The 60948-nt window shown below is 32.4% G+C and overlaps 2 long non-coding RNA genes across 2 annotated transcripts; both read right to left on the bottom strand.

The window, feature by feature from the left end:
- Positions 1-2952: 2952 nt before the first annotated feature.
- Positions 2953-8849, bottom strand: LOC127707445 (uncharacterized). Its single transcript, XR_007984857.1, has 3 exons — positions 8803-8849; positions 4142-4247; positions 2953-3598 (listed from the first exon to the last, which is right to left on the bottom strand). It is a non-coding gene; the product is annotated as an uncharacterized LOC127707445 (long non-coding RNA).
- Positions 8850-13980: 5131 nt separating this feature from the next.
- Positions 13981-16183, bottom strand: LOC127707450 (uncharacterized). Its single transcript, XR_007984862.1, has 2 exons — positions 15536-16183; positions 13981-14965 (listed from the first exon to the last, which is right to left on the bottom strand). It is a non-coding gene; the product is annotated as an uncharacterized LOC127707450 (long non-coding RNA).
- Between the last annotated feature and the right edge of the window lie 44765 nt (positions 16184-60948).

The raw sequence follows: 60948 nt of genomic DNA, 5'->3' as shown, positions 1-60948 counted from the left end.
ATTAATGAGGAAATAAGTTTTGAATTAATGAGATACACCTTTTCGTGATGTGTTCTTTAAATTGTGTTGCATCGCATATCAATTAATAACTCACTATAGTCACGTGAGAAAATCTAGACATCACACTCTAGTGGAAGTAGAAAGAAACCATTCAGGTAACAAATTCGATCAGAAATGATACCGCTTAAAATCAATTAATTTGCTCTATCAATTAAATCAACGGTCGGAAAGAATGCACAACGCTGCAAGTGTTAATATGGCGCTACAAAGTCATATAGCGGTACGCTAGCATGTGTTGTTTATGAATCAGGACGTTGTTCAAAAAAGAATTCCAAAATTTTGAAAACATAAAGTTTGTTCAAATATCTAAATTTCACATATTTTAAATTAATGTTGAAAATATTAGCCGTGTATTGAGAAAAGCACAGTTCTTTATTATTTGTGTACTTAGTTTTCATTGACACACTAAAACCCATTATACATTGAAAATAAATAAACAGCGGTTGGTTTCCCTGTCAAACAATTCAGTGAGAGTGAATATTGTTGGAAATCAATTATTGTAAATTTAGAAAATATTACGATGTTTTTATTTATGCTATATAATGCAACAGTTATAAAAATTGAAATTCTTTATTTCACCAATCATAGAACCTTGCGGGTTTAAATTTTATACAATGATTACAATGATTATTTTCTTATGACAATACAATGATATATAATAACATACAACATAATAGAACAACGAATAGTGAGTGCATGCACATGAGAGAGAAAAGTTAATAGGGGAAACAATCAATTTATAGTTAGGATTATTTCCTTGCGTGATCCGTAGGGGTGATTTCTGAATCCATCAAAATGAACACTTAGTAACCAGCAGAATTCCACATTTTCTGCCCTTCATTCAAGTCGCCCTACCTTGCAGAATATATCTACTGTATTAAGTATTAAATTGTCATCGTCCTGATTATGCATTACATATTAATTAGTGGACGTTTAGCAAGCAACTTTCAATACCAAAGTTCTTTCCATAACCGACATTAACATATAATCCAGGAAAATCACTCAGAACGAGGTTCCTTTTTTGACAAATACATGAACATGTGAGGGGTTAAACAAGTTTTTGCGATAATGACCCCATTAATCTCGAGTAAAGGAATAACAAAACTGACGATATCAATTTAGCTAGCAGAAAAGGAGTAAACTCTACAATAGCGTTACAATAAACTTATCAGATATACCAGGATTAGAATTGTGTACGTCAAACCCTAATATTCCAAAAGGTTTTACCAAATGCGAGAACAACATAATGTTGTATAAACAGATAATTTATATTTATGATTATATCAATGTTATTCATGTCAACACAGAAGTTGACGACTGGGCTGATGATACCATTGATATGTCGATGATTAAACTACTTTTATGACGTCTAAAAATACCTCTTTTTTTAATCCGTTCATGTAGAACACCAGAGAAATAGTTCAAGTTCGTAAAAGTTCAAATTCGTAATGCTTACAAGTGTTTTAAGCATACAACAAGGGGTGTGGGGAGGGGTAGGGAATTCATATCGAAATACCTACTCAGATTACACAGAAAACCATTACATGGAATACCATTTGTCGAACCAGTGCAACACTGAGCACATCCCGAGTCGTTTACCCTATTTAATTCGTGTTGTCTTCTTCTCCCAAAACCTATTAGGTTACAAATCTGTAAACCAAAACAAAAAATATTATCGATTTTTTTTTATTTTTTTTTTTTTTTGTTAAATAACAAATGCATTTGATAGCACATAATAATATTGATAAGTGAGTGAAATAGTTTAATTACAGTCTTTATACAGCGATCTAGAACTGACAGTAGTTAAAAGCTAATTGACAATAGAATTAAAAGTTTGGAAACCACCACATTTTAGTGTAAAAAAACTTCATTATGGTCAAGTAATTTCAATTATGTAATGAAATATGAGGCATATCCGTTCATTACGATCAAATATGAGTAAAACGTAAGTGGTATTTAATTGTAATTGTCAAAAAGAGTTTTCATTACCAACATGATCGATGATTCGACCAAAAACCACAAGTCGAAAATAAACAGACAACAATATAAGGCAAAAAACAGTTCACATAATAATACACAGAAAGAAATGTTAATATTGAGAAACACAAAACCAACAGAAACGAAGTACACTCATATCCTCTTGAAGGGTACCTGTTCCCGCTCCAACAATGGTACATATCCCGCTACTCATTGGAACTAAATATTCGGTAGTTAGTCGCATGTTGTATTCGGTCATTAAACAGTCTCCGGGACAAGTTTGCACTTCCGCTGAGTGCAAAAGTTGTCACCTTAATTTTTGGAGTTAAGTCAAAATGAAGTTGATAACTCGGTTGGTATTGGTTCCCTGATATTTGTCCTAAAAAATTTTGGCTCTAGCACCACTGTTGAAAAAGTTATGCCCCTTTTTTCAACAATTTCCTCAGAGGAAAAGTAGTTTTCCTCAAGGGAAATCAAATTTCCCTGAAGGAAAAAGATTTTTCCTTAAGGGAAATTGTATTTTCCTCAAGGGAAAAAGATTTCCCTTAGGGAATTTGCTGCATTAATATTTCCTTTCAGGAAATTCTATTTCCTGTGAGGAAATTTGCGGCTTCAAATTTTCCTTTGAGGAAATACTTTTTCCTGTGAGGAAATTTGCGGCTTTAAATTTTCCTTTGAGGAAATACTTTTTCCTGTGAGGAAATTTTGTCAACAGCAATTTCCTGTGAGGAAATTTTTGACAAACACTTTTCCTTGAGGGAAAATTCAAGACCACAAATTTCCTCTAAGGAAAACATTGTTCTCCAAATTTCCTCTATGGAAATTTCTCTTATTCAATTTTCCTCTATGAAAATTTCATAACAGTAAAAACAGTATGAATATATTTTTTCCTGAGACTGAATAATTGATACAAAAGATAATTAAAACTTTAATAAAATGTTCACTGATGAGTAACATGACATACAAAAACAATAGGCTAGCTGTTTGAGACAATACAATAATAAGCAAAACGCTATGAATATCATACTATTTGTGATGTTATTAATATTGTGCTCATATTTGCGGATTAAATAAAATAACCACTTTTCATGTTAATTTAACTTTTCTGCTGCGTACAATTATTCAATCCCCTACAAAACAGTTCAGTGCATAAATAATTCCATCCACCAGACATCTTCCTTCAATTGGTAGAGAATACATTTTTGCAATTTGTTCTTCAAACATCTTCCTCTATATAGTTGATATGACAGAGCTATGTACATAAATGGAATGGAAAAAGCAGGTGTTTATTTCGACAAAAAAATACTATTTTTTCTACATTTCTCCCTAATCCTTCAGTGTAGGTTGTTGCAATTACACAATTGTGTTCTTGTGCATCTATGATTGTACTTCATATTGTTTACAGCCATTTTGTAGAAATTTCCTATTTTCTTTTTCCAGGTAAGCACACATTTCATTTCACATTAATCCAATTAGCACACAATGTAGAAAAGTATTAACCTTAAGTTTCCTCTTCTGTATTGATCTGTTGATGATCATGAAAACCAAGAAGTCTCTGCACCTATAAATACACAAAATATAAATTGAGAAAAAAACAGCAGTATGAAATAAGCTTATTTTATCATGTTTAATATAAACATTTTGAGAAACTTAAATTTGATATTCCTACTTATCATGATTATGAGTTCTGTTATTTCAGTGCTTTGTGTCCACGACTTAATATCAGTCGTTTTAGTGCCTTGCAGTGATAATGAGTTGAGCCACTTGCAACAGTTTTTACAGTTTGTTCATATGTTGTGCTATTTGAACCACTGTCCTAGATTATGGTTAGGTGGAGTGCTCACAGACATGATTTTTTTATTACTTGTTATTGGCTTTGAACTAATTTGGATTGTTTAAATCTTTTCATGTTGGGGTCTTTATTGGCTGACTTATAAGGTATGGGTTTTCTCATTATCGAAGGCCGTCATTGGTCTTTAATTGCTTGCATCCACTTCATTGAACTCTGGTGGATAGATAACTCATTTACCATACCACATCTTCTTATTTTTATAATAGTCATCATTCAAGGGCAATCACTTTTATTATATAGAAGTGGTCTTACCATTTAGGCCTTGTTGTCTTCTGTTTATCTTGTTTTGCTGATTATTTCTATTGTACAGTTGTAATTGTTTATATTTTTCTTTATCTTCTATATTTCTTGCCCTAAACTTAAAAAAGGTAAAAACTATAATTTAATGACAGTCACTATGACTATTATTATACATCAGTATGTGTTTTTCTATGTACCATGATATAAAAAAGAATGAAATATTTGTGCTATTTCATTTCACAGAATATTTGCCAGTCAACAGTTTCAAAGACATAACCACGGTCAATAGTTTAACAAACAAACATTCCTGTACTTTTTCATCGTGTTCATACTAATTTTTCAATGGACGTGATTAACTATTCTTCTATGATTTGTGTGCTTGACAACATTAAACTCTGAAATATTGTTAACAGTATAATCTGTATGTGTCTGTCGTCAAAATTTCAAATTAATATATTACTTACAGAAGCAATTAAAACAAGAGGCTCACAAAATGAATGTGGTCTAAGAACTTAAAAATTTTTAATTTACCTATTCAAACCGTATCATTATTATTTGCTTTTATATATAAATCAGAAATAACCAATTTAAAATGGAAAATTTTAAAGAAAACAAAAGGAAAAAAAGTAAAAAAAATCCCCCCAAATTTTTTGAACCCCCTTATGATTCATCACCCCCAAACTCAATCCCAGCCTTCCCTATGTGGTACGGTACTTTGCAGTACAATTTCAGAGAGATCCATACACTTGAACACAAAGTTATTGTCTGGAAACAAGAAAAATGCTTGTTTTTTGGCCCCTTTTTGGTCCCAAATTCCTAAACGTTTAGGGCAATTACCCCCAACCTCAATCCCAGCTTTCCCCCTGTGATATGGAACCTTGTAGTACACTTTCATAAAGATCCATACACTTGAACACGTTATTGTCCTAAAACTAGCAAAATGCTTGTTTTTTGCCCTAAATTCCTAAAATTTTGAGGCAATTACCCCCAAAATCAATCCCAGCCTTCCCTTTGTGGTATGGTACCTTGCAGTACAATTTCAGAGAGATCCATACACTTGAACACAAGTTATTGTCTGGAAACTAGAAAAATGCTTATTTTTGGCCCCTTATTCCTAAAAATTTGGGCAATTACCCCCAAAATCAATTCCAGCTTTCCCTTTGTGATATGGAACCTTGTAGTACAATTCAGAAAGATCCATACACTTACACACAAGTTATTGTCATGAAACTAGAAAAATGCTTGTTTTTTACCCCTTTTTTTTTGCCCCTAATTCCTAAAATTTTGAGGCAATTACCCCCAAAATCAATCCCAGCATTCCCTTTGTGATATGGAATCTTGTGGTACAATGTCAGAGAGATCCATACACTAACACACAAGTTATGTCCGGAAGTTACAAAAATGCTTATTTTTGGCCCGTAATTCCTTAACTGTTGGTACCATAACCCCCAAAATCAATCCCAACCTTCCTTTTGTGGTATTGAACCTTAAGGTAAAATTTCATCGAGATCCATTAACTTCAACTAAAGTTAGAGTGTGAAAACCAATGTGTCTTTGGACGACGATGACGCCGCCAACGTCAACGTCATACCAATATTTTGACCACAAAATAAAAACTGCAGTTTCCTTAAAATTACCAATCTAGTGGCAGCAACCCAACAATGGATTGTTAGATTCATCTGAAAATTTAATGGCTGATAGAACTTGACATAATGAACAATTTTACCTCACATAAGATTTGCTCTAAATGCTTTAGTGTTTGAGATATAATCCCAAAACTGTATTTTACCCCTATGTTCTATTTTTAGACATGGCAGCCATGTTTATTGATGAAACAGAAAATAAAACACAAGCTTTATTCTAAATACCCTAAGGATCATTCAGCCTCAGTTTGGTTCGAATTGGTTCAGTAGTTTCAGATGAGAAGATTTTTTAAAGTTAGAAAACATGATAAACAAATTGTGTAAAATTGTCGTTAAAGTGCAATAACTCCTTAAGAGGTCCATTGACAATTTTGGTTATAAAAACTTATCTGTAGATCTTACTTTGATGAACATTTTTGCTGTTTACAGTTAATCTTTATCATTAATAATATTAAAGATAATAACCAAAAAATGCAAATATTTCTTGAAATTACCAATTAAGTGACAGCAACCCAACAATCATGACAATGGGTTATTACATTCATCAGAAAATTTCAGGGCTGATAGAACTTTGAATACCTAATGAACAATTAACTCTGTGTCAGATTTGATCTAAATGCTTTGGGTTTTGAGATAAAAGCCAAAAACTGCATTTATCCCTATGTTCATATTTAGCCATGACAACCATGTAACAAAACACAAACTTTATTGTAAATACCCTAAAGATCATTCAGCTTAAGTTTGGTAGGAATTGGTTCAGTAGAGGAGAAGATGTATGAAATAGTTTACACCCGACGGACGCCAACTGGTTGACGAAAAACAACGACAGACGACGACGGACGCCAAGTGATGGCAAAATCACACTGTTCCTTCAGAACGATGAGCAAAAAGGCAAATTTAAAAAATTGCGCTGGCTCTATCCAAAAGAGATTTTAACAGTGTAGTGTACTATTTTTGGGACAGGACATATTAACATAATAGAAAAATATATAAGCTATAACTCAAAATATGGACAATTTTATGTTTAAAGGGTCTTTAATTTAGTTTGACAACTTCACAGACATACTAATATTTGACCTTTTCAAACTATACCAAATCACTACTTAGGCCCCAAAAAATATATTGTCTGTTTAAGGTTACATACTTTTAAAAAAAGGCTAGGTAGGTCGGTATTTCCATTTTATTTTATTTTTTCATTTTATTTTTTGCGACATGATTTTGAGTCATGCCGTTTCGTCTTGTCGTGGTCTGAGTTGATCCTTGGCCAATTTTACCCGTTATTTTAATGATTTTTTCCCTTGGTTATTGGTTGGGGGAAAAAATGGCGGCAAAGTGTTTATTTCATCACATGAGTCACGAATTTCCTTATAACAGCTGTCATATTCATGATTGTGAACATTGGGATGTATCAGGCAATTGATTTATATTATTGGCAACACAAACTTCATTTTTGACACGAGTTCAGTTAATTTTTGCTTTTACGACGGAAATAAAATGACTTAGGGTCGGCGCTCAAAAGGACGGTCGGTCGGATAACCGTAAACAGACATATATTTTTGTTTGGCCTTAAGGATGTTCGCTACTCCGTTTCAAAATAACAAGCTTTTTAAAAGAATATGAATAAAGGAACTAAAAAAACAGAAAAAATGAAGGGTCCGTGTGCTTGTTTTTAAGATATAAGCCATTAAAAATTTGGCGGGAAGTGATTCTCTCTAAGATTTTTCATACACTTAACACTGGCACCTTTTTCTTTCAAAAGCTATGGAAAACTAACAAGGATTTTATAAGATTTTCAAATATGGCTTTTTAAACTATGTAATAAAAATATGAAAAGAAAAGTAGGGGTTTGTGGGGAAAATTTTTTAATGGCACTGCATAGATAAAACCAGAGGATTCCGAATATCTGGTAAAAATGTTATTCATCTGCAATAAATTTGGAAGGAGTATGAAAATAATTTGCAAGTTATACACTATATCCACACTAGACACCTAATAGAGTAAAAATAATAATTTTAATCAAACTTGGCATGAACTAAGATTAGAGAATTATAAGACAGTTTACCTAGTTTCATGGCAATAGCATATATACATTAAAGACTATAAGTTTGAACTTTGGGTGTTAATTTTTTGCCGTTTAAAGTTTAACGTTTAACTATCAAAATTTGGGCCTACATAATTTAAATATTGCAAAAAATTGCTTTTTAAATGTCTTTATAACTATTTATATATAATTGTGTGTCACATGTATGTACATAATGTATTTTAATGTAAAGCAGCTCAATACTCATTTGCTGTCTCAGATTTATTTTAACTCTTCAAAAGTCGAATTTATATGAGTCTATGCCTAAAATTAGAGATTTCAAAATTAAGCGGGGGGGAGCTGCTAATATAAAAATTCTTCATGTATATTTAAAAAATTATTTGTATTTCAAAAGGAAAGAAAGCTACTTATCTGCTTATAGCATACCACATGAGTAGAACAAGGTCCCATTAGGCCATGGAAGACTGAATAACATTTAAGGTCAATATATTAGGCAGTAACACATTTTTACATGTATATGAAAAGGCATACACATAAGCTAGAGGAAATAAAAAGTGTTTCTTTTTGGTAATTTGTAGGCTAAGGCGACATCATACAAGAAGTATGAGTGATTCTCAAACTAAAATAAAATAATTTCATCCCCCTACTTCATTGTACTTACTTTTTATGCATAAAAAATATAAATAAATAAATTTTAAAGTAATACATGGTCCACACTATGAAATCTTTTTGTAAAAAATGAAAATCAATGAATGATAACTGTGTACTTGGGCTAACAATTAAGATTTCACATGCTGAAATGTCTCGTCAGTCCAATCTCAATCAGTGAAATAAACTATTGTTTGGTTTTTTTAAAGTCATATGGAAGTAGTCCAAATAATTATGACGCATTGCAAGGCTTTTTTTCTCTCTCTCTGACGCCGTAGGAAGGAGAAGTGAGTTGACATAACATGTATGTTATCATGCAAAATCAACAGTAATGAGTATACCTTTGATTGTCATCGTCACTGCAAATGGATCATTATTACTAGGGGGAATGGAATCAATAAATTGATCGGATCCGATATGAAGTTCCCAGTAACGGAGAACCTCAAACTTTGAGGTATTATTATTAGTGTCGGTGGTCTCACAAATGAATCAGGGTGAATTGCAGGTACATTAATTAGCAGAGAATAGACAATTATCAACTTGTTATTCATTATCTCGCAGTTATTTACGGTTAATTAGCTGTATATATATCCCAAAACAGGTGCTCGGAGCTAGTACTAGTCTATCATGTCTATGACTTTTAAGTAACAATTATATTTATATTCACAATCAGTGGCGGATCGAAGGGGGATGGGATCCGGGGGTTTGATTCCCCTTTTTGTGAACGATCATTGCATTTAATCAGAGACATATATGTCTCTGATTTAATGGAGACATATTTTTCAGTGGCGGATCCAGAACTTTTTGTAAGGGGGGTGGGGGCGCTGACTGATCTAAAGGGGGGGGGGGGCCCGCTCCAGTGATTCACTATATAATCAACCAAATTTTTTCCACCAAAGGGGGGCCCAGGCCCCCCCCCCCCCCCCCCCCCCTGGATCTGCCTATGTATTAAGACCCCCTTTATCCTGGCTAGAATCGGCCCTGATATTACATGTAAATCAAGTCCCGGGTTAATTACTGTTAGCATAATATTTAGCATAACGGTAATCACAAAGAGTGTGGTAATTTTAAAAAGGACGAGGATTTATAAATATACAATTCTTGAAGAGGGGGAGAGTGCACTTCACGATGATCGAAAAAAAAGTGCCTTGCATGTTATTTTCATCATCTTGTCTGAAACAGTCTGAATAATGAGCTTCAAGGCGAAGCGCGAAAATAAGTCATGTGAAATACTAACGTTGTACGGACAAACCCTTAAATCCCTCAATGTTATGTCAAATGAATTATAGCGAGAAAAAGTAAATTTAATTTAATATCAAAACTAAATATTTGTTATATTTCGCTCCTGATTTCTCAAGAAATCATAGAATCAACCAATGTATAAATTTCAATTATGCATGTCTGTGTGAGATCCATTTCATGAGACCAAGGATTTCTATAAGAATGTAGGACAGAAAGTCACAGGACAAAAAGTCACAGACAAAAAGTCACGGACAACAAGTCACAGGACAAAAAAGTCACAATTCAGTTTTGAGATTATTTTTCTTTAAACGAGAAAACACTAATTTTAAAAATATTATTTTTGTTTTTTTCTTCAACTATTATATATGAAGCAACTTTGTAATTAAAATTTATTCAATAAATGTCAATAAGGATCAAATAATTGTTATGAAAACAAAATGTCAAAGTGGCTTCGTACTTAAATGGCTTCATTGTGCCAAGAAATATATCCTTTGCATGATTAAAATTTAATAAATTTTCATTTTTCAAGGCTTATGAACAATGTCCTAAACTTACTCAAAGCACGAAAGCGCTGTAAAGGCAGTTCATTACAGGTTGTGTGTATTTTAAATCCAGTTATATCATTATCTTGCATAGTACAGTGTACTTATCAGAGGTGGCTTTCAGTATTTAAGATTTAGAGTTCTCTAATGATATTGAATAAGTTTTATGAATGTCATATTCTGAGCACTATATGAAGGCGATTGTTCTCACTTGTTTATGAACTAGTGCATTATGTCCAGTTTGTACCTTTTTTATCTATGTTTATAGTCAAATTAGTTATCAAAGGTACCAGGATTATAATTTAATACGCCAGACGTGTGTTTCGTCTACATAAGACTCATCAGTGACGTTCAGATCAAAATAGTAACAAAGCCAAACAAGTACAAAGTTGAAGAGCATTGAGGACCCATAATTCCAAAAAGTTGTGCCAAATACGGCTAAGGAAATCTATTCCTTGGATAAGAAAATCCTTAGTTTTTTCATTGGCAATCATAACACATCTCCTTATTTATATAATGATCTATATTCAACGACCTCAGGTACAAAAAAAATGTATGTAACTAAACTATGATGGGAAACCTTTGACTTCTTTCTTTATATAAACTTTTGATTTGGTACCATAGAACTATGTAGAATAAATGTACATTGCAACATGTCAACTCTTTCAACTCCAAGAAAAATTATATTTCCAAGCATAAAGTAATTTATGAATGAAATAAAATGCTCCGCTGGGGCGCAGCTTGATACGACCGCAGAGGTCGAACCCTGAACAGTTGGGGCAAGTATGAACACAACATTCAAGCTTGATTCAGCACTGAATTTGGATTGTAATTAAATATTTGACACAGCATAGGTTTCTGACACAGAATGAAAGTGGTCTAAGATACTTAAAAAAATTTAATTTACCTATTCAAACCATATCATTCTATTTGCTTTTATATATAAATCAGAAATAACCAATTTAAAATGGAAAATTTTAAAGAAAAAAAAGGAAAAAGAATCCCCCCCTAATTTTTTGAACCCCCTTATGATTCATCACCCCAAAACTCAATCCCAGCCTTCCCTTTGTGGTATGGTACCTTGCAGTACAATTTCAGAGAGATCCATACACTTGAACACATGTTATTGTCTGGAAACTAGAAAAATGCTTGTTTTTTGGCCCCTTTTTGGTCCCAAATTCCTTAACGTTTAGGGCAATTACCCCCAAACTCAAACCCAGCTTTCCCTTTGTGATATGGAACCTTGTAGTACAATTTCATAAAGATCCATACACTAACACACAAGTTATTGCCATGAAACTAGAAAAATGCTTGTTTTTTGCCCCTTTTTGGCCCCTAATATTCCTAAAATTTGGAGGCAATTACCCCCAAATTCAATCCCAGCATTCCCTTTGTGATATGGAACCATGTGATACAATGTTAGAGAGATCCATAGACTTACACACAAGCTATTGTCATGAAACTAGAAAAATGCTTGTTTTTTGTCCCTTTTTGGCCCCTAATTCCTAAAATTTGGAGGCAATTACCCCCAAAATCAATCCCAGCATTCCCTTTGTGGTATGGTACCTTGCAGTACAATTTCAGAGAGATCCATACACTTGAACACAAGTTATTGTCTGGAAACTAGGAAAATGCTTATTTTTGGCCCCTTATTCCTAAACTTTTTGGGCAATTACCCCCAAACTCAATTCCAGCTTTCCCTTTGTGATATGGAACCTTGTAGTACAATTTCATAAAGATCCATACACTTACACACAAGTTATTGCCATGAAACTAGAAAAATGCTTGTTTTTTGCCCCTTTTTGGCCCCTAATTCCTAAAATTTGGAGGCAATTACCCCCAAATTCAATCCCAGCATTCCCTTTGTTATATGGAACCTTGTGATACAATGTCAGAGAGATCCATAGACTTGCACACAAGTTATTGTCATGAAACTAGAAAAATGCTTGTTTTTTGCCCCTTTTTGGCCCCTAATTCCTAAAATTTGGAGGCAATTACCCCCAAAAATCAATCCCAGCATTCCCTTTGTGATATGGAACCTTGTGGTACAATGTCAGAGAGATCCATACACTTACACACAAGTTATGTCTGGAAGTTACAAAAATGCTTATTTTTGGCCCCTAATTCCTTAACTGTTGGTACCATAACCCCCAAAATCAATCCCCACTTTCCTTTTGTGGTATTGAACCTTATTTTAAAATTTCATTGAGATCCATTCACTTAAACTAAAGTTAGAGTGCGAAAACTAATGTGTCTTTGGACGACGACGCCGGACGACGATGATGCCAACGTCATACCAATATACGACCACAAAAATTTTTTTGCGGTCGTATAAAAAGGAGTTCTTAATTAAGAAATAAACTGATTCGCTGAGCGCAGCTGGATACACCCGCAGAGGTACTACCCTGAACAGCTGGGGCAACAATGGACACAATATTCAAGCTCGATACAGGTCTGAATTTGGATTGTAATTAAATGTTTGACATATTATAGTTTCTGAATAAATGTAGTCAATGAACTTGAAATCGGTTATATGAATTGAATTTATATTCAATTAAAGAGTTCTTGCTGTTGTGCAATACACTGTGCTGTTGTGCAATACTTAATAAATCTGTTGCCAGACTATAAACAAATAAAGTTCAATTTCTTCTCAATGTCATATTTGAAATTTATGAAAATCAATAGGGAGATTACATCAATAGCTATAAATAATTCACCAAAGTTTCATGTGAACTGCTTAAAGCATTTTTGAGTTGTTGTCCAAAAACTGGAAAATCCCCCCTTTTTTAATGAATAAAACCCCATAACTCAGAAATGTAAAATCTAAAATTTATAAAATTCTAAAGGGAGCTTACGGATTGATAATTTAGTCTTAGATGCAAGATTTTTTTATCAGTTGTTAGTGGCTTTGAACTAGCTGTTAGTAACTGCGAGTACTCTCAGATTTGTACTTAGTGTCTTTTTGTTGTTTGGATGTACAACTACCCGACCACGTCCACTTGTATTTGTATTTATCCATCTGATGAGTTTAGCCTCTTTCAACTGATTTTTATAGTTCTTTCTTATATTGTACTGTTACACCACTGTCCCAGGTTAGGGGGAGGGTTGGGATCCCGCTAACATGTTTAAGCCCGCCACATTCTGTATGTACATTTTTTGTACATGTATGTGCCTGTCCCAAGTCAGGAGCCTATAAAAGTGTAATTCAGTGGTTGTCGTTTGTTTATGTGTTGCATATTTGTTATATTTGTTCATTTTTTTACATAAAATAGGCCGTTAGTTTTCTTGTTTGAATTGTTTTACATTGTCATTTCTGGGCCTTTTATAGCTGACTGTGCAGTATGGGCTTTGCTCATTGTTGAAGGCCGTACTGTGACCTATAGCTGTTAATTTCTGTGTCATTTGGTCTCTTGTGCATGTGTGGAGAGTTGTCTCATTGGCAATCATACCACATCTTCTTTTTTATATTTACATCAACAGATATAAAAAATTCACCAAAGTCAAGGTGAGACAACAAAACTTAGTTGTAAGATCTCTGAAATTTTTTACAGGGTACGAGTTTTTCTCATTGTTGGAGATTGTACGGTGACAGTAACACCTGTAACTGCTTAAACCCATTTCTTGTGCACTTTAGTTTGATAAACTCACTGAATATCATACCACATCTCCTTATTTTTATATGCATTACAATTTACATGTGCATGTAATTGTAAATATATATATATCAGAACAAAATTCATTGCGTCACTTTTATTTATGCATCCTTTGGCACAATACAAGTTCTAAAATTACACAACATAAAACAACTAAATGTTATTTCAGATGAAAGTTTTGTTTCAGTTCCATTCATAGGATTTATTAGAATTTTGTATGTTTTGCCAAGTCCAATTATTCGCTCTATGTGACATAGAGACATAGTTGACTAAACCACCAGGTGTCCAACATTCAAGAATTTTCAGTGTTTCTGTTTTTATTTGATGAAAAGGTTGCCTGAGCTCTAGGAGCTTTAGGTTTTATCACGGGATATTCTGTGCTGTCAATAATAATCCAAGTCGTAGGAAACTTTAATTTGAAGTTGGATGGTGAAAAATACCTGACTAAACCACTAGATGGCCAAGTGTTAGCCTCACACCACTGTTTAGACATAAAAACAATCCATGTATACACAATATTCTTAACACTAGATTCAATCTAGAATCTAGACAGTTCAAAGTTGGTTGTATGATGCCTCAATTTCATCAAAGTCATAAAAAAACTGATTTTCAACTGACACCCTATCAATTTGAAAATATATGTATCTCAAACAATGTGCTGCTGGACCAAGTGGGGTCAAAACAAATAAAAATTTAGTATACAACTCTAAACCGGTATAAAAATGCATGGCTGTGTCAAGTGTCTTCATTTCAAAATTCTCTGCGGAAAACATAGGCATTGATGGTGTTTGCGTAATTCCATCTGTGAAGCTCAACATTAGCTCGGCAGTTGGTGGTGGACAGTCATAAATCCTTTCTGCAGTATGAATGACTTCTTCAGGAAAACCAACTTTAAAATCAAAACTTTCCTCTAGATTTCTACTACAATATTCATCGTTTAGTTCTTTTGTTTTCACAGGAAACTGCCCTGATTTTTCTTTTTGCGGACGATTCAGTCTCTTGCTTGGTCCAGGAAAATAGGCTGGGAATTGCAGTAGACTTAAGTCTCTGTATGGTGGGTTTGCGCCCTGAAAAAGGTTATAAAACATTAGTTTTTTTATAATTAAATGAACTTCCATTAGCAATGTATACTTTGTACTACCTGGCGAAATATTAACTAGATTTATTCATTACAATCTGGATAAAACTATGTTTGCCTGATTCAATGTATGTTATGTAAATCCAAAGGACAAACAATGAGAGACTTATGCAACAAACGTACATTGTTTGTACCTAAATAACTATAATATAGATGAGAGCATGTCATTGTTTTGTTCCTGTTAACATTGTCATTGATATTTTTCAAGAAAGTCTATGAGGCATAGCTTATGCATTTCTGTCATTACTACATTAGCATAATTACTGCTAAAATAATTCTCAGTATGATATACCTCTTGTAAGAAATCATTATAATTGTAGCAATCACCAAAAAATCTCAAACAGATCACATTGAATCGTAATCCAAAAAATTATGACGTCTTGAATTACCCACCCCCTTTTATTCTAAAACGATAATTGCGGTTGTAAACAGACTTTGGTTTATTCGCATGGAGATTACATATATAACTATATATTTCACAAAGAAAATAGAGTTTTACCATGAATAGTTTCCTGCACGTAGTCTTTTTCAGTAAAACGTGCCTTGCAAACAACAGCTGATTGAGATGGACTCCACGATATCATCGTGTTCTCGTCCAATCTGCGTATGGGCCATGGCGTTGATCCAACTTTTCCTTCTTTTTAAGTCATTTGGAAATGCATGTCCTCCTCTTAAATGACATCCAGGTACACAACAACAAGTACTTGGCATCGTTAATTAAAAATATAACTGAAATAGTTGCACAGTGCAGAAACCGGAAGAAGAGGAACAGGATCCGCTACCACGGCGCCACCTATTCAGGAACGATAATTTGCTACTTTATATAACTGCGAAAATAACGTTAGACGGGTTCACGTGCATAAACAGAAATGCGCTTTAAATTGTATAATATAATTCATGTTCAGTCGACCTTTAATTATTATATCAACGACTGAAATGATTTATAAACATCTAGATTGCAGATAACACTCGAAATTAACCCGAGCTCTTTCCACACGGAATTCAAATAATTCTAGTTTGTCAATCGGTTGACTGCTTATAATGCAAAATACTAATATATCAAAAGTTTTTAAAACTAACAAAACACAATGATCGTTTCTCTATTTCCCAATGTAAATGAAATGAAACAAAACACATTTTATATCGCAATAAGAAGAGGAGAGAATTCAACATTTCCGGATCTACTTGGAGTCTAATGACCCCCCACGTAGATAAGTTGGATATCGCGGAAGGAAGGATTAACCCGGCAACTAGAAAGGCATTAAAGCACTGCCTTTAAAAATGAATATATGAAACAAAAAGAAAATATTTCAATATCTTTCTCTTATATATTCAAATAATTGTCAACAAATTATTTGTGACTTTTTGTCCTATTAAATTTGTGACTTTATGTCCTGTGACTTTTTGTCCGTTTACCTTCTATAAAATCCTTGATGGGACCCTTTATATATATATATGTCTCTGATACAGTTTTCTATTTTCCCCGGAAAAATATTTAAAAATATATAATCTTTTGGGAAATAATCCGATTTTGTTGAATTATTTCCTTTCATAATTATGATAAATCCTTTTAGTTCTTCAATTTTAAATTAAAATAAATATTTCATTTTGATCTAACAACAAACTTTTTAAATTGTAGTGGCATGGTCAGTCAACTGATTAGTTGCATGGCTGATTACCAGCTTACTGGTGACCCAGTAATTTTCCATATGACAGTGGCGTGTACCCTTAGGGTGTGTATAACTTATTTTGAATACCTTAATTTTCTGGGGAACATCCTGTCCACGTGTAATACTTAGTATATATTGCAACAGATGACATTAAACAAATTTTCTTTGTAGCATCGGTGTCCATTTCATGTTCAACCACTCAAAATTTTCACAAAAAAGATAATATAATAAAATCATTAAAAAAAAAGATTAAAAAAACACTAGCAAATAAACTTCGCAATGAGTAAACGGGCATTTGTGTTTTAAAGGGCTTATTTCCAGTGAATATATTTTATACTAGATAACTAGACCTGAGATAACTTTTGTTTTTGTAATATATATTTTATTATTTTCATATCATTCTCAAATCTCGATCATCTTAAATAAAGATGTATAAAAAATAATTTTGTTTTATCTCATAAATATATGGTTAATCATAATTGTTACAAATTATAAAATAGTAAGTCAATGCCCGATGTGCCGCCGTCTGTTGCAAAACAACGATTTAATCTTTTAAATGAAAGACGTGCACTGCCTTCATCGGAACAGAGGAAAGTCCACCTAGTGTACATTAGAGAGTATCCGTTTGTTATGCTGAAAAAAAAGGGATCATCATAAACTTTTTAGTAGACCTCGTGTAAAAAAAAACAACTTTTAACTGAATTAAACAAAAAAATATCAAACAAAACTCATTAGAAAACTCATAGTAACATTTTGTTTAGACCTGAGATAACTTATAGTAAGATTATTTATATAGAACAATAAAAAAAATGTCCAATCTGATACACATACCTATAATCTGGGACTATTATACTAACTATTTTTTTAGTATAATAGTCCCAGCTATAATGTACAAAATTTTGAACAGCTTCAAATATATGGCCATATCATTGGTAATATATCATATTTGTATCAGTTATTGCTGAACGTGTAACCAAATTAAAATGAAGAAATAGGCTCGAAACCGCATTTTTTAAAGATATTTTTTTCAATCCCAAAATAGATAATAGATATGCAGATTAATTAAAGTCCCGATGAGAAGATTCACTTTCTTTTCTACCGAAGTAAATATATTAACAAAGATTTAGGATATCAATAAATTATTAAATTCATCAATTTATTAAATTTGAACATGTGAACCAAACAACGAAAAAAAATAAACGGGAAATTGGCTAGTATTAGCCATGAAGCCATGTATGTACCAGCCATTTTAACTTATTGTTTTCTTAACCTTTAAAGAATACATTTTAAAATGAACTACTTTATTTATAGTAGTTCAAGAAAAATATATATATATATTAAAAAGTTTTAAATTTTGTCTATGCTGTGCATAAAATAGGAAAAAAATAAGGCTGAAAATGCACCAAATATTTATATTCAATATGAATATTCACATTTTGTCTATTATTCAAAAATTGTTGTAATAGGCAAAATGTGAATATTCATATTGAATATAAATATTTGGTGCATTTTCAGTCTTAGTTTTTTTCCTATATACATTATATGGCCTTCCAAATACCGTTTCGATCCCTAACACCACTGAAGAGACATTAAATGTCGAAATCCGGATATGGTGTACAAATGTTTGCACCTCATGTTTGCGGTATACCATCTTTTCCGTAAGTTTATTGTTTTCTGTTTGGTATTTAATTAATATGTAAGATCCATTTTTTACATCTGGTGATCAATTTATTTGGCAATAGCCAATGGCAGTCAGCAGGGTTTAAGAACATCAGTTGTTCGACCTGTTAGTCAAATGCGTATTGTTAAAATATACTTTTTCACTTTTTGGTCTTTTGGAAAATGTTGTTTGTGCTGTATTTAGACCCCTCTACCAAGAAATTTGTTTTACATGCACACGTACACTGTAAAAACAGTGTTTAGATTCTAAACACAAATCTAAACACTTTTTCTGTGTACGTTTTGAAACACGTTTAGCATCTAAACATGTTTAGATTTTAACAAGTGTTTAGATTCCAACAAGTGTTTAGATGTCAGATGTTTAGACCTTGTAGAATATACAATTCAAATGTACAAATCTGCTTAAATGTCCTTGTAGTTATTTTTACCATCATTTGTCCTCGTCAATACAAAATACTAAAGCTAGAAAACTGCAGTAATGCATTTATTAAGTCTTGTAAACATTATGTTCATACTGTTTGTATAGTGAAGAAATTTACAATGAGTAAAATAAGGGAAAGCATTTCCTACAGGGAAAGTTGATGTACAGAAATTTCCTTAGAGGAAATTTGGAGAACTATGTTTTCCTTAGAGGAAATTTGTGGTATTGAATTTTCCCTCAAGGAAAAGTGTTTGTTAAATATTTCCTCAAAGGAAATTGCAGTTGACAAAATTTCCTCACAGGAAAAAGTATTTCCTCCAAGGAAAATTTGAAGCCTCAAGTATTGCATATTTGAAATTAGAATTGAAAAGAATAATATAGTGCCGCATTTTTAAAGGGAGTCAGTATATAATTTTTATTACATCTATACTACTAAAGGCAGCCGCAAATTTCCTCACAGGAAATAGAAATTCCTCAAAGGAAATATTAATGCAGCAAATTCCCTAAGGGAAATCTTTTTCCCTTGAGGAAAATACAATTTCCCTTGAGGAAAAATCTTTTTCCTTTAAGGAAATTTGATTTCCCTTGAGGAAAACTACTTTTCCTCTGAGGAAATTGTTGAAAAAAGGGGCATAACTTTTTCAACAGTGGTGCTAGAGCCAAAATTTTTTAGGACAAATATCAGGGAACCAATACCAACCAAGTTATCAACTTCATTTTGACTTAACTCCAAAAATTAAGGTGACAACTTTTGCACTCAGCGGAAGTGCAAACTTGTCCCGGAGACTGTTATTATCTAGGGGAAGAAAAAGGCCTGGATTGTGACTACGATAATTTGAACTTGTCCGTGATAACCTGTGATACAGATACTACATAAGAATCAGTCAATATAGGATTGAAAGAGGCCAAAGTCTATAAAATAGCCATGCCAAACAGTAGTACTTGTCTTTTAGGTAAATAAATGAAAACCTTTGGTGCATTTTACTACAAAATGTTTAGGAAATCAATTATTTTTTTACTTTGTTCAATGCCATTTCAAAAATAATATACAATAACCAGAAAAATAAAGAAGAAATACAAAATATCATTGTCTTCATAATTATGACCTTTACAAAAAAAAATCAGGTAAGCAGAATTTCATGATTAATTTCTGTTCAAAAGAAAGCTGGAATACGGAATCAAACCCGATGTATGCCATGGTATTATGCATTTTATTCATGATGTCATTATCTGTGTAGATAGAAACACGGTCTACACTGTTAGTTTAAAATTGAGTTTTAATCTTATTATCATAAGTATTACTAGAAGAAGCCCGCGAAATCGCGGTACAATTGGGCAAGTGTTGAAACAAAGAGTGTGGACACAGTAATAAGGTGGACACAGTAAGGATTTGGACACGGTTTATGTATTTAATTCTATTTCTTTAAAGAGATGAAAATGAGGAACATAATGTAAAAGACCCCATTCATCTCGATTGGAAAATAAAAATAATAAATACCCAAAGAAAAGTGTGGCAAAGTGTGATTTTCAGTAGTTTTTTACCCATTTAACTATTTTCCGAACGTCGGGTGCCTGTGTTTACATATAAAAAGGGGGTAGGATCACTTCGACACGTTCAACGCCCATTTCATTTATGGACAGTTCTGCACCTGAGTAAAAAGGGTGGATGTCGTTTAATTTCGCAAAATGATGCACTTACAATACAATACAGGATCCTTATAGGCCTAACTGTCCTATTTTATATCCTTACTTCTTACTTTCACTTGGATTTTGCAGGCAGTACGTCGACTGAGCATGCGCGAAAGCGTATAAGACACGGATCGTTAACGGTCTCCGAATTTGGATATTTTCTCAAAAATTGGCGTTTTCTGTGGAAAAAAGGTTGTTTCAAAGACAAATTGGAAAAGTACAAAACAGTACATTTATACGCCATATTACAAATATTTCCGACTTTGTATGGTTTCAGAGGAGTTGCGGCTCAATGAAATCGATCTCTTCCTTTAGTAGTATAGATGTAATAAAAATTATATACTGACTCCCTTTAAAAATGCGGCACTATATTATTCTTTTCAATTCTAATTTCAAATATGCAATACTTGTAAAATAAATATATAAACGTTCATTATTTCCTTGTTTAAATAAGGTTGAAGTGATTACTGCACGTTTTATGTTGAAATCATGTCGTATGTACTTAAACACTGGTTTTCTCCTTATCAATGGATGTTTCCCGTCATTGTCGAAGACTGTTTTTAACCAACTCCTAAATGATTGACAAGAAAGTCAATCAGTTCTGTTGTGCATGTTTTGAGTTCTGTTTTGTACCATAAGATTTGACCTCTGTCTTACCCATTACAGCCTGTTTTGGCAATTATGCAGTTTAAACTGTAGGCCTAAAAATGTTTTAATGCAGTGGTATTTCAATATATTGGATCCAATAATGGGGTTAATCTGTCTCGCAAATGATGTTGTGTTATGACATTTTATTGACGTGGCGTTAGTTATCACTACTGGTTGGTCTGGTCATGGGGGTCATTAACAAAGCCCGTCTATCTGTACCGTTGCTGTAAGGACGGTAAGAGGAGATTCTCATGTAAAATTGTCTAGCAACAATTCGTTGACCTACTCCTGTCAGCAAAATTGTTATGGGCTGATTCATATTTTAATTGCTCAGTTTCGGCAAAATTGAAATGCAGCATTTGTTTTTACAGATAAAATTGGGAGTATGGATTAAAAGAAATGTGTCACGAAGAAAACAAATTTCGCATTTAGAAGATCGTGCGACGTCAATTATCCGGTATGTTCAATTACCTCCGGTTAGGCAGGTATTGAACTTTTCTTAACAGAAAGAAGTGTGGTAAGAACAAATAGTAATTATATGAAGAGAAATCATGGTTATTTAGTAAAAAGAAATCACAAAAATGTGTGTTGCGTTTTTAATTTCTGTGAGTATAGTTATGTCGATATGAAATCATAGAAGATAGACATGTCGATATGCATTTAATGATGGTTTTTTTTTAATATCCATTTATGATCATGTGAGTATTCCCTTAAACGCATTGCATTTGTTTTTGTAGAACCAGCATCGAACAGCAAATAGAAATTCTTTTCCCTTTAATGATGTTTTACACAAATCCAGAAGGAAATCATTCCGGTAGAAATTATACAGGAAAAAGGGAAAAGTGGAAGTCTGAAAAAAGTTAACGATTTTGGATTTATCAGTATATAGATTTTTCTTTTCATGCATTTGTCTACTGTTATTGAAGATTTGATTGTGTCCGTAAATGTTCAAAGTGATTACTTCAACTTTACCACTTGTACTTATTGATGCGAAGGTGTCCTTAAGTAAACAGTATTCTTCTTTAAAGGACATTGTGATAGGAAACGCAAGCCTTTGGAATATTGTGTCAGCTGGGAGAAACATACTGCACGTGCAGACGCTGCTACACAGAAATAGGATGCTTACCTTTTGAAAATTGAAATATCTTTTTGTGGTAAAAGTCAGTTTAGATACGGATATAATATCTGTAGTATCCTTTATTTCAAGTTTATCGCTAAAAATCCAATCAACATAGTCACCAACTTGAAATTATAAATGCACTACCAGCTTTATATTTTTCATGAGAAGTTCCCGAGTAATGTAAACATCATAAAGAGGAAGTCGGCAACCTGAGGGACACGGTTGTTTCCCATAAGAAAGCAAGTCCTTTAAACGTCACATATATTGTCCATTTAAAACATAAAGCTTTGGTGATGTCAACTTCAGTAAACTTTCGTTAGAATAAGAAGTATAGTTCGTCCTGTCCTAATAAAAAAAATGGGCGTATTTGCGTTAACTTTGTAATTCTGTTTTATGAAAAAAGTAAGCCTTTTTCTCAATTTATTTTAAGTTAATAAATAGGAACAATAGAAGAGAGAAGTCGTGTGTGATAGTACTGCACGAGGAGCGTGACTTTGATAGTTAGTACTCTAACAGATCTTTTCCAATTCTTATCTTCGGATTCACACATTGGGATTACGTTGTTTAACAGTGATTCTCGAGTCAGAAATGTGGCAGTTGTTTTTTTTTTTTTTTTTTTTCTCTTGTTCCGTTGATTGATCATGTTGATAGCGTTTGATTTTGTCAGTTTTTATGGACTTTCCCTTTTTTAAATTGCCTAAATTAAAGTTCAGTATTTTTTATATACTTTTTTTCCCATCCGTTTTCATGTGTTTCAAAACTTTAGGTTATTGTATATTTAAAGTATATGTTTCAAACAAATTCTTAGTTGCCTATACATGTTATATATATGCTTCGAATGACGCAATTTGACTATGTACCGGAAAATCCTTTTCTTAAATCTTAGGTCAGTATAACAGCTTGAATTTGGCTGAGTTATGCAGGAATGTATGCACTTCGACTTTCAACATGGCGAAAAGAGGGAGATAAGCCTTACTCAAACTGTGTCCCTCGTTAACTATATACTATCAATTTTTCACGACGGTCAAACAGCTTTCAATTACCGTCTGTAGGTGTGTATAGTACGCATTTTACGAGGGTGTGTACTATACACATTTATAGACGGTTTTTGATTTTGTTTTGATTTTTTTTTATTATTGAAAGCATTATTTTCTTCATTATTGTATATGTTCGAGACGTTTTTTTTTCTAACTTTTAAGGTGGGGTTCGTGTTGCTTAGTCTTTGGTTTTCTATGTTGTGTCATCTGTACTATTTTTTGTCTGTTTGTCTTTTTATTTTTGGCCATGGCGTTGTCAGTTTGTTTTCGATCTATGAGTTTGACTGTCCCTCTGGTATCTTTCGTCCGTCTTTTTTGTAATTTAAAAAAAAAGTTTATTTTCCTTCTTTATTGAATAAACAAGTACTGGTGTGACATCTTCCATGAGTGAGCTTAAAATGTGATTAAGGATCAAGTATGGGTGTGTAGCAATTGAATAATCATGTCAAATTTTGACAGGTGTTCAATATAATAACATCAGGCAGTGCTCTAAATCAAAATGATCAATGAAAAGGAAATACCGGATTAAAGAGTCATTAAATTTTAATTACTGCTAATCAACTTTGAAAATGTTTGAGGTCTAATTTCTTTTGCTCCATAACATTCTATGTATATGTAAGAGTATGATAATTATTTTCTCTAACAATACTTAGAATATTGAAAAGTGCTCAAGACTCAAATGATCTCTTGATTGGTTTCAATCAAGAATTAGTTTTATTGTCAGCGCAATGTTTATAATTAATGCATGACTTCCTTTTTAGGCATTTATTTATATATTAGTCTTAGTAGTGTAAGGACTTACTTATAATTTGGGAAATTTAATGAATAGTGTTAAGATATTAGATGACACAACGGTACTATGAAATGGTATAAAATCGTACAAGTTTCCTAATTGTGAGTATGAACGTAAATTATGTAATATTTTATTGAGGAATTGCTGTTTTGTTTTGTTACGGTTCAAAATTTGATAAATTCAAAATTAGAGTCACGACTTAATTGTATTCCACGGCCAATTTTATTCAAGCTCTTTACATCAAATACTATTTAATTAACAAAAGTTAATAATATCAAGAAAATCGGTTTTTATAGGAAATTCAAAAGTTAATTCAATTTCTTGTTTGTACCGTTATAATAGAAATGACTATTCTTACTATCTGCGGATATAGTAATCTGAGTTTTGGTAACCGCATTAGCTAATGATTTAAGTTAATGAATATCTAATTTTAAAAGTTTTTTTTCGTTTTCTTCTATTTTGCATTGCTTTGGTATTGCATATTTTTTGGAAATTTTGATCTTATATTCACATAATATAAACGGTACCAATTATACTGCACCAGTTAAGTTCAAACTTATTTTGTTTTTCAGTTAGTTTCAAAATTCAATTTTCAATTTTCAATCAATAATCCTGTTGTGCTCCAGGCAGTTGTAACTCTATTGTATATATTTTTTTAACTGTAAATAGGTCTGAACAAAAGATAATCCCTTACTAAGAACATGCTTTACATTCATTCTTCACAAATAAGGAACACCAAATTCTACACTTTCATTGTTCGAGAGCACTTTGCTATATTCTGATTATTTCTTTTATAATATTTATACAGTGCATCCGCTTGGACAAGCTTAGACAAACATTGCTTTCAAAAGGGATCTTTAATTAATAACTTTACTTTTATAAATTTAATAAATGTTAATTACATGATTAAAGCTCTACCACGGTACCTCGAATCACCGAATAACACCGTTATTAGCCAAATAACACTTGTAATCACCGAATAACACTTGAAATTTTAATATTAGCACATATTGGTGACATTTAAACATTGATTATTAAATAATATTGTATTATAAGTGTATTTTTTAACTTAAAAATGATTTATAGAAAGCAGGTAAGTTCATAAAGATCGCATTAAATATTAGTGTGTACATCCAACATGGCGACCAAGGAAAACACAATGGGAAGAATAAAATAATGATTGCATATGCATACAAAGGGAAAAGCTATGAAAATAAAATATTAAATAATGTACTGTATATACAGAGTATTGTCCAATAATTGTTTTTCAGTAAGGTTTCGAAAGATTTTCATTGGCAAATATTAATGTTTTTACAAGTAACTAAAATTTGGTATAAAAACATGTGAAGACATATGTGCTGTCTTCCATTTTTAAAATGGCTTTATATCCTTGTGTTCAATGTGATGAAGAATGTGTTGATTGCACAATTCAGTGCAGTAGTTGTGATCGTTGGGTTCACAGTGCTTGTGTCCCAATGAATGATTCAATGTTATCGGCCTGGTCAGATGTGTCTCTAAAGTTCCTATGTAAGGACTGCTGCTTTACAGACACCAAGTACGAAATGGCCAAGTCCCTAGAAAGGTAAGTAATTTTATAAAGTATATTTTCAACATAATATTTATTAGAATGTATATGACATATAATGCCAAGTTCCCAATAATCAAAATATTTATTACCTTACAATTCTATCATATTGTTAATTAGATTGTTGTTTACTGACACGTGCCCATTACATAATTAATCATTAAATGATAATAAAATTATATTACGGTATGGACACTCTGCATTAAACAGGCTTGTGACTGTCTTGCTGTTTATTTGTATTGTGTATATTTTTTCAAATTGTTCATGCTTTTTGTTTGTATTGTGTATACTTTTCTATATTGTTCATGCTGTTTTTTTTTTATTGTGTAGTTTTTTTTTTACTGGTAGGTACATGTATAAGTTCCAACCAATGTATGTTAATAATCTATTTTAATTGCTTTCTCCTAATGTTTAAGTAAGTATATTGTATTGTTTATGCAGTTAATTTGTATTGTGTTTAATGCATTTTTCTTTTACTGTTCCCCATTGCTGTTTTATAGACTGGATAAATAAGGCATGTATAGTATTGTTGCGCATGTTTTAAGGTACAACTGGAAGAAAATATTTTTTAACAATAAGTTCTAAATAAATTGTTTTCGCGGACTATGACAGATAAGCCCGTGCCTTGTGCAGGATATCTTAGTAGTTTTAATTTTTCACAATAAAATTCTAAATAAATTGTTTTCGCGGACTATGACAGATAAGCCCGTGCCTTGTGCAGGATATCTTAGTAGTTTTAATTTTTTACAATAAATTCTAAATAAATTGTTATCGCGGACTATAACAGATAAGCCCGTGCCTTGTGCAGGATATCTTAGTAGTTTTAAAAGGGCTTGGTTACTCTCCATTTTTAAATTTAAAAAAATGAATAATACACAGATATTTTATTTATAAGTAGAAATTTTTGATTATAATATTATCTTTTTAATAACTATAATAAAAAAAAATAATTATTGTAAACAGTTAAATATTCCATATTTTCTTTAAAAGGGGAGGCGCCCACCCTCACATTGTTCATTGCCTTGACGTGGCGTGAGGGCTCCACTTTGGTGGTCTAAAATGAACACGTTGAGGGATTGTATGCAATCATTCTTTTATTCTTCCCATTGTGTTTTCCTTGGTCGCCATGTTGGATGTACACACTAATATTTAATGCGATCTTTATGAACTTACCAGCTTTCTATAAATCATTTTTAAGTTATAAAAATACACTTATAATACAATATTATTTAATTATCAATGTTTAAATGTCACCAATATGTGCTAATATTAAAATTTCAAGTGTTATTCGGTGATTTCAAGTGTTATTTGGCTAATAACGGTGTTATTTGGTGATTCGTGTTACCATTGAATTTTTTGTGAGTTTAAAATTATTTGATTGAACAATCAATCTTATTATTTCTATTTTTCAATAGACTTAAATGAAAATTTAATACATGGTTTAATCGTTCCCTAATTAAGGTTTTTTTTACAGTGAACTAGACTTTAAAAAAATTAAAAAAATATTTTATTTCCTTTTTTTTTTTTTTTTTACTTTTAATTTTCTTTGTTACCTTCTTTCTACCATGTCTACTTTTATTTTTGTTTTTACTCTTTCAGTTTATTCTAATTTTTTTTACTTTTTTACCTTTTTTTAACCCTCTTTCATATCTTTGCGTATTAGCACAACTGCGTATCATACACGGCTTTATACGTCAAACATTTATATTTCAGCTTGATTACGTAGGTGGTGTGTTTTGGTAATATACATATAATAAAAGTTTCATTGGTATTTCCTACCACTATTTGTTTTCTTTTTCATTCGATTTAATGGTATGTTATACTCCTTTCGATGTGTTGTCAGACAATTTAAAGTATATATGCTTTTTTAAACCGACCTTGCGTGCATAATGGATAGTCTCGTCATTGCTCAACATACACATGTACCACATGTGATTGTTTTTTTAAATTATGAATGAAGTGAAATAAAATGGCCTACATTTTCATCTTCAAACATACTAAATACAACATGTACACAAAAAAAATATATTTACCACTTTCAATCTGCATCCTGCTATTATTTCCGAAGTCAAATCAGGATTAATGGTTCTTTCAAGAAAACAACTCTAAAATATCAATATTATATAGAGTTGAATCCCTAGTTCAAATTAACAGAATCTTTCTTATATGCGTAAAGTATTAACCCTTGGACATCAACCTAGCAACAACCAATCAATAATCAAGAACGCTGAACCATAATTTATGATTTACTTGTTTACTTGTCTTAAAATATTTAAGGAACATATATCAATATAATTTAAATCAGTCTGGATCTGTCCATACCAACAAAATGATAACAAAAATGAATATATACTTGAACAAATGAGGAGCTAAATAACAAAAAGGGACATGAAAAAATAAATATTTAAATATAAGGTCAACTTTAATTTGCCTGTAGGTATCGGAACGTTTGTTTTTAAATAATTATTTAGAAACAATGTATGAAGCATGAAAAAAGTTTTGCACTTCTTTTTGTTAGTGGACAATAAACTAACGTGTAAGAAGTATTGTTTCTTTTCAAATCTGAATGAAAGTTTTACGACTTCTACCAAAAATTCCAAATGTAGACAGACACCAACTTTGACAAAGCACATTGAATCGAAATCCGTCAGATTTTTTTTTAAAATAAAAACACTTCTTTTGTAAATCTTTCAAAGGGTACATATTAGTTTTATCACCTATTTTTCTTTTTTTTTTATTTTATTCAATGTTACGACATAAACATGATAAACAGCTTTGTATTTCTGCAATATAACCAGGTAATACTTGGTTTTTAGTTGTTGAACTGATATGTCATATAAAACTTAACCTACAAATAACTTTGATCATGACTCAAATTGATACTAAAGAGGAAAACACACTTGTACACCTGTTGATTGCAAAATCATTGGTGTACGCAACATACGCAAGGAAATCATTAACAAAAATTTAATGTCAAAGATAAAAAAATACCGCAAAAGGAAAATCATTAAAAAAATTACCGTGTTATTGTAACAACTTTTTTGTTATGTAAGCTAGTTATTATGAAGCTCTGATGATTTCAAATGTTGACAAAATCAAATTGGCTAGTGACATTTACCAAAAAGACTCATAGTTAAGGACTTTAATGCGCGCACCTAACACACGGCTATAATATATATCATTCGAAAGCTTGTTATCTGTACGTGATGTTTTGCCCGGTCGTAAAAAAATCGTACGGTGCAATTTCCGTTAAATCAAGGTCAAAGTTCAAGAATAAACATTCGAAATTTTGCTATAATTAAACAGAAAGCCATTTTCAGGTTATTGTATGATAAAAAGTATCACCTGAACCTTATAGAACGGGATACAATAGTTATAAATCAAACAAAAATTAAGAGATTAGATGGGCAATAGTTATAGAAAATAGCAATTCTTGCAAAATCTTGCAAAAAAATGCTACAAAAGGAAAATATATCTTGGTGATCGATATTTATGTGACCAAACCTAAAAAACAATGTATGGTTTATAGGTCAAGGAAATTTTTTTACATAATTCAACTTATGTATATTGTTCTTGAAACAGCCTTATATTGAAGGTTTTGCAGTTGTCCAAAATATCGCCATCTGCAAAAATATATCACTTTGCTTTTATGTGTTAAGGTGTAATACCACCAAATCGTAGTACGTCACATCCGGTTGCATACGAAAAAGTGTCGAAAAAAAATATTCCCCTGAATTTGACAGTTGTAGGAAATTAAATCTACATATCATTGCAGTAAAAAAATTCTGAGTCATAAACTTATATCTTAGGTGTTTCAAAAAACCATTATTTTTTTCATTTGGTGTTTCTAAAGAATATTTTGGAAACTTGAGGTTACATGGTTACTTAAGCTTGTACACAAGATAAAAATTGGTGAAAAATTGACTGGATAACTTCCGGTGATGGTTATTTTCAATATGCAATGAAATGTTATGTGAAATTTTGTCTATAGTACTGGACAGAATAAAACTTTACTCATGCCTAGTATTTCTTTACTTGAAACAAAGATAAATTCTGCACAATTTTTTGAAAAGTGCAAATTTAACAAAGACTAAAATGGGAAAATCAATGGTGGTATTACACCTTAAGATAGAACATTGAGTCTTGTCAATATCAGGAAGACAATAATTTTCTTTAATCTTTCTGTAAATAAGTTCAAAAATAAATATACGATATAAACACAGTAAAAATATGTTTTTTAGATGTCGAACTTATTTACCTTTTGAAGTCAAGATGAAATGCCAACATGACCTTGCTCCAAAATCGGCCGGCGGCAACATTGAAATGAGTTATCTACGTTTAGAAGCATTTTGTTATTTTTTGCATGATATCAACGAACTAGAAATTACGCTGCTGCTTTTTAGCTTAAGAAAATGTAAGACATGTTAAACGTGATCAAAAGTTTTGAAAATCTTGTTAATTTTGACTGCATATTACTTGTCATATAGCAAATGAACGAATGGGTTCTTGAACAGAGAAATATTTTTAATGATTAAGATTAACGGAACCAGTGTTATTGCACCATATGCGGATCTCTACAGTGATTCTCGAGACCAAAATATATGAAAGTCTAAACCTAATACAAACATTGAATTAAGATCTGACAAAAAAAAGGGCAAACAGTCAAACTAGGACATTGATTTGGAGCTACGCACGATTTATCTTCTTAGGAACGCTCGATGGGTGGATTGTCTTTTTAACATCAAATGGCAAAATGAATGCATATTCACGACGAGAACATGATATTGTGATATGAATATAGAACCTTCTTTGTACTAAGCAGTATTTTTCAAACGTGCTATTTCACATGATAACAGTCAGGAGGAAGATATGTCACCCTACCCGGAAACTCTATTTTGACTTCGGGCAGATCGGTCTTTGTTCTTACACCTTAATCCCGCGTGCTTTACAGAGAAGCAGCCAATACAAATTTTCAGCTCCGGGATCAAGCACGCAACCTCCCGCATCCGAGGCAAGTGCGCGTCCACAAACGCTCGTGACATCAATGGCTTTATATAAATATAAGAAGATGCGGTATGACTGCCAATGTGTCAACTATCCACCAGAGACCAACTGACGTAGAAGTTTGCAACTATAGGTCAAGTAATGAACAAAGCCCATACCACATAGTAAGCCAAACTAGGCCCTGACATAATGACCAATGTAAAACATTTCAAACAAGAAAACTAACGGCCTGATTTATCTACAAAACAATAAATGAAAAATAAATAAGATATACAGCAACACATGATAGTGACTCACTAACAGGCTTCTGACTTGAGATAGACCATAAAGAAAGTGGCGGTGTTAAACATGTTATCGGGCGCAGGAAACATCCTCCTGACCATGGACTGTGGTGCAACAGCACAACACAAGACCAAATTGTACGATACATAAACACAAAACAAATATGATAAAGTTTAACAGCATTATACGACAACCATTGAATAACAGCACCTGGATTAGGACAGGCACATATAGAATGTAGCAGGATTAAACGTGTTTGCGGGCGACCAACCTTCCAATTATCTGGGACAGATGTTTAAAAGCACAACATAAGAACAAAGTATACAAATCAGTTGAAAAGAGCTTAACTCTTTAGATCGATACAAAGCACAAAACAAATAACAAACCACAACAAAAAAAACACCAAAGTACAGATATGACAGTACTCGCATTTACTGAAGGCTAGTTCAAAGACTACATGAATACGTCAAAATTACAAGGTTTCTTACATCGGACAGGCCGAGTCATCTTTTCAATGTCTAGTATATGATAGTTTTAACATATTTATTTGTCATCGATAAATTGCGAACATGGCATAATGCAGTTGAAGCAGCCAAGAGTTTTCTAGTTGTAAAAGACAAAAGCTATAAAAGATAAGAGAAATCTGCTAACATTTCACTGTTCATAAATTGATTTTTTTATTTAATTGTGTATACATTTTTATTTCTTTGTTTGGTCAACTTTAAATAAAAAAAGTCTTTTGATTATATCATTCAACGTTAATTACGAAATTAAAAAACAAATAATAAGTAAAATCGTAAGAGCTTTTTTCTTACAGAGTAGCAGTTATCATCCATATTGAAATATTAAACTTTAAGTTTCACCCCCTAGTTAACCACAACAAATTATACCCGAATGTGTTATTTTCTTTCAACGTTTTCCCATTTTTTGAGAATTAACAACCTAATATTGACAACATACACTGTTTTAACGTTTTTGTGGTAAACAGCTATGTTTTCGCAGATGGCGGTATTTTCGGTTACTGCATGGGTTGTTGTAATTGGCTGTTCCATTATCATCAAGCGGGATTGTAGTAAATTGATGTTGTCAAACTCTTCTTTGTCACTAAAGAAATTATCTTATTTGGTTTAAGGTGATTACCAGACGAATCACAAAGATTATTTTTTGGTTTTCACTCACTTTTATCATTTTTACTAGAATTTATGAAAAGGGTGCTCTCTATGGAAAACATGCTTAAATAGCTAAATGTCCTCATAATAAATGACCATTAATCTTTTTCTAAAAGTGTTTTATTATTTGGATACAATATCTCAATATAGAAAAGACAGAATCTGCAAGAATGCTGACATCTTGAAAGATATAAAAGTGTTCGTCCTTGACCTTTGACCTTGATTTCACGGAAGTTGCACCGTCAGAATTTTTACGACCGGGCAAAACACATATAAAAAGTACAGATAATAAGCTTTCGAATGATATATAATATAGCCGTGTGTTAGGTGGGTGCATTAAAAATTAATTATTATGGTTAATGTCACTCCACTTAAATACTATGTCAACATTATCATTTAGTTTCAAAATTTGAATACAAAGTTTACAACGTGTACCAAAAATTTCTGTTCTTCAAAATTTAAATTCTGTTATAAGATTCTGTTTCTTCCACATCATCATATTTTAAAAAAATTCCTTTATCCCCTACCCCTGGAATTTTCAGTACCACCGGAAATAACATGAATAGATCGAACCGAGTAAATAATATTCAGGGAGAGACGAGAATATAAAAAAATATTTGCTGCATAGAGTACCTCATCACTATCACTGCACACTACAGTTTGGTTACGGCAACCACTTATGTGTGTAACTTTTTGACAGCTTAAACAAGTTAAACCTACGTAGAAAAGAGAGACAATGTCTTATTCAATTTTATTAAATAATGAGCAAAGACAGTTTGTCGCATGCATTCATTTGGCAAGTGAAAACATTTAAGTAACGGCTAGTCAATGGACAGGTATATTCTATGAATTTCGATGCAGGAGGATTTTTAGTATATACATGTACATTAACTTTTAGATTCAGAGCTTTTACTTAAACACTAAGACTAAAATCCCGTAGAAAAGGAAACAACAAGACTGACTTATTGGGTCATTTAAGGTCCTGTTATAGATTAATATGCGATATGGTTTTTGCTCATTGTTAAAGAACCGCCTCGGTGGTCTCATGGTAGCATGTTCGCCTCGAGTGCGGGAAGTCGTGGGTTTGAACCCCGGCTGGGTCAAACCAAAGACTTTAAGATTGGTAGTTGCTGCTTCTCCGCTAAGCACGTGGCATTAAGGAATAAGAGCAAAGACTGGTCGGCTTGGAATCAGAATAATAAGGTGACATGTCTGCCTGCGGACTGTTACCTTGTGAACTAACACGTTAAAAAAAATCCGGCTCAGTGTGTCGGTCTAGTACAAAGCAGGGTTTATATTCATGTTACATTAAAAATGCTCTCGTCCTGAATATACAGCTTTTAAAAATAAATAATGTTAAATTATATATTTTGCAAGGTTCATTCACATCTAAAGCCTTTCCTGTTTGATGAATATGGAAATGTCTTCCTGTTGAGAATTCAGTTGATTATCAGTGTGATCATGAGCCTTTTATAAATCATCTTAATTGTACTGTAAACAATAACTGACAAAAATTCTTGAACATACTTTAATTGAAGTGTAAGCATATACTAGAAGGTGATGTTTTTTCAATTAAAAAACAGAAAATATTTCGGTTAACTTCAGGCATTTCCAGTGTTCTTTTGTAACCATTTTCCTGTTGCCAACAGACTTTAATTGATTGCCTTTCTGATTGTCTTCACCGAACACATTTAAGTAATTTGCATATTATGAACTATGTGCGAATTTAATTTAAATCTATTCAAAATTTTATATTTGCTTATCTTTTAAAGTCTTCATCGTCCTGAACATGCATGACATATTTTCCCCTGGATTTTATGAAACCAACAGTCAATCAATTTAATGTCTTCGTACAATTATCTGTTTATCGTTGAAACATCAAAAATAATAAAAACTGAAACACAGAAATGAATTCTAATGCATTACATTTCAAAATGTTAACTCAATCATTTGCCAACCGTCCGTATATATTTACACTTAACATTTTTCCATTAGTTTTTTGGTTTTTTTTCTCAATTAAAAGTGTTAAAATATCTGCAATTCTGCCAAAGTTAACTTTTATTGAAACACTGAGAAATTAAACATGAATGAGTTTTTCATTTTAATTCTTTGAAATAAGTGAGTTTCGTAAAAGTCCATTTTTTTAAAATTTGAAATTGAGAATGGAAATGGGAAAGGTGTCAAAGAGACAACAACCCGACCAAAGAGCAGAAAACAGCCCAAGGCCACCAATGGGTCTTCAACACAGCGAGAAAATCCCGCACCCGGAGGCGGGCTTCAGCTGGCCCCAAGATACAAATGTGTACTAGTTCAGTTAAACATGTTTAGTGAGATATCTACCCTTCCCCTATACCTCTAGCAAAAGGAGAATACACAAACATACAGCAATACGCACAGTAAAACTCAGTTTAATAGAAGTCCGAGTCCGATGTCAGAACAGGTAACAGAATTTGCATCAATTAAAAAATAAAACAAAAATATATCAGCATGTCTAAATATTTTTTACAATCTCTTTTTTTTATTGAAAATAAAGGTAGAATGAAAACATTATCCATTTCCTTTTTATTTTTGTTCGTTGAAAATTCAAATTAAAAAAATATTCTGTGTGGGGCATTTTTGAATTTACAATTAACTCTGTTCGCGGTCAATTTTTCTATAAAATCCACCACAAACCTTATTTTGATGCAGTTGTATGCAGACAAAAATTACTAAAATTGAGAATGGAAATGGGGAATGTTTCAAAGAGACAACAACCCGACCATAGATCAGACAACAGCCAAAGGCCACCAATGGGTCTTCAATTCAGCGAGAAACTCCCGCACCCGGAGGCGTCCTTCAGCTGGCCCCTAAACAAATATGTATACTAGTTCAGTGATAATGGACGCAATACTAAACTCCAAATTATACACAAGAAACTAAAATTAAAAATGATACAAGACTAACAAAGGCCAGAGGCTCCTGACTTGGGACAGGTGCAAAAATGCGGCGGGGTTAAACATGTTTTTTGAGATCTCAACCCTCCCCCTATACCTCTAGCCAATGTAGAAAAAAAAAAAAAAAAAAAAAAAAAAAAAAAAAAAAAAACTGTTTACATTTAACTGGATTAAAATAAATGGTAGGATAGTTGTGTCGAAGGAAACTTTTCTTTGCTGTAAATTGCAATTGTTAAAAAATCTTATACTATTAAAAAATAGCTTTCTTTATTTCTACGTTATTCTCTGGTGGACCCACTTGCTGAGCACATTGGTTTTAAGAAAAATCCTCTGCAGTAAAATATAATTTAAAGCGATTATTTTATGTTTTGAATTACAAAATTTCTTAAATGATGAATATGAATTCTTCTTTGCACTACCAATTTATTTCATCGTGTTTCTAAAGTTTGTAATCGTAAATTGGCGTGCCTGTACAATCATTCAATACATTAAATCAGATAAAACTTTTGCAAAACTCGCTATGAGTAAGTTAATTAAGGCCTTTAACATCATCCACTAGCAATACTGTTTACCAATATCTATCGTTGTTCTGGCGTATGTCGCTAAGTTTCCCGTACAGTTTTTTTATTCAATAAAACTTTTTACGCCTGTCTTTTATAAATTCCAAGCTTATATAGATATGGGCGTATTTTCGAATGATTTTGTGTCGTATCAATAAACAATTAAGCATGCCGACAAGAAAAATTATGAAAAGAACGGTAAGATGGGCAGGAAAATATCTTTCATTTGGTGTTTTTTGGGTAATACATCCTTGCGAGAAAAAAATAAACATAAACCGTTTTATGTGAATATCATAGATACTGACTCTATTAGATTATTGTTACAGTACTTACCAAACGAATTCATTCTCACACGTGTGTCTACTCGAAGGAAAAGAACTGCATAATCACAATATGATTCGAAAATGAATTTTTAATAACTCATTTCTTTATATATTGGCAACTACTGTTAAATATTTTGAAAACAAATATTCTGAAAAATTCACATTTACTTAAAAAGGGAATGTCGCTCATCAAATGTGATTCGAAGACAAATTTTCGTTACTTTCTATGAACTTTGATGAAATAATAAAAATTGTTTTCCACGTGTTTTGATTTATTTATTATCTTTTATTTTAGCATATTCTATTAACTGAAAAATTTACAAGCAAAATATATCTTAACTCGAATAATCCAGTCGTTATATTTCACTTACAGACCTTCTAAAATTCAAACTGACCACACGCACGATACACGCACGCACGATACACGCACGGTGAATGCACGATACACGCACGGTGAATGCACGATACACGATACACGCACGATGAGCGATGAGCGTTACACGGAGGAGTAACGAAAAATGAATGATGAATGATGAACGCACGATACACGCACGATGCACGATGAATGATGAACACACGATACACGCACGATACACGCACGGTGAATGATTCATTGACGAATGAACGATAAGCGCTTAATACACGGTTCTCAAAGCCATTTTATTTGGAATTGCATTTAAAATTGATGTATGATAATGAAAATCTATAAGGGTATACAAATTTTAGATATCTTGCTTTCTGTGTTGATTGGTCGGCAGTTTTACTAAACACTCCATGTATCAAATAAATTAATTGTAGTATAGTATTTCCAATATCAATGAGTGTTGTCAAATTATAAAACTCAATGATTTTATAGTTCTACTTTGTATAAATAATTTATAAATTGCTACGTTTTAAAGAGTGGCGATTCCAGCCATTTTTAAAAAGAGGGTTCTCAACCCAGGATAAAAGGGGTGGTTTTAACCATATGTCCCCATTCAAATGCATTGACCCCCCCCCCCCCCCCTTCTTTTTATCTGCCTAAATTTGTAACCTTAACTAATTAATTATCATATGTTTACGTTCCGAAATTTAGGAAATATTTGTATGTTTCGAAGTTTAGTATGATGTCCATTTTCACTGAACTAAAATTCATTTTTTGTTTAGGGACCAACTGAAAAACGCCTTCGGTGCGGGATTTTCTACCCATTGGTGGCCTTCGACTGTTTTCTGCCTGTACGTCTAAACACTGCTAAGGGCTTATAATATGCCACTAAGGACTAGAAAGGACGTGCTACTTGTACTCTGGTTTCATACTATGGTAGAGATAGATAGATTTTTATTACATAAATTCCAATTTTTAAAGAAAAAGAATCACCATTAAATGAGTAGTTGAACAATATTTGGAACGTGCCGGTTTTTCCTTGATATTGCCGAAAATCAGTGATCCGACTGACACGAGCGAACTTACATAACAACTGATTAAACAATCATAATCTCTTTTGTTTTTACTTAAGTTACAATGTTCCTTATATTATCAGAATCGTATGAGTTAATTTAGAGCAAAATATATAATTTGTCAGAAAAATCTGATTCGTACAAATTAATTAGAAATAGCTAAGAAAATGAAATTTACCAAATAATGAGAAAATTTAAACATTTGTAATACCAAATACTTCATAATATACTTCTAAAACGACTTTTCGTCCTGAATATGCATGAAATTTTTGCCACTGGACGTTTAAACAACCACTGAATAATCAATCAATCAAATTTTGCTCTCAGTAAAAATGAATTAAACAATATAAGCCACAATTGTATCCATCACTTGGTGTCTGTTGTTTGTTTGTACAGTAAACATACTGAATCTTTTTATATTCCTTATACAATTTCAAGTATGTAATAAAAGTCATACATTTTTTCAAACATCCTGGCACTTCAAATTTCTAGGAGGTGAGATTCTCGGGGTTTTACCTGAAACTCTTTGGGAAATGCAATTTTTAATTCCAATTCCAATTCCAAACTGTAAAAGATATCCCAAGGTTTTTTAAAATGCATTTCTAATTTGATAAGGAGATTTGAAAAAAAACGATCTCAATGGTAGTTGAAATTATTCAGTGCAATCATTTTGTGTCCACCGTTGTCTTTCATACATATCAATTGGTGTATCCACTGTTTGCTGTTCGTTATCTGTTGTTTATGGCAGTCAGGCCTCGCGATCGGTCTCCAAATTTAACCCCCTACTTAGGTAAATTAATGATCATTTATAGGGGGGGGGGGGGGGGGGGGGGGGGGCTTTTTTCTCGGGACAAACATTATTTTCCTTCCTTAAAAACAACTTAACAATTTTCTATATTTTTCATTTAATCTTTTTAACTAGATAAATATACAACAAAAATACCGTTTTTTCTTCTTGTATCAATTTCTTTTCACAAAAATTAAATATTAACAAAGAATTGTTACACAAATGTAGAGCCCAATTTTATAACGAAGATATTCCTAATCTCTTTACCGAAATCCGCATATCTTTATCTTTTGAAACAAAAAAGTTAAGGATGTCTGTTCAAAGGACAAAAATGTCCAAGAAACCGAAATGTTATAAGTAAAATTTTTTTAATGTCGAATAATTCAAACCCATTTGTCTTTTAAATTTAGCACATGAAGATATAATTTTTATTACATATACAAATTGATTTTGTAAAAATTAGCTTGTATATATGTGAACTTTGGTAAAAAAAATATCACTGTGGTTCTAAAACTGTATCACATGCCCATAATTGTCCTAAAGCTAAATGTCATCGTCAGATTATGAGGGTCTGAATAGGGATTCATTATTTCTGTATTCCATCATTTTAGGCAATTTTTTCTAATCGTTATACCTTTTGTCGATCATTCTTTATTCCATATATTCTAGTACCTCATCATTTTCTTTTCTATATATTTGTCTGGTTATTTTTTGTATTCTTTATTTTTTGGTCAATAATTTTCTATTCTATAAACCCCCATCCACACCCTCATGTATAATAGAAGACGATAAACATTTTAGTATACATACCACCCGTTGTCACTTTCACCTGACATACAAACCACAAATTGTTATTTTTACCTGGACATGGGACTTATATAATTACGTAATAATAACGGATATAGTAAATTCAGTAGAATATAACCTGTATCAACGCACTGGCTTGTTAAATGAATATTGATCTGACAACTGTTTATCATATTTTTAGTTATTTTAAAATTGAGAATGGAAATGATGAATATTTCAAAGAGACAACAACCCGAAAAGAGCAGATGACAGCCGAAGGCCACCATATTTGATAAGGTTTTAGTTTCTAATGAGACAGTAACCATCGTATTTTCAGAAAATCTCTAAACGGACAATGAGAGTTTAGCGACCTTGACTGGTTATACAGCCCAAGCACGGTCGGTCTCTAAAAGTTGCCGAATTTAATAGCCTATATCAAGAGAAAGGCTTTACCTAGCTTTAGGTGTTTAAAAAATATCCATTTAAGAACCAAATGTGGCTTCTTTATATTTATACCAAAATTGAGTTCAAGGCAGTATTTTGTCGAAGAGAACAATTACACAAAGTGCAACATGCGAGAAGAGGTTTCATTTCCCTTATCTATTTTTTATTGAAGTGAGTAATCTTTTGAGATTACTTCACGGAAATATAGTTTAAATGAAAAGGTGCAACTGGATGCATCCCTAAAAAACAAATTTAAATATATATATATTACCTGAAGATCTGTAAAAGCAGTGAAAGCGCTAGTAAAAGTGATGAATTGAAACCGTTATTATCTTTTATTAATTTTCTTATATGTTACCAGCATACGGATTCTACTTAACTTTTCTTTATATATATATATATATAATTTAAATTTGTTTGTTATATATAAATATAAAATGACGGATATTCGTCAATCAGACAGCAATCCAACATAAACACGAGTAAGTTACCTGACATCTAGAATAAGAGGTTTAAGCATAAACTTTCTGAGTTGTGGGTAAAATTCAATAAACATGTAGGACTGTGAAACGGGAAATATACGAAAGATTTGTTTTTACGTACGATGAAGTGTCATTCCCTCAATACATACGGGTCCACCGTGAAACTATTCTTATGATTATATAACGGTAAATGATGATCTCATTAGAGGAACAAATTAAGTAAAGATACATGTTGAAGCAAGAATAATTTCCACATGCAAAACATCAAATAGGACGATCTCTAAATTAGTACGCGGCAACTTTAACTATTACATTCATAGACAATAACACTAGTAAATGCTTTATACACTGACATTGAAAGAAATATACTGCTCATAATAATTGCACATCTGTAGACTTTAATCTAGGTATCCTGCGTTATATAAACCATCGCAAACCATCGAACAGCTCATCGCACTTCGGCGCAGACCAGTGCACTTCACGCGTGGCCATCAAACTTTATGATCTCCATTGCACCTCCGAGTCATACTCACATATATATTCCGATTTTCTAATAATGGTTTTTATCATTTTAATTCCCGTAGGTATTGCCCAAAGAAATAGGGTTTATTTAAGGGTTTACACATCTTCATAGCTAAAATATTTTGATACTTATATCACGAACAGATATCTATGACAAACATTTCTTAAATTGTCGGTATATAAATTTAGATTTTTTTTTTAAGAAACGTAGGTTTCAGCTACAGCAGACTAAATTGGCTTTTGATGGATTGAAGGCTTATGTAAAAATAAGAAAATGTGGTATAATTGCTAGTGAATCAACTATTCAAGAAAGTTCAAATCAAGAGGAATGCTAGCAGTTATATCTATACGACCTTCAATAATGAAAAAAATACGGGAACTGTAAAGTCGGTTATTAAAGGCCCCGCCCCGACATGAAAAAAATATGAAACAATTCAATTGAGCAAACTAACGGCCTTCTTTATTTCAAAGCTACATGTATCTTGCCACAAAAAAAAAGCCCAAATACATGTATATAACAGAATTGATGTTACGAAAACCACTGAACTACGTGCTTTTGACTTTGGACAGACACATAAATACACAGAATGTTGTGAATGTGTATAGGCCCTTTATTGGTCATATAGCTCTACACTTCTATCTATTTTATACATTCTTTGGCTTTAAAATTCTGAAACATACATTTCATTATTTAACCCAATGTAAAGCAAAACAAATGATACCGTTTTGAGCTATAAAACCAAGGCAACCCTTTATACTAGTCAAAAGTTGCTGGATCGTGATAGATGCATACGAAACTTCAATTAATTGTTTGTATTTTTCAATCTTTTATATCCGATAAAGATGAACAAAAAATCTATCGGATAAAAACTATCGATTTTTCTATAAGATAAAATTTATCCTTATTGGAGTCAAATTTGTCATATGGATTCATAAAGGACAAAAAAATGTCCTCAGTAACGGAACAAAAAATACCCCCATAGTAAAATAATCCGTCATTCTTTAATACAAAGTACTATTGTGAATTATTTTTTTCGGATATTAATCTTAGACATACATTAAAAACGGTGTCCTTGATATGCAACCATGAACACAATGAAAAGTGATTCTGTGAAAGTGTTCCATGTTTATTCCATTTAAATAAAGACTTGTTATGATAATACAATATATTTAACTATTTTATCAAAAAATTTAAATAAAAAAGAACATCTTAAACTCATAAACACAATATCAAGTTTAAAAAGTTCCTCAATTTAAAATCCTTCTTAAGGAATACGGGATATATTTGCGTGATCTTATACTTGTTTAATTAAAAAAAATGCCTTCAAATACATATGTTTATTTGTATTCAATTTTCCACAAAACATATTTAGCTTATTTTAAATGAAAATAAAGAACAGAGAATAAAACACTGTTGAAGAGAAAAAACATTCGTGTTAAATTCGCCTCAGTTTAATTTGTTAATTCAAGTTTGACATCTAAAATCTTAATCCGCAATCCACATTTACCCGACAATCTTGTATAGGTTCATTCCCTCTATTCCCACTTTTTATAAATCTGGTAAGAAAAGTTAATATTTCATGTGGGAATAGGGGGAAAACTTGTGCAAACAAAGGATTATACTGTACAAACATTTTTTAATCAACTTTTAATTGACCAGTGTTTTTTTTTATTAGGACAGGTAATAAGTTATTTTTGCATCTGTATGAATTCTGGTTTTTTTTTAAACAAAATAAATATGAAAGAAATTAAAATATATAATTTCTTTTATAACACAAATTCAACTGTAGATTCAAGCAAGCATAATATAACACAAATTATACAACAGCACTAAATCAAATCACACATTCTAGCACATACATTAGACAATCACTGTATACAAGTCTATTAAAGTTTATCAATCTATTCCACGTGAACTAGGTGGGAGGCTGCATCACCAAACTCTAACTCAGTCAATTAAAATTAATCAAATCTGATTGCTCATGCTTTGAAGTAAAGTTAACAGTTTTCACCCATTATTTTACATCTTTGATTATTGGTCCAAGTAATTATATTTTTAGAGTATACTTTTGTTCCACATCTTAAGATTATACTTGGTTATAATATTATTTTATATCATGATTTATTTGTACAGCAGACAATTCTTTAAGGTTATAAATTCAAAAATTTTAAAATAAATCTTACTCCAATCTATTTATCATAATTATTCTTTATTTTTAAATATATAATGTTATAAAAACAAATTATTTATCAAAACATCTATTGTTATTTGCATGTGGGAATAGAAGGAATAGTATTTTTAAAAAGTGGGAATAGGAGGAAGACACCCTTGTATATTGTATTTTCTCAATGGAATAACCTTACCTGCACGTGACCATCAGAAACGAAGACAAAAATTATATTTGTAATGGTATTTGTCAAAACTTAAATGTTTGAATATTTAGTAGAATATGAATTTGCCAAATAAGCGAAGAATTTTAATCTTGCATTGTTCAACATTGGAGAAATGACTCAAGTTGAACATTAATCATGTTAATACTGATTCAATATTTTATTATAGTCTCACCGCATACAAACATAAAATGAGAATCACAGAAATAAACATAAAACATTAAAACATTTGCATTGTATGTACCAATCTTAAAAAGAATAACGAGAGACTTTTAAGACACAATATATTTACTCATTTACATTTAAAATTTACAGTGTCCACCTGTACTATATGAAAATAAAACATTTTTTCTTTGAGAACTAGGAAATAAAATGCCGTTTCTTTTCAATGAAATATTGTTGAGATTTTGGCAACTATAGCAGCAACATTGCCGTTATTAAGTAAAAATATAAATTTTTCGCTATCTGATAATTAAAGGTTAAAATATTCATTAAAATGTTAAGCTTAATGTATCATATTTGTCTTAAATCTACATATAATGGTCATTTTAAAATGACATGAAGTTCATCTTCAATAGTAGAGCTACAACACATGTCATCTCGTGGACTTCTTTTCTTTCATACTTTCCAGTTTCTATTTTTAGTGGAGCTACCCCACATCTAAATTTTGCAAAAGCACTGTTGTTTTCAATTGGCGGAATATTTTTTAACAAATAACAGTTGGCCAACAGTATATTTTTAAGCCCATTTCGCTCAGTTGAATAGAAATTCCAATTTTAACTGTTCTGTCGTAGAAATGTCATCATGTTATTGTTTGTACGTAGAACATGCCTCATTATATTAAAATGTGTCAGTCCCAGCCAAGATTCACTGAATAACCACGAAATGTTAACAGATGATAAATAAATTTTACACAAAAATTCATGAATCTGTGTGAACGTTATGTACGATGAAGTTAATTAAGTGTTCACAAGAAAGTAAGTATGAATGTAAATTTTATTTAAAGACGGAACATATATATACACTTTAACCGTGAGATAAAATATAATCTTTGATGAGCTCTATAACCGACTATCATATAAAAACCGCAATGAATGAACGTTACCCGATTAGAGATGAACGTTTGACAAATGCACGCTATCTGATGTACACAGTTACATACACGATTGACGAACGCACGATACACGGTTAAGAATGAATGATTGATGAACGCACGATACACGCACGATACACGCACCATACACGATTAAGAATACACGATGCACGCACGTTACACGGAAAATACACGGAACGATGAATGATGAGCGCACGATTGGTACACGCACGATACACGCACGCAACACGCACGATACACGATGAACGCACGGAATAATGGTCAGTTTGAATTTTAGAAGGTCTGTACTTCGATCATTCTGGAGGACACTGACCGTAAGGGGCGCTGTAATTATTCGAGTTAAATATATCCAGAATTATAGTCATTATTAGAAACACATGCAAGCAATGTACTATTCAAAAAAGAAAGAGACCATGTTTCGGTGTTTCTGTGATTGTGGCCTTTTCTACATTGAGAGAATTGCGACTGTATTTTCAATAACACGAGAATACTATTAAATTTCGTAGAGATAAATCATGTCTATTTAAATATTTCGAATTGTTTTAATAAAATATTTTTGACGTATCCTATCGTGTTTTGCAGTCCCCATCACAAGTAGGTTGACCAATACGATGTGTCTTTGTCTCACCTGGTTTTGTGATTAATGAGAAAATAATCGAGGGTCTGGATGGGGATATACAGAATAGAGAATAAAGGGCGAGACATATAAAGAATTATCAAAAAAATAGTTAAGAATAGAGAAAGAATAGCCTACAAAATTAAAGAACACAGAAATGAAGGACCCCCATCCACACCCTCATGATAAATGAATGAGACAAAAAGAAAACGAGACAGGTGTAGGATCAGTAAAGGTCAAAGCCTTAAGGCATCGAAAATTTCAATAAGTTGAGGTCCAGAGGTTAACAAAAAGGCAACACTTGTTTATCGATACTCAAATCTGGTAAATCCCTTTGAACATTCAAACCAATGTGAACACTAAGGGAATTGCGTAAACTCTACCAAAAGTAAATCCGGATTCGTCTCCCTCCTTGTATGCATCACCTACAGCCATGTAAACAAGGCTTAGTCAAATATCACGTTACCGACCGTGCAAGACCCTCATGGGTAGTCAAGATCGTTAAAAAAAACCTTGTCGACGTTAAGAAATATGGCACAATCGTATGACTGCTCTTGTATCTTAAGATGTAACACTACGAAACCATATCTCTCGTGCGTTGATACCCATACACGTTGTATATATATACGTTATATTCTGTTTTCAGCTGTTCAAAAATAAGTGGAGACATACATTCTATTCATCACAAGGGTGACTGAGACATGGAAATACGATCTTTTTAATTTGTCGTCTTCCGACCGGCAGTAAAACCTTGCCGAAGTGGGACGTCCGCTTGGCTGTGCGGGATGTACAAGTGTATCCTGTCAGAATGGGAACGATCCCTCGTGTAAATCGAGTACCACGTTAGCTGCACGTTAAGAACCCTCGCAACAACTCAGTGAAGGGTCCTAAGTTGGCTTGTTTCAAAGCTAAATTTCTGTCCCTATCCAATATGCCCTCATGTTCCAGTGACAGTCCAAATATCCCTGAACTTCATCCGGACGACCGCTATTACAGGACCTACCTATTGTATTTGTTGTTAATTTGTTCTCGTCCTGAACATGCATGAAAAATTTGCCGCTCAACCAACTATCCATCAATCAATACATTCTATTAAAAAGTATAATTGTATCCCTTCTATATGTAGGCTTTTAATACTTTTAATACATTGTGACTTGGATGGAGAGTTGTTTCTTTGGCACTCATACCACATCTTCTTATATATGTATGGAACCACATGAACAAAAGGAAAAAAAGTCGTATTGAAAAGGGAAAATTCTGATTCAAGAATAAGCACAAAGGAGTAGAAACATTGCTGAAAAGGGAAAATTCTTACTCTAAAATAGCTTATAGTAAGATATATTTTAGACAGCTACTCAAATAAATATGTATAAACTTTTCAATCTTGTTTTTATCCTGTAGTCCACGTGTCCAATAACTGTATTTAATTCTAGCCGTCACATTTATAGCATGGAATATATACACAGCCAAACGTGGCTTTAAGGAAGTCATTATCGATCTTCATTATGTTAGAATTTCTTTTTAATGAAGTTGACCTACCTTTAAATGTTTCCTCTAACATAAAATCAAGAACACTACGTATCTATCATGTGAGACACAGATCTATGTTAAACCTTTGTAGACGGTGCAAATATGCTTAACCTTGTAAATACTATATCTCCTTATTTTTATATCTATATACTAAAGTAATATAAAACTTGTCCATGTTGACTCATCTGTAGATTTTATTGGCTGAAACATTTTTCCAATTTTCAGTTTTTTTTTCTATCTGCTGTAGTTTCTAACAAAATGCAAAAAATAAGTAAAATGGACATTCAAGGGCAATAATTGCTATACGAAGCCATGTTGCCTCTTTGTACATCTATTTTTTTTTTTGATAATTATCATATCTTTAAAGACAATAACTATATGCTATTATAGTTTCTCCAAAAACTGGGAAAGAAATGGATAAACATCATACGTCAAGGGCAATAACTCCTTAAAGGGAGTCAATAAACGATTTTAGTCATTTTTAACTTATTTGTATATATATCTGTTCTGTGTCCACACCGGCTGTGTCGGATGGACACATATAACGATATGTTTAATGTATGCAATGTGCAAGCATCTGTTCATTTCTATATCTCTTTCAAATAAAGCATCGAAGAATAAACTGTGTAATGTTTTTTTTTAATGGGTCACCAAGGTACCGTCATTAGGGCGTGAATATATTTCAAATGACGTCGTAGTTGAGCATGTGACGTCACAGAAGTCCAGCTGCCGTATTTTCTGAATCCCGAAATTTAACAATATTAAATTAGTGGCAGCAACAGGGTTTCTCTCTATCTTTAACATCTTTTAAGATAATATTAAAAAACAAAATGAACATTAGGTTTTTCCAGGGTCAATTACTCCAAAATGGGTTGTCTATTCATCCTAAACATTTCACAGTTGTTTTGCTAATAAAAATTTCTAAATATCAGTTTTACACTAACTTCTTTAGTATTACCTCTATGTTCTATATTCGGCAACAACGGTCCTGTTTGTTAATAGGTCAAATCCCCGAAAAAAAAATCATTAAACTAGATTTTCTATTATAGTACATTTTGATAAAGTGTAATAATATCTGGTCCAGTAGTTGGATATCTTTTACACTTTTACGACAAAGGATGGACGACGAAGACGGACATCGATGGCTGACACTATGTGATGACAGTACCTCACATGGCTTTGTAGGCCAGCTAAACTAAATACAGGTAACAAAATCTATTTTGTAATGAAAACAATATTGTGTTATTTCCCGAACTAAGTGGGTTTTTTATTTCGTCTACGGAGAGGCTATTGGACGTTAAGCAAACAACAATTAATCAATATAAGGAGAGGTGCAACAAGGTGAGTATATTGTTAGTATAAGTCCGATCATAGATAAGAGGGTGTGGTACTGAATAGAGAATAATGGGCAAAAATATAAAGAATAGAGAAAAATGGATCAAAAAATAAAGAATAGAGAAAAATGGATCAAAAACAAAAGAATAGAGAATAATGAGGTGCTGAAATATAAAGGATAGAGAATAATGGGCAAAAAGTATAAAGAATAGAAAAAAATGGCCTACAAAATAAAGAATACAGAAATGATAAACCCCCCATCCAGACCCTCAGATAAGCTGCAAATGAACAATCCTGTTAAGACATTACTGTACAAAAGTAGTGTAGTTAATAATAATACGTCAATCGTATCAAGAATGTTATATTAGAAAGACTTTAAAAAATGCATTTACTGGTATTAAACATACTATATAAATGACAGTTTCTGATATAGAAGGCAAGAAAGGAATAATATAAAAATAAACAGTCATTAAGAACAGAAAAATTCTAAGAACTCAATTCTTTCTTTATAAGTTACAAAAGGGAGAAGTGGTAATATATATTACAGTACCTATCTCACGGGTCTCATTCGGTTTATCGAGAAAAAAGATCGTGAAAGAACAACTAACGGTGGTCAAGCATTGCGTTAGGATCTTGAAAGAACTGGTATCGGATCGTGAATGCAATTAAGTGTAATTCTACCTCACAATTTGTGACAAATCTGCTGTATTTTCAATAGGTGGAACAAATTAGAAAAAAGAAACATGTCAGTCAAAATGATTCAACTTCCTTAATAATATTGTGCACTACGTTTAAGAAAAAATGCAGTACTTTTTAAGAAAACATGTGAGGCGACACACAATCCTATGAGAATCTGTATCTATAATGGTCACATTCCAATATATCATGACATATTTGAAACTTTATCTTTAGTGTGTCAGATAATCGGTAAAACAAAAGTATGCTATTACTTGAAAAAGTTCATAATATTTTTGAAAAGTAAATTTGTGTTGATTTTTAATCAAAATTGATCGTAAAAGATCAGGCATTGCATTATTTTGATTGGGAAAGACAAGGCGAGACCAGACTGAATGACAAGACTTTATGGAGAAGACTTCATAAGTATGATTTACTTGTGTCTCATCCATTTTGCTTAGATTTAGCAAATAAAATATGTTTAAACTAAGCTGAATGATCAGAAAACAACATTTCTTTTACTAATTGATATATCTGTAATTGGTTGAAGCGTGTAATTACTTACTTAGAACGTAAATTAATGCTTTCATTTTTTTGGTGATATATATATACATTATAAATATAGACCCATATTTAAGAGGCTATACTAACTAGGTAACCAAGAATTCCAGGAGCGTAAAATGTCGAAGAGTAAATATCTATTTATTTATAATTCTAAATGCATCCACGAATGAGTGAAGTGAGAGGGGGTCTGGTGGTCTTCCCTTGGAAATATTTCAATGTGTACGTTTTTGTTTTCGCAAGGGTTATTTCAAAGAAGCTATATCATTTAATTTTATATACAAGTGTATTGAAGATGTTCTTTCCATTAACAAGACAAACTTTTCTGATTGGGTTTCATTATAGTCCTGAACTAGGGATTAAAGACACAATATAGGCAGCTTTCTCTGCCTCATTTTCAGACATAAACCCCGAATTTGACTACAGCGGTCTTCTCAATAACAGAGTCTATATACAAACGAGATGATTTCAATTTTGAAATAATAAAATTTCCTCACCTTAGCAGCAATTTATCAATTTCATCCGCGTATATAGTATACATTTTTCAACTCATACGATATTCAGGAGCTTGCAGCTGCTACTCAGAATTTTGTAAACGTCATCAGTGTCTGCACAAAAAATTAATGAGCCAGTGTTGTCTGAAATAACGTTTTGGTCTTTTTTTCGAAAAAAAAATTCATTGGAAAGTACCAAGACCTAATATATAAATATTCAAGATCTACTTCACAAATAATACAGGATGGTCCTGAGTTATAGATTCTAGGTGCTGACTCTGTGTAGAATTTTATCTACTTTACAGTTTTACCTTTATCTGTCTTTGTACCATTATGTTCCATTTGGTTATAGTACTCTTGACGTGGTTTGGTATATGTGCATCCAGCTTTCAGGGTTTTGGCTTTTGGCTTTTGACGTGCTTTATGCGGATGAAACCGGAAAAACGATTAGGACACATGAGGTTTTTATAGTGTTGATTTCATTTTGTATACCCTTGTATCTATCTTTTACTTATTTTGTATTTTATCGGGAAAGTGTATATGTCATTATGCTTTACCATACTGACTGTATTATCAACTACAAAAACATTTTTTGTTGGCGTCTCTGTTTGATTTAATTGTAAGTATGTGTGAATGTTAAATGCAGTTGTGTTGTATGTATGCTATGTATGTTTACACAGTGTTGGCTGCTGGATCCCAGTTATGGACACGTTAAACAATTATGTTTTTTTTGGGGTTGTTCACACAATTTGGCAATATTACGAAACAACTGTCATACAACTTGATACAAGTGGCTGTTTAAGCTAGCTAGAAAACCAGGTTTAACCCACTATTTTTTTGGGAAAATTCCTGTGCCAAGTCAGGAATATGATAGTTGTTTTCCTGCGGTTTTTTTTAAATGTTTTTTTTTGTCCAATGTTTACAAAAATCAACAAGGATCTTCGTTTTACAGATATGACTGCATAAAAATTAATAATATCAGATGAGACAATCTTAGCTTGTCATACGACATAAAACTTATACAGGATAGACAGACGGACTTATATTGTTATAAGGCAACTAGTCGGTGTGGTATTATCAAATTATCAGATCCAATGGCATTTAACTATCATATTCCTATTCGCAAACAAAAGAGAAGCGGAATAAGGCATGCAAATCCAATCTTTATATATAACAAATACAAATATATATTATCATGTGTTTAAATAATGATTTGATCGTTTTCGTGGATTTTTGCAATAACGCATAAACGGTAACAGATCTTTCACGTTCCTTTTCACGATCATCTAAAAGCCGTGCCCGATCTTTCATGATCCGAAATATCAACTTTTTACAAATATTTTCATTTTTGCAAATTTATGACTACTAAGTAAACTTTAGCTAAATAACTTTGAGAATCATTTTTAACAGTAATATGGAACAATTTTTTTTAAGAAAAAAGTAGTGTATGCATTCAAAATATGAAAAAAATCATATTTGTTTACATTTTTATTTCTTAGAAATTTCGAGGAGCAATATCCCTTTTGTAGTTTTGTAAAAAACGGTGTACTTTTAAACCTTGTTTTTTCTCGGATACTGATCATAATGTTGAATCATTTTGACAGACAGTTATTTTTTTCCAATATTTGTCATTATAATTCATTGAATTAGATTATTAACTGATGTTGCATGTGTCTTCTCGATAAGATTTCCTTCACGATCCTATACCAGATCTTTCACGATCGAATCGCAACACTTGACCACCGTTACTTATTCTTTCACGATAATATTCTCGATATGCCGAATGACAGCCGTGTATCTAATACATGTAAAACTTAATACCAATGAGTGATTATTTGTGATTCTACAGCATTAACTGAGCTAAATAAATGACAAATGTTTTCCAAATGTAACAGAGAATGCTAAACGGAATTTTAGAACAATTGAAATTATAATCCTGATCAATATTAAAACAAGAAGAAATTGAAAACAAAAATTACTCACAACTTTTCCAGAATGATTTAATGAGTTACATGCATTTTAAGAAAAGTAGAATTCCATTGGTTTCACTAAGTTTTACCTAAGTTTAAGTTTCCATATCCGATATTCAAATTCCATTTCGTGTAAATATCTCTCGCAGTGGCCGTATTGATATGATGCAGAAAATGGCGTCAAATATGAACGTAAGGAAGTGAAATAAAATGAAAACATCTCTCATACTGTTTATTGCTAAAGAATCCAGTCTAATGAATATCATTATGACAATCCTCGCCAAATATGTAACTGCGTGCGTTACAACAACAAAAGAAATTACACCTAGAGCATGGTGTTTATTTTTTAATTTTGCCTGCAAAGAAGGCGTTGCGAATAAATTAATACTTCTTTGGCATATTATTGTTGGATTTGACCTAATAGTAAACATCATTATACCGACTGAATGATATTTGTTTCTGATATTACGAAAAGTTAATATACAAAACATAATATCAATAAAAAGGGTGACAAAAAGGACTACAGAACCGAACATACTAGCTTCTTCATTGGTTTGAAATGATTGCAAGGCATAACAGTCTCCATCGCCAATGTTCACGGCTGTAATAAATACCATACAGAGAAATATTAATAACCAAACTGTAGTAGCAATATACTTAAGAATCTTCCTCCTCCTCAGGATAACCGAGGTAGGTAATGGTAAAGATGCTTGATAACGGTCAAAAGACACAACGACGGTTTGCACTGTTGATAATACCGTCATGAACATTCCAGATGCCATACTTATAAAACATATATACTTGATTCTTTCGGAATATGTTATGATTACAATGTTATATCCAAAAAAACCTGTTGCTCCTATGAAATGAACTGCAATTATCGGTATAAGTAGTCTATAGAATGGATTTTCTCTAAGTATTTTGGTTGTTAAAAATCCTAAAATCACTATGAAATTAAGCACCATCGACAACAACCCAATTCCGGAATTAATTCTTGCAAATATCAAATTTTGATGAAAACTCGTCTGCTTTTCCTCACTGGTAAAATTCATATTACAGCTTACCAGTCTATGTAATCGTTCACACTGCTAAAGTTAAGTCTTAAAGAAATGTCTGACTCTAATATGTCCATATATTTCATGTATCAACAAATACGACTTAATCCGTTAAATGTTGCCTATAATTTGTATAAAAATAGGATTTTGCCAAAAGCTAACCATCTCATCTAATGGGTTTTTTTTTTCAATTTTAATTGATAATTCTGCGTTTATAGTTATTTTTATTACTGTGTTAAATATCATAGTGTTTCACAGAATTTATATTAGAAATGTTTAGGTGCTATGGTTACAAATTATATATTAAGTAAACCCAATGCACTTTTACCATTAATCCTTAACGAGACTATTGAAGAAATGAAAGGACAATAATCTTCGACTTATAAATATAATTCAGTGCAGATATAAATGTATAATTACGTATATTCGAGCTGCAAATAAGTATGGGTGTCGCTTGATATCAAATCGAGTTTCTTAATTTCAACATAAAAATAAACGAGTCTTTGACAAGTTAAGTATTACAATTTAAATCAGATAACGAGAAATAATATCAATATTTCTCTAATTCTTACCTCATTTATCCTTTCCCTGACCTGTTGATTGTTTCATCTCTCCAGTTCTTAGCTTGAAATTTAACTATCTCGAGTGTAGAAATATCGTACCAAACTCGATGCAGTGGTAGAATCTATATTTAATCAACGTGTGGTTCGTTTGATCTAGATACTTCATTGGTTGAAATTCAATTATTACGTTTAATTTTCTTGTTTTCGTCTGAATTTCCTTTGTGAAGTCACGAAAAAAGGCGACCATACCTGATGAAGTTACATAGAAAGAACACATTCTGTGCATATCATTAGAAAAGTAGGATTAAATTTGTCTGCATAAAGTCTAAATACCATTAGAGAAACAGATTCTACCACCATATCTCGTGCAATACGATATTTCTCCACTCTCGACACTTAAATTTCAAATATTTAAAAAAGCATTGGATGATATGGTTAGGTCTTGGTAAAATTCTTTTTTGTTTTACAATCATAGGCAACATTTAACGGATTAGTCGTATGTTCTAGTATATGTTGATATCCATTATTATGTAATTAGCTCTTTCATTCTTTTGTTGTGTTTGAGCTTTTGATTTTGCCAATTGATAATGGACTTTCCGTTTTGAATTTTCCTTTGATTTCGGTATTTTTGTTATTTTACTTTTTTTAAAGTACAGAATAAGACTTAAATCAAGAACTATCTTCTCTTTTCAAATATCAGACGTTTTAAACGATGCTTAAAAACGTTTAATAGTTTAAAGTTAAAAAATAATAATCTGGTTAAAAAAAAAACATTATCTTTTAAGGAAGTTTATGATGGTGTATCCCTACATAACAATTATCAAAGTTTTCCAACAATATTCAAACGGCTTGTTTTCATAAGAAACTGAACGAAACGGAACCGTTCCATTTCATTTTTGAACAACAATTGACTAGCTTGCCGTTTCCTATCAGTTTGGTTCTATGTAAACATTAATTAGATATTAGAAGATGTGGTATGAGTGCCAATGAGACAACTCTCCATCAAAGTCAAAATTTATAAATTTTAAGTAAACCCTTATAGGTCAAAGTACGGTCTTCAACACGGAGCCTTGGCTCACACCGAACAGCAAGATATAAAGGGCCCCAAAAATTACTAGTGTAAAACCATTCAAACGGGAAAACCAACGGTCTAATCTATATGAAAAACGAGAAACGAGAAACACTTATGAACCACATCAACAAACGGCAACTACTGAACATCAGATTCCTGACGTAGGACAGGTGCAAAAAAATGGCAGCGGGTTTAAACGTTTTAATGGTACCAAACCTTCACCCTTATCTGAAACAATAGTGTAACATCACAAAATAGAAAGACACACTATAAAATATCAATTGAAATGGCTTTACTCAATCAAAATACATATTAACACCAATGAACATACACTGAACAAATAAAGTTGATCTACGATATAATGTAAATACAAAATAAAAAAAAACTAATGCATATTTAATATTCATGAAGAAACAGGAAAAGGAATTTAGTTAAAGATCAAGGCAAATGTGTAGATTTATTACCCCATTATCTCTTCTTTCTCTTAACAAATATGCCTATGCAGAATATGAAAAAAGTTCAATAATGAATTGTGATGATCTGTTCCTTTGTAGTTATTCATTTTAATATGGAGTAAAGTTCATGCATTATGGGTTCGATTCTTCGAAATTCAGTGCATTGTGAGATGCTAAATACTGGCGCTGAGTAAAGGACTTGTTACCAGCCTTTTACTCTATCTGTCCGTCTTTTCAAATTGAACAAGAACGAATATATTCTGAACAATTCTAAACAGAACTTCAAATGAGATAAACAAAAACGGCCGAGAAGCCCCAGAAATCTGGACTAATAAATTAACTAACTACTAATAGTGTTGTAAATTGCCATAAGCCCCTACCCCCACCCCCTCCCCCCCCCCCCCTCTTCCCCCTCCCCACAAAATCGCTATTAATGGTAATGCAAAAAAAATGATATAACAAGAGGCCAATCAAATGATCTTAAGCTCTTCATTAGAGTGGTGATCAGATGATACCTGGCTCAATTGTTTTGAAGGACCAACGAAAACACAGTAACTGAGCACCATAAGGTGCCATTATATATTAAGGTTTCAAAAATACTCAAAGGCTATGTAATTTCGGTTCATATCTTCATTATAGTAAATATTTGACTACAGTCTTCTGTGCTTGCAGCCTTTACGGAACTCGTTATATTGTGATATAGCTCTATTAATATCGGTAATCAATGGGTGTCGAACCTCTTTGGATTTGTTTTTACCAGTTACGCATCTTTAAATGTTAGTTTGTCTCCATTGACAAATATGATTTCTCGCGCTCTGTATAATACACAGTATACAGATTACATTGAACAGAGATTTTCCTATTAGATATATCGAGTTTTTCGCTGATACCTTTGTCATGTTTGTGTGTTACTATATCTGTCGTTTTCAATTCTCTTTAGTACAAAAAATTATAAAATACACTAATTAAACAGCAAAACATGACATTTTCAACTGATTTTTATTGTTTATTTTTATAGTGTGACGTTACAACAATGTCCCAGGTTAGGGGAGGGTTGGCGCCTCCAAACTTGTTTAGATCCGCTACATTCTTATACAATGTATGTGCCTGTCCCAGTTCAAGAGCATGTAGTTCAGTGGTTGTTTTTGGTTCTTGTCTGTCATATTTGGTTTTCATAAATTGTTTTGTTGTAAATTAGGTCGTTGGTTTTTTCAATTGAATTGTTTCATATTTTTCATGTCGGGCCTTTTATAGCCGACTATACGGTATGGTTTTGCTCATTGTTGAAAGGCCGTACGGTTGCATTTAATTGCTTTCATCAACTTCATTTGACCTTTGGTGGATAGTTGTCTTTTGGCAATCATACCACATCTCCTTATTTTAATATAGAGCCATTTAGTGGTGTTTGGTTTAATTATTTTTTAGGAAGACTTTATTTATTTATTTGAGTTCTATACCTCAAGGGCTTAGTGATTCGCTGTTGTGTTTTCGGTTGCCAAAAAGTTGTCCCTATAACTGCTGAGTTATGTATCACAGTTTGATACTAAAATTCATAAATCCCGGCGAAACACCACGTGATATTTTTTCTAAATATGTTACAGAAATTTATCCAACTCAGATACCCTTTTATTACTGGTAAATAAAACATTAGGGGCGTCTTTTTAATGGATAACTGTGTTGAATCATACAGTTGTAACTATATTTAACCAATCAATGGCTTGTGTCGCGCTTGTTTTCTCGTGTTAATGATAGACTATGTTCTAGAAAAAAGACGAGTTATTAGATTGAACTTCAAGTTCATCTATAACATATACTAAATTACTCAAAATATCAGCACAACAATGCTAAATCTGCAAATTGGCGGAAGCAAAATTTTGTTCTTCCCTCGCCGGGATTCGAACTCATGCTATTGGGATATCGTGACAATACCGCCTACACTGTGTCCAGCGCTCTAGGCCACTCGACCACCAAGACTGAATAAAAGTTCAGCTTTCGGTGGCCTAGTGTTACCTTTCCTTGTCAGTATAATCTAGAGTTGTAACACAGTACATGATATATTAGGCATGAAGATGGAATTTGTTGCAGGTTAGCTAAATTATCTGTCGTAAAGGATCGTAATATGCAGTAACAGAAATAATTATTTGATAAGTACGTCTAAACAAGTGACAACACTACGACAGATCCATCCGTTGGATCACCAGTGAAGGTGATACCCGGCTGAAAACACATATTATATTCATAATTACTCTTAAAATCAGCATAATAATGTTAAATCTGCAAATTTGCGGAAGCAAATTTTTGTTCTTCCCTATATGTGTTTTCAGCCGTGTATCACCTTCACTGGTTACCTAATGGATGGATCTGTCGTAGAGTTATAACATATACTATATACCCGAGGTTTCATTCTCGTAATGAATACTTTTGAAATTCTTTTAGAACTCTATGTTTTCTTATTGCTACTTAAGTACGTGTCTTACCAAACAAGGTAAAGATTAATATACCTTGCGTCTAAGATAACACTGTTTGCGTTTGTATTTGTTGCAGTTTAGTGTTTCTGTTGTTCTGTTGTTTTCCTCTTATAGTTGATGTGTTTCCCTCGGTTTTAGTTTGTAACCCGGATTTTTTTTCTCTTAATCGATTTATGACTTTTGAACTATTTTTTATACTACTGTTGTCTTTATTTAAGGAATGTGTACCTTTAGCTAACTATATCCCTTTTCTAAAAGGAATGACTTGATAGTTGATAAATAAAATATGACGGCCAAATCCTACATTTAATAATCACGTGATTATCTTCATACCAAAATCTATGATAAATGGGCCGATATTTCCAATCATATTGTTAAATATAATTTATGTTAATGTAACGTTTGCTCCTTCGTACGTATTGTACTTTTCTCGGTTGGTTCTATCTATAATACGCGTGTTTGCATACATATAATTTAAACTTAAATTAATACTTAAACCCCTGAAAATCACGGCAGTCATATAGACATAAGAAACTTGTGAAACTTTTTTTCTAAATGTTATACAGACTAATTGTAGAGATTTTTCATGATAGTAGGATTTTATATTCAGGAATCTGAAAATAATTACAATATTATCCATCTTTTTACGCTAATATTATTTTAATACCGACAAGAAAGCAATTGTTACTGTTTCTTTTAAATCTTATAGAATTACTCGTCAAGGCTACAGTTAAACTGCTGATTGTCTTATTACTTCGGATGGTAATGTTGGGTTAAACATTCATTTGCTAATTAATAGGTTGAAGCAAAACTGAAATGTGTGTTTAGTTTAACAATCGTGGAATTGCGCAACTTCCTGTCATCCTGTTCAGCTGTCGAGGATGATATTATGTCGGACGACTTGATAAAGTAAAGTACTTTGAGCTTGTTAAAGTAAATGTTAGTATTATATGATACGATATTACTTTGTTTATTAGACTTTTTTCATATTACCGACTTTTTTATTCCGGAGTTTGTATATTTTCGACAGGTTAGCTTCTCTGTGATTGGATATCTAGGTACTCGGTCAACTTAAAGAAGTAAAATTAAGCTTACAATCGGTACATTTGGGGGCCACGAGATACCCATTCGTGCTGATATTGGCGTTAAACATCAATAATTAAGCAATCCATCTTTAATGTTCCCTTTGTCAGTCAACTGATCGCTATTAATATGAAATTGCTTACGATCTTAAAAGTTGGACAAATTTAACCTCACTACATAATCATGTGCATGTTCCAGGTCAGAAACTTTACAAAAGTCGTCCAAAGTCATTACTTTGTGTTTATGATTTTCGGAGAATTTTGGTTGATTGCAGATCCGAATTAAGAAACTAAATGGGCATATCAATACCCACGCTACATCAATTTTTAAAGACCCAAATATTGCAAAACACTTGACCTACCTCCATGACAAATATGTTGTTGTCCCCGCAGATAAAGCCCCAAACAACATCGTTTTTGTGTGTAAATATCATTACATAAACTGCTTGATGAATGAATTAGGTGTTGACAATTCACTTGGAAACTCAACATATACCCTCACGACACTTACCAAAGAGGAAATCCTGGATAATCATAGGTCTGTTCTATGTTCCTTAGGAATTTCAACCAAAGATGAAGAACTGGATCTTCCATCACTGTATTGGATACCTAAACTACATAAGTGTCCTTACAAACAACGGTATATTGCTGGGTCTTCCAAGTGCTCCACGAAACCTCTTTCTAAATTATTAACATTTATTTTATCAGCAATCACAGCCGGGCTCCAAAGTTATTGTGAAACTGCCTATTCTAGAGGTGGCGTGAATCAGATGTGGATACTAAAAAATTCCAAAGATCTTTTAGAGTACATACAATCTAAGACTCCCATCTTGCAATAGTATTAAAACATTTGACTTTTCTACACTTTACACAAGTATTCCCCATTCCAAACTAAAAGACAAATTGAAAGAGTTGGTATTACTTTGTTTCATTAAAAAGAATGGCGAACGTAGATACAAGTATCTTGTTTTGGGGAGGGATACATCCTACTTTGTAAAAAATCACTCTGATTCAAACAAAAAATTCTCTGAAACTGACATTATCAAGATATTTAATTTCTTGATTGACAACATATTTGTTACGTTTAGAGGATGTGTTTTTCAACAGACTGTCGGATACGATATTACTTTGTTTATTAGACTTTTTTCATATTACTGACTTTTTGATTCCGGAGTTTATTTTTTATCGACAGGTTAGCTTCTCTGTGATTGGATATCTAGGTATATCGGTCAACTTAAAGAAGTAAAATCAAGCTTACAATCGGTACATTTGGGGGCCACGAGATACCCATTCGTGCTGATAGTGGCGTTAAACATCAATTATTAAGCAATCCATCTTTAATGTTCCCTTTGTCAGTTAACTGATCGCTAATAATATGAAATTGCTTACGATCTTAAAAGTCGGACAAATTTAACCTCACTACATAATCATGTGCATGTTCCAGGTCAGAAACGTTACAAAAGTCGTCCAAAGTCATAACTTTGTGTTTATGCTTCTCGGAGAATTTTGGTTGATTGCAGATCCGAATTAAGAAACTAAATGGGCATATCAATACCCACGCTACATCAATTTTTAAAGACCCAAATATTGCAAAACACTTGACCTACCTCCATGACAAATATGTTGTTGTCCCCGCAGATAAAGCCCCAAACAACATCGTTTTTGTGTGTAAATATCATTACATAAACTGCTTGATGAATGAATTAGGTGTTGACAATTCACTTGGAAACTCAATATATACCCTCACGACACTTACCAAAGAGGAAATCCTGGATAATCATAGGTCTGTTCTATGTTCCTTTGGAATTTCAACCAAAGATGAAGAACTGGATCTTCCATCACTGTATTGGATACCTTAACTACATAAGTGTCCTTACAAACAACGGTATATTGCTGGGTCTTCCAAGTGCTCCACGAAACCTCTTTCTAAATTATTAACATCTATTTTATCAGCAATCACAGCCGGGCTCCAAAGTTATTGTGAAACTGCCTATTCTAGAGGTGGCGTGAATCAGATGTGGATACTAAAAAATTCCAAAGATCTTTTAGAGTACATACAATCTAAGACTCTCATCTTGCAATAGTATTAAAACATTTGACTTTTCTACACTTTACACAAGTATTCCCCATTCCAAACTAAAAGACAAATTGAAAGAGTTGGTATTACTTTGTTTCAATAAAAAGAAAGACGAACGTAGATACAAGTATCTTGTCTAGGGGAGGGATAAATCCTACTTTGTAAAAAATCACTCTGATTCAAACAAAAAATTCTCTGAAACTGACATTATCAAGATGTTTAATTTCTTGATTGACAACATATTTGTTACGTTTGGAGGACGTGTTTTTCAACAGACTGTCGGAATTCCAATGGAAACCAATTGTGCCCCTCTTCTTGCCGACTTGTTTTTTTATATTATTATGAGGCTGACTTCATACAGGAACTTCTTAGGAAGAAAGATAAGAAGTTAGCAATATCCTTTAACTCTACGTTCCGCCGATGATGTTCTCTCACTAAATAATTCAAAATTTGGTGACTATGTTGAACGAATCTATCCCATCAAACTAGAGATAAAGGATACTACAGATACAGTTAAGTCTGCCTCATATCTTGACTTACATCTAGAAATTGACAATGAGGGTCGGTTGAAAACAAAACTTTACGACAAAAGAGATGATATCAGCTTCCCAATTGTGAACTTTCCATTTCTATGTAGCAACATTCCAGCAGCGCCTGCATACGGAGTATATATCTCCCAATTGATACGATATTCCCGGGCTTATGTTTCCTATCATGATTTCCTTGATAGGGGATTGCTGCTCACAAGGAAGCTATTAAACCAAGAATTCCAAATGGTGGTGAAGTTGTAATCATCCCTTCGTAAATTTTACGGACGCCATCACGAGTTGGTTGACCGTTATGGAATAACCGTTTCACAGATGATATCGGATATGTTCCTTATGTCGTGTCTACAATACCCTCCCTTTTAACGAATGTGACTTACCGAATTAGACTATTTACCGGATTTGTAATTACATAAGCAACACGACGGGTGCCACATGTGGAGCAGGATCTGCTAACCCTTCCGGAGCACCTGAGATCACCCCCAGTTTTTGGTGGGGTTCGTGTTGCTTAGTCTTTAGTTTTCTATGTTGTGTCAT

The sequence above is a fragment of the Mytilus californianus genome, unplaced genomic scaffold (genome assembly GCF_021869535.1).
Source record: "Mytilus californianus isolate M0D057914Y unplaced genomic scaffold, xbMytCali1.0.p SCAF_7, whole genome shotgun sequence".
In the NCBI taxonomy this organism is placed as follows: Eukaryota; Metazoa; Mollusca; class Bivalvia; order Mytilida; family Mytilidae; genus Mytilus; species Mytilus californianus.
Note: the sequence above shows the minus strand (reverse complement) of the source record. Positions and strands in the feature narration are given on the sequence as shown.